Source organism: Elaeis guineensis, chromosome 4, assembly GCF_000442705.2.
Source record: "Elaeis guineensis isolate ETL-2024a chromosome 4, EG11, whole genome shotgun sequence".
Taxonomy (NCBI): domain Eukaryota; kingdom Viridiplantae; phylum Streptophyta; class Magnoliopsida; order Arecales; family Arecaceae; genus Elaeis; species Elaeis guineensis.
In genome coordinates, this window is record NC_025996.2 from 57083347 (window position 1) to 57155435 (window position 72089).

The 72089-nt window shown below is 35.8% G+C and overlaps 1 protein-coding gene and 1 non-coding gene across 2 annotated transcripts; both read left to right on the forward strand.

Moving 5' to 3' along the window:
• Nucleotides 1–14940: 14940 nt before the first annotated feature.
• LOC105042497 (protein TIC110, chloroplastic) lies at nt 14941–37751 on the forward strand. The gene is made up of 15 exons (XM_073256574.1): nt 14941–15568; nt 15991–16050; nt 17950–18073; nt 18178–18246; nt 18354–18452; nt 19159–19225; nt 21252–21316; nt 22670–22764; nt 26726–26853; nt 26942–27042; nt 30331–30547; nt 33855–34009; nt 34698–34823; nt 34953–35921; nt 37281–37751. Exons 1-15 carry the CDS (start codon nt 15042–15044, stop codon nt 37524–37526), a joined length of 3048 nt encoding a protein of 1015 aa, XP_073112675.1. The 5' UTR covers nt 14941–15041; the 3' UTR covers nt 37527–37751.
• A 23088-nt stretch (nt 37752–60839) lies between these two features.
• Nucleotides 60840–60946, forward strand: LOC140857629 (small nucleolar RNA R71). The gene has a single exon (XR_012141121.1). It is a non-coding gene; the product is annotated as a small nucleolar RNA R71 (small nucleolar RNA).
• The last annotated feature ends 11143 nt before the right edge of the window (nt 60947–72089 follow it).

Genomic DNA, 72089 nt, shown 5'->3' on the forward strand with positions numbered 1-72089 from the left:
TCAAAATTAAAAGCTGATGGCTATGAGATTTTTGATTCAACAGAGATTAAGAAGTGTTTCACTAGCTTCTTTAGATTGATCTTGGATAAACCAAGAAAACTCTATTAGCTTTAGCTTGGAATAAAATACATAATTTATTCATCATCATACACAGATTGAGCTTTGTCAATGCCTATTTCTTTGGAGAGGAGATTAGAGAGACAGCATTCAACTTCAGAGGTAGACAAAGATATGGACTATATGGATTCACATTGTACTTCTTTTAATACTTCTGGGAGTTAGTCAAGAATAATCTTTTTGTTTTCTTCAATAGCTGGAGTCCTCTAACTTGGACATGTCAAGACTCAATTGTACAGCATTTGCTCTTATACCAAAAAAGAAGTCTATAACTTTCCCTTCATATTTTTAGCTAATTGGTTTAATTTACAACTATCTAAATATAGTTTCAATGGCACTTGCAAACTGACTCAAGTCTTTATTATGCACATCCAAAACCCAGCTCAAGCAATATTTTCTAAAGACCTTCACAAAATTGACATTGGTATCTATTCAAATTACTTTCTCATGAAGGTTTTTTAAGAATTGGAACTCTTGATTCAAACATATGAAATTTAGTTGGGGTCATCTATAAGTATGATATTTCTAAGGCCTTCAATAAAATTAATATTTATTATATATTGAGAGAAGGAAACCCCTTGTCCCCATTACTTTTAGTTCTTACAATTAATGCTCTTAATAAAATATTCAATAAAGTTGCTTTATCTAAAGGCCCATTTGATTCGGAGCAATCTGGCATGAAAAAATAAATCTCATGTCAAATTATCATATTTGGTGTGAAAAGTAAAAGAGAGATATGGTAAAATAAATAGTAAATTTTGTATCTATTTTCTTGACAGATAGAAGATAAAACAACTGCTATCAGAGGATAATATTTTTTTCTCTTATTCGATTATTGAGTGAAAGTTATCTAAAAATATTATTTTTTTAAGAAAAATACCTCATTTATATGATATTATATTATACTAATATTATATTAATATATTATAGATATATCAATATATTAATTAATAATAACTATATAATAATAATAATCAAAATATTAATATATTTATTAATAAATATTAATTTTTAATTAATAATTAATAAATATTTATTAATTAACAGTAAATCTAACATAAAAATTATTAATAATTAATATATTTATTTATATACCAAATCATATTAAAATTTATTTATAATTAGAAATATATTTTTTAATATATATAATTAATTTAAAAAATATTATTAACCTATGTAAATATATTTTAATATTTAAAATAATCAATATTTATAGCGTTTACATTAATGGGCCATAAATTGCCAACAAATGGATTGAGGAAAAAAAAGGTATTATAATTGTTTAATGATATTATTAAAAATTAGGTAATATTCTTTTATAAGATTATCTCCAACCAAACACAATAATTTTCTTTATACTATTTTTTGGAGTAATTTTTTTACCAAACAAATATGATAAAATTTATTTTCTCTTGAATCATTTTTTCAGATAAATGGTTATCAAAAATTATCAAATTATCCTATATTCTGACATACTCTAATCAAATGAATCCTAAGATATATGTAGACTTGCTCATCGAGCATGTCGTTTTGGGGGGGGGGGGGTGGAGGGTTCTAGCCGTTCTTAATCTCAGATATGAACTAAAGTTAGCGAGGCTCGAGATCAATAACTTCGAGCTTTAAGCTAAGCATGACTTTAGATTTTTCACTAATAAACTACAAATAGATATCTTCACATCGAGCCCACAACGATGACAATGATGAAGGGTATAAAAATACCTATTAAAAGTGAAGGTTGAGGGCCACACATGATAGTAAAGAGGGTGAGAAATGGTGATGGAATAGCAAGTAAATCTTAATGTTGGTAAGATTGAAAGGACAAGGGGTGGTGGTGGAGAAACCTGAGGACCTACCTAGAGTAAATATCTGATCGATCGGTGTTGGATCGTTGCACGATGATGTGGTGTTGGCCATCCTCTTTATTCTCCACTACAGTCTTAAGTATATCGCAGTGCCCAAACGACACTACATCATAATTGATGAAAAAGATGCAATGAACTCAACAAGATGAGAGGATGAAAAACAACCATGATCTTTTAGAGGATTAGTTCCCTTGAGGAGGAAGAGACGAAATGAGAGGAGAGGAGAGCCCTTTTTTCACGTATCAACGGTTGGGTCAATCAAAGAAGGAGGTAAAGAGGCAATGCCCTAGTGGCCACCTCCTCCTTTCCTTTTGGGCAGGCTATGCACTAATAGGCTAGGGCTACAGCGCTACAATGCACACACACACACATATATATATTGGTATCTGATGGGGCTTAAGCCAAGTAGATGTAAACTTGAGTCTAGCTCGTTTAAAGGATAGGCTCAACAATCAAGCCTGGCTCATCCCTTTGGGCTTAAAAATCAAGATTTGTCCCATTTGAAATGGTCCAAGTTTAGGTGGACCACCCGATATTGAAGCGCATATAGATATATGTTGGTTTGGGCAACTTCTAGACTATTGATGGTACTAAAACTCTACAATAAACTGATGATATTCTTATCCTTGTCTATGCTAGGAAGAATTACATATGTGTTTTGAAGTTAGTACTATATTATTTTGAATTTGTGACAGTATTGACTGTTAACTTTCACAAGAGCTTGATTTTCTTAGTTGGCATTGAGAGTGTAGACAAACCTCAATTTATTGCTTAGATCAATCGCAAGATTTCTCTCGGTCCTTCATTAGCCAAAGTTAATGGGATACTGTTGATTTAAAAAGTATGCTTTTATCTCCAGAGGTAGATTTATTCTTGTTAATGCGATTCTATCTACACCTCCATTATACATAATGTCGCTCTATAAAATACTTGAGTGGATGATCAAAAGAATTGATAAAATCAAATGTGTATCCTTATGGAAGGGTTCCATATCTGTTGGATGTATGCCCTAGAAGTCAATCTTGGCTGATACATTTCATATCTCTAGGACATGATTTTGCACTTATTGGACAGTTATAGTACCATTCATGTTTATGTATCCATGAATCATCCAAAAGATTAATAAGATAATGATATATATTCTAAAAGAGTTGAGAATTTGAGGCATGTGTCATTAATGGTTGATTCCTAAATTACTCTTAATCATAGGATCATCATGGGGATGGTGTTTGATCCGGATAGATCAGTGCACGGATCGCTTTCTTCAGGTAGATGGATCTCGAGTCTGCAGTGTAGAAATACTGAAACAAAAATATAGGTGGTTGTTAGAGAACAACTAGCACTGAGCGTGACCAACACGAGAAGTCACATGGCTGTCTGCTCACTCGTTAGTGACTTTCTCGATGCAGCAGTTGTATGACTAGTTTTTTTATCTGAGATGATACTACTACTCACAGTGAGGCTGCTGGAGTTTGACTGACACATCAACATGGGTCTCAAGGAGCCCTTATAGTGGATGTTGACGACAGTTGATCCACTGTAGGAGTGGAATGTGATCAAGATGGAATCTATCGATCCTAGCAGAAGGGAGTAGTCCTATGAGATTCAAGAGGCTGAATCCTTAAGTCTATGGTCATAGCATTGTGATTGATGAAAAGAATTTTTATAGAATCACATATGGACTCAAGCTGATTGAATCTATCATATGACCGATGTTGAGGTTTGACGATTCATCCATACCCGCCATCTGGTTGGGACTCACGATAGAGAAACTATATCATGCACTAACTATACTTAGAAGTTCATATTTTATTCTACTAGATTGCCACTACATACTGCTAGATGTCACTGGTGGATTGTGAGACTCATAAGGATCATCTTAATGATCAATGATCCTTGATGGACAGAGTTGGAATTGTTTCAATTCATTGAAAAATATTTTAATAATATTATAATAGAAATCATAATATATTTCACTACCAAACAGAATAGAACCTATGGGATCACACACAAAAGAGATTTTTGATCGAACAGATGGTTGAATTATGATTATGAATCGTAACAGAATTTGATTATCAATTTGATTGATAATTAATCTAATGCAAATATTGCATTATATAACTCGCTATAGAGTTGGTGAGTTATAGGAGGATTAATTAGCAATAAGATTGCTAATTTGCTCCATTTAATTGAGCATTAGAGCTTGTATCAAGTTTAATTTGATTAGATTTAATTTGATTCATTTTGGATTTGATTTGATCAACCCTATAGGATTATAGGATAATCCCACAAGGATTGGATGATTAGCTCCAGTTGAATTAGGATATGGATTTGATCCAATTTCTAATTAGACTAGGATATATGTATTCCTAATTGGACTAGAAATCTTCATTTTCATGCTGCACCAAATCCTAATGGGATTAAAATTAAAATTCAGTACCAAAAAAGAATCCAATAGGACTAGGATTCCTCCTCCAATTAGGAGACATCTAATCTAAATTAATTGGACTCCAAATCAGATTTAGATTCCTATTTATTTGAGTCCAATCTGGTCCTAATGTGATTAGGATTCATTGAGATTTTATTTGGTTTAAAACAGTCATTCAATCAAGAGTTCCATGATCATGATCTTCCTTGATTCCATGCATCCACACCAACCAGTTTTGTGCACCCAAAAGTCCCATGCCCAAACCAGATTTAATGCCATCTTTTCCCTTCTTTTTAATGTGTAATGAGGAGTTTTAAACCACCTTATTTACTATGTAAATCCTAGTGTGAAACCTGATTGTATGGGCGGCATAAAACAAGGGAGAGTCCAATGCAAATAGGACTCCTATTTCCTATCTAACTTATAATTCCCTTTAGCCTATAAATACCCCACTATATGGGACATGTAAAATGGTTGAGAGGATCAAGTTGACACCCAAATAGGAGCTCCTTGTGTGCGTGAAAACTATGGGAGAAAGGTGGGATGGCGTGAAGGGATTTGGCGTGAGGTAAGTTGGTGATTTGATCCTTTCTTTCTTACACAACCAATTGTTGGTTGTTTAGACAATATTTTCTCTCCTTCTTGTCCATGTTTAGATATGGTTGTCTCCACTTCTCTTTATCTAAAAATTAGATAAAATTTTTATATCTCTATTGTAGAGATTTGATGCATGAATTTTAAGAAGAAAAGAGAAGAAAATATTCTTCTCATGATCTCTAGTGTAGAGATTAAGATCCTCCTATATCTTCTTATTCTCTAAGAGTATCTTAGGAGAAAAGAAGATTTTCAACCATCAAGATGTGATCTCTACAAGGGAGCTAGCACTCCGGTGAGATCAAAAGGCTTCTGATCACATCAGAGTCTCGTATGGATATCCATAGAGGCAAGACGCTTGTACGGCTAAAAGGGACCTTCGAAGGATATCCATGATCATCTGTCTGCATCAAAGATTGATCCATATCCAGGTATATTTTATATTTATTTTTTTCTATTTGATTTCTGCATCTGAATCTTATCTCACATATGATGATTCTGGTTATGGTTTGAAGATATGATCTTATGCATGCTTAGATTAAATTAGATTTAATCTAAAAAAAAATTTTAAATTCCACTGTGTATTCTTTTTGTAAAATCATACATGCATAAAATCATAAAATTCTAATAGTGATATCCGAGCCACATCATATGCATAAGATTTAGATTTAAATTTCAAATTTGTTGAGAAAAATTTCAGATCTGAAAAATTTTAATGTCGTTCTGATATAAGGTTGTCCTGGCATAATTTGTTATGATGTATAGTTGGTCTAGAATGATGTAAAATTTTTTTATTAGATTAAATTTTTAGATCTGATTTTAAAGTATATATATGATATATATATTTTATTATTTGGATCTGAAAAGAGTTTCATAATTTGTTTTGATTCATGTATATAATATATGAAAGTAATGTTTAAGGCTGAAATTGTTTCAATGACCTGAACTAGTTTATGTATGTGATACATAATCATATGCATGATCTGAAATTATTTTGAGATCAAAATTTATTCTTCATGTAAAGAATTTAGATCTGAAAATTTTGATTTAAGATCTGAAATTAGTGTTTGTGCATGAGGGATTGATCATGGGTAGATCAAGTTAGGTCCTATAATTGGATTACATAAAAAGATTTTTGATTTGATCATATTGGGTCTAAATCGATTTAGCATTTGATCAAACCGAGTCAAGTATTAATTAGAGTGAGGTCAATAGAGCTTAAGATTGTATAATTATTGTTGATCGAATCGATTGACATCCATATATAGAATCAATTAATCTAAAGACCTAATTCGGCTTTGTGGCTCGAATTTGATTCACCTAAGCTAACCTATTCGGGTCAATTGTCCAATTGGTATCAAAGGCAAGTAATTGAAATATGGTTAATTAATTGGTTTCGTTCACTTATCTGATCAATTTATTGATGCCTAAAAAAAGTAACGGGGGGACCCTCACCAATCTCCACTTATCTGACCAATTTGGAAGATTGAATCTCAAATATGGTTGCTTAGTGGTTTGATTTAGTCCATGCCAATTACATCGGTCATGTGATGACTGATTAGATGAGATCTAAGCCTAAATCTCTTTATAAAATATTAAGTCCAAGATCTTCTACCATTGTAGATGTGCGGGCGTGCTACCGGTGTTGATTATTCTTGGCTGGTTATAGTGGTTCAGTTGCATCGAGAACACACAACCATTCTATTAACAAAGAGTTGCCGCAGGATAAAGATGGGGTTGTGCCTAATAACTGTTAGGGTGAGGAACCCAATGATGACTTTGCACCTGCTTGTGAATGGTGGGTCTGACTTAACTAAGGAGTGCGGGCAATAACTGTTAGGTGAGCCCACATGACTTAGAGACCAAGTGGCTGCAACACGCTTAGAGAAGTATCTGGATAAAGAGTTATCTACGCATCGATATCTTATTCGTGTTATCAATAACTATTAGGTGAGGTGCACGGCATCGGTGGAACCGCAGCACCCACTAGAAATCCAATTATCGCGTTAAAAATTTTGTTTCCCCACTCAAAGAGTGTGGAAGATCTGATAAAATAGTGAGAGTCTCTTTTTGCATCTAAAAATCTCTAGAGTAAATTATAAAAATAAGTACAAATATCCAATTAGAATCTTTACTCTCTGCTGTTCATTATGTCAGCTTCCAACCCTCTAGCTCAAATTTTAGATATCAACCGATTAACCGAAATTGATTATATAGACTGGCTCATAAACTTAAGAATTATTCTTAATTTTAAAAAATTAAGCTATGTTCTCTACCAGATCATTCTAATGTTAACAACTCGTCCAACCCATAGTCAACGAGCTATTCTTGATGAGTGAATGGACAATGACAATCAAGTTAGATGCTATGCATCAGCACATGTTTACTGCCAATAATGTGTTGATTCATTTGCAAGTATTATGAGGTGATCAAAGTCGCACAACCTATGTGATGCATGATGGGCAGTCAGTCTATGATCGTTATTTGATAATGATCAAGGACATTAAGGAGCTCAGAAGGCTCGACATGATCATGCATAAGAAATTGCTTATGAATTTGATTCTATAATTTTTGATTAGTTTATATGAGTAGTTTATGGTCAACTATCATATGAAAGATTATCATGGCATCTTATTTGAATTGGTCAAAATGTTGATAACAAAAAAATCTTGAAAGAGTTCAGAGATAAATACCTGGAGAGCTTAAAGAAATAAAGATACACCTAGAGTAGGTATGTCGAAATTGCTCAATACTGTACTTACGATTTTCTCCTCTCCCAGTTGAGTTATAGACTCTAGTGTAGAGTAGATAGGAATGTAGAGGGCTGAGGAAGTAACCCTTAAATTGGCTATAGGATAAAAGTTGCTGTTGTAGCTATGGGTATCTGTCCTTTGCGATCGTCATTTGGATTTAGTTCTTAAAGATGGTCTCTATTATTTGTATGGTGATGCATATGTGAACTTAATTGAGCAAATAGTGAATGCCATTAGGTCTGAGAGATCCAAAATTGAGATAAAATTTAAAGTATATGTGGAACCTATGGCTAAGTCGTATTGGAGAAGAAATGATTAACAAACTGGAGAATTATGGGCCTTTGGGCTTATTGACTGCTGAGTCAAATCTAATTTGTGTATCATCTCTTTGAGAAAATATGACTAAGCTACTCTTGTGGGATAAGAGAAAAAAGACCACTAAGATACTTATCCTTGTACACATTTGATGTGTGTAGCCCATATGATGTGCTAACCAAGGAGTTATCTCTACTTTGTATATGAGATACAAAATCTAAAATTTTTGAAAGATTCAAAGAATTCAGATGTAAGTAGAGAAGTAAATCGAAAAAATTTCTAAAGATACTTCGATCAGATCGAGGATGCAATTTCAATAAAAGAAATTTTTGGGTTATTTCATAAAATGACATAGTTTCATATTGGACTGCTCTTAGTACATCTCAACTCAACGAGATAAGAAGAGTTAAGGGACTATATGAGATATGGTCTGATCCATAATGAACTTCACTGACTTATTTATGTTTCTTTAAGGACATGCTTTATTTCTATGAAATTAGATTCTCTCTAAACCTATTCTTACCATATCGTATGAGATATGGTATATTGTGAGAATTGAATCTTGATTATTTTGAGATTCAAGGATGTCTAACCTGTGTCTAGGATAGCAGGTGGATATGTTAGAAAATAGGTCTATAAAACTCATTTTAAAAGAGTTTGGGATATTACTTTCTGATGGAATTACAATATGATTGTTATCCAACATGCTATCTTCTTGAAAAATTATTTGACTAAAATAAAGCAGTGGGAGGAAAGTTAAGCTCAAAGAGAGTGTCTCTGAAGAGCAGCAAGTTTTGGGACCTTAAGAATCTATTGATCATGATGAGCTAGTAGACGTATATTCTTTCTCCACCTCATACACATAGTAGGATCTCCAATCCTCTCGAAAGGTACTCTGGTATGTTTAACAGAGGATGTAGAGAAAGTCATTTTTCATAGGAGACAGGGAACATAGAGATGATCACAAAACCTACAATGAGGCGATGTAAGACATTGACTCCAAGAAAGGGATGTGAAATAGCTTTTCTGAGAAGAAATCTTTTGAAGATTTCTGTATGGAATAGCTTATGAATTTCACTTCTTGTGATAGGTGATCATAAAGTCTATAATAATCTTGTAGTTGGAACTTTCATATGATAAAATTGTTTGATCAGAAAAGAGGAATTATGAGTTTCAAAAGGGTCAATGAGAGTGTCCAAAACTGACATCGGTTAAAATATAATTGAATATAGATTTTTTTATAAAAGACGTAAAGCGAGCGTCCTAAAGATCTATGAGATAGATACAAGTGGATGCTTGTGTTTTCATAGATAAAGTACCGAGACTGGATGCTGAAAGAGTTCAGCATAGAAATCTCAGAGAGGGGTCTGCTACCTTCTCAGGCATAGATATATACCATGTAATGTACTTGAACTAAAATAAATAATACCGTGAATGTCACGAGTTGATATTAGTTGAATCTAGACTGTGAGCGCTGGATTACTGTGAAAATGACCTTAAGCTCTTGAGAAGAACTAAGGACATGATTTTAATTTGGAGAAAGATCAAAGCTAGGAGTGGGAAGATACACCAATTCAGATTTTACATTTGATATTGATGGAAGAATATCTACATCATGGGATGTGTTCCTATGTCGATATTTTGAAAGGATTCCAAATAATCGATCAATGAAAACTGAGTACACTGTAGACGTGTAGGATATATTCTGATTTTAATGTTGGTTGTAGAATTAGTTGTCATGTCATTAGATGCCGTAACACTATACTGCAAGGACAATGGCACCATAATCCTTACTAAGAAATCTATGTTTCATTAGATATCCAAGCACATAGAACAGCAGAACACGCACTACCTCGAGTAGAAATACATAGAGGTGCGGAGAGCAAAATCCACATATAATGTAGATGACCCACTGATAAGTCACTTAGCTAGCTTAAGACTAAAGCCTGTCTTGTGAAGATGGGGCTTGGTATATGCAGATTGGCTTTAGTGTAAGTGGGAGATTGTTGGATGTATGTCCTAGAAGTCAATCTTGACTGATACATTTCATATCTCTAAGACATGATTTTGCAGTTATAGTACCATTCATGTTTATATGTCCATGAATCATCTAAGGGATTAATAAAATAATAATAAATATTTTCAAAGAGTTAAGAATTTGAGGTATGTGTTATTAATGGTTGATTCTTAAATTACTCCTGATCATAGGATCATCATGGGGATGGTGTTTGATCTGGATAGACTAGTGCACGGATCGCTTTCTTCAGACAGATGGATCTCGAGTCTGCAGTATAAAGATATTGAAGTAAGAGTGCAGGTGGTTGTTAGAGACAACTAACACTGAGCGTGACCAATACGATAAGTCACATAGATGTCTGCTCACTCATTAGTGACTTTCTCGATACTGCAATTGTATGACTGATCTTTTGATCTGAGATGACACTACTGCTCGCAATGAGGCTACTGGAGTTTGACTGATACATCAACATGGATCTCAAAGAGCCCTTGTAGTGGATGTTGACGATAGTTGGTCTACTGTAGGAGTGGGGTGTGATCAAGATGAAATTTATCGATCCCAGCAGAAGGGAGTAGTCCTATGAGATTCAAGAGGCTGAGTCTTTAAGTCTATGGCCATAGCATTGTGATTGATGAAAAGAGTTTTTATAGAATCACATATGGACTCAAACTGATTGAATCTATCATATGACCGATATTGAGATTTGACGATTCATCCATGACCTGCCATCTGGTTGGGACTCACGATAGAGGGATTGTATCATACGCTAACTGCACCTAGAGATTCATATTTTATTCTATTGAGTTGCCACTATATACTGCTAGGTATCACTGGTGGATTGTGAGACTCACAAAAATCATCTTGATGATCAATGATCCTTGGTGGGCAGAGTTGAAATTATTCCAATCCATTGAAAAGTATTTCAATGATATTGTGATAGAGATCACAATATATCTCACTACCAGACAGAATAGAACCTATAGAATCATATACAAAAGAGACTTTTGACTGATCAGATGGTTGAATTATGATTATGAATCATAATAGGATTTGATTATCCATTTGATTGATAATTAATCTAATGCAAATATTGTATTATGTAACTCGCTAAAGAGTTAGTAAGTTATAGGAGGATTAATTAGCAATAGAATTGCTAATTGGCTCAATTTGATTGAGCATTGGGGCTTGTATCAAGTCTAATTTGATTGGATTTAATTTGACTCATTTTGGATTTGATTTGATCAAGCCTATAGGGTTATAGGATAACTCCAAAAAAATTGGATGATTAGCTCCAGTTGAATTAGGATTTGGGTTTAACCCAATTTTTAATTAGACTAGGATGTATGTATTACTAATTGGATTAGGAATCTTCATTTTCATACTGCACCAAATCCTAATGGGATTATGATTAAAATTCAGCATCAAGAAAGAATCCAATAGGACTAGGATTCTTCCTCCAATTAGGAGACATCTAACCTAAATTACTTGGGCTCCAAATTAGATTTGGATTCCTATTTATTTGAGTCCAATCTAGTCCTAATGTGATTAGGATTCATTAAGATTTTATTTGGTTTAAAACAGCTATTCAATCAAGAGTCCCATGATCATTATCTTTCTTGATTCCATGCACCCACACCAACATGTTTTGTGCGCCCAAAAGTCCCATGCCCAAACCAGATTTAACGCCATCTTTTCCCTTCTTTTTAATGTGTAATGAGGAGTTTTAAACCACCTTATTTACCATGTAAATCCTAGTGTGAAACCTGATTGTATGGGTGGCATAAAACAAGGGAGAGTCCAATGCAAATAGGACTCCTATTTCTCATCTAACTTATGATTCCCTTTAGCCTATAAATACCCCACTATATGGGATGTGTAAGGTGGTTGAGAGGATCAGGTTGATGCCCAAATAGGAGCCCCTTGTGTGCGTAAAAACTATGGGAGAAAGGTGGGACGGTGTGAAGGGATTTGGCGTGAGGTAAGTTGGTGATTTGATCCTTTCTTTCTTACACAACCAATTGTTGGTTGTTTGGACAGCACTTCCTCTCCCTCTTGTCCATGTTTAGACATAGTTGTCTCTTCTTTTCTTTATCCAAAAGTTAGACAAAATTCTTACATCTCTACTGTAGAGATTTGGTGCATGAATTTTAGGAAGAAAGAGAAGAAAGGGTTTTTCTCATGATCTCTAGTGTAGAGATCAAGATCCTCCTACATTTTTTTGTTCTCTAAGAGTGTCTTAAGAGAAAAGAAGATTTTCAACCATTAAAATACGATCTTTGCAAGGGAGCTAGCACTCCGATGAGATCAAAAGGTTTCTGATCAAATCAGAGTCTCGTGTAGATATCCGTAGAGGTCGGACGCTTGTGCGGCTAGAAGAAATTTTCGAAGGACATCTATGATCATCTGTCTGTGTTGAAGATTGATTCATGTCCAGGTATGTTTTATATTTATTTTTCTCTATTTGATTTCTACATCTAAATCTTATCTCACATATGATGATTCTAGTTATGGTTTAAAAGTATGATCTTATGCATGCTTAGATTAAATTAGATTTAATTTGAAAAAAAAATTTAAATTTTTCTGTATACTCTTTTTGTAAAATTATACATGCATGAAATCATAAAACTCCAATAATATCAGCTAATGGGATCTCATGCATTATCAACTAAAAGATTGTATGCTTAGAAAGGAGAGCTCAAAGTTTAAGATTTGAGGCTAATTAATGAATTAATACTAGCACAATGGGGCTAGCATTATTTTAAAAGAAATAAAATCCTTGGAGAGGATAAATCCACCAAGTCTGCCTGCTAGTTTGAATCTAAAAAGGAGAACCTTACCCTAGAGGATTATGGTTGCCTCCTTACCTCCATTATAGAATAGACTGGAAATGACTGGAATGCACTCTTATGAGAAGATATATAGATTAGAGAACAACCCTTATGTAATTGTTTTCATAATCTTTATAATTGTTATACAAGGAAAGGTGTTACAATGAGTCTCAATGGAATCATAGATAATCAGAATGGGTTATTAAACTTAGAATACCGCTTGACAATTTTGCAACTTAGGAGCTCAATTCTATCTCATTTGTCGAAAGATGTCAGACTCGAAAATTGAGGATAAAATTATTTGGTAGATTAAGGCCGCACTCAAGTGTTTTCTTTTAAATGCTTATAAAAACAAGCTTAACAATAGAATCGAAAGCTAAGTGGATGTATCTTCTACGATGAGCCCTCTGAAACTTTAGATCATCCACTATTTAATTGTGCTTTCATTAAGAGTATTTGGTACACCATACTAAACCTAATTGGGATACTTACTCATTCAAAATCTCAAATTTTTGAACAAATTGAAGGAAAAAAAAATACTAAAAGACATGATACCAGGGTTTGAAATGTTGGTTGCTAGTATGTCTTGGGCATGCTAGATGAAAAAGAATAAATAAATGTTCCAAAATAAAATATTTTCTAAATCGACTGGTTAACCAATCTTTTCTTAACAAATGATCAGTAGCTATTCCCATGGCCATTGGTCAAGAATACTCCTAGGCTTCTCTAGTTTCTGTTATTCTAATTGACCTTGTATTCTATGACTGTAACTCTTCTCATACTAATATGTCTTCTCTTGATTCTTTTCTTGCGGTATTCAATTTTACATAACCTCATTTATTCTTTTCTTGGATGCACTCTTAAGAAAAGATACATAGATTAGAGAACAACCCCTATGTAATTGTTTTCATAATCTTTATAATTGTTATAGAAGGAAAGGTGTTATAATGAGTCTCAATGGAATCATAAATGATCAAAATGGGCTATTAAATTTAGAACACCGCTTGACAACTTTACAACTTTGGAGCTCAATTCTATCTCATTTATCGAAAGATGTCGGACTCAAAAATTGAGGATAAAATTATTTGAAAGATTAAGACTGCACTCGAGTGTTTTATTTTAAATGCTTCTAACAACAAGCTTAACAATAGAGCCAATCTAAACCGCAAGCTAAGTGGATGTATCTTCTACAATGAGTCTTCTAAAACTTTAGATCATCTACTATTTAACTGTGCTTTCACTAAGAGTATTTGGTATACCATGCTAAACCTAATTGGGATACTTACTCATTCGAAATCTCAAATTTTTTAACAGATCGAAGGAAAAAGAAATACTAAAAGACATGATACCGAGGTTTGATATATTGATTGCTAGTATATTTTGGGCATACTGGATGAAAAAAATAAATAATTATTTCAAAATAAAATATTTTTGAAATCAACTGCTTCACCAATCCTTCCTTAACAAATAATCAATAGCTATTCCCATGGCCACTGATCGAAAACACTCGTAGGCTCCTTTAGTTTCTATTATCCTGATTGATCTTGTATTCTCTGATTATAACTCTTCTCATATAAGTATGTTGATTTTTTTTTTATGATATTTTATTTTATATATCTTTATTTAATAAAATGATACATAGGTCTCCTCCCCACCCCACAACATGCAAAAAAAAAAACCCAAAAATAATAAATAAATAAAATATCAATTATTAAACTAGGGAGTTATGGCATATCTCATGTATAGCTAGTAGTATTCATGAAAATCTTATTTGACTTAGTGAGTTATAAAAATATTATGGATAAAACAACATGAACTGTCAAAATAAGTTTTTTATTTTATTTTTGGAAGTTGTATGGATTTAAAAAAAAAATAATTTAAAAATACCGTACTCCTATGAAAGTATGAAACAATTTTTGCCCGTCGCCCATCCGTCGCCTGTATCTTGTCCCCACCTTACCCCGGTTCTTTTCTACTTATTAGCAGCGGCGCACCCAATATAACCCTTTCTTTTTTCTGGTACAAATAAAAACCCTTTCTTCGGCCCCCCGCTATCCCCTCTCTTTTTTTCTGTCCTCCCGCGAGAAAAGACAAGTCGGAGGACGAAGAGAAAGAAGCCGGCGGCGAATGGATCTCGGCCTCCTAACCCCCGCCCCTTCCACCCCTTCTCGCCACCTCCTCTTCTCTCCCTCCAACCCCGCTACCCTCTTCCTCCGCCTCCCTCCCCGCCGCCACCGCGCCTGCCGCCGCTGCCGGCTTTCCATTCCCCGGAACTCCACTTCCGATGCCGACGCCACCGCCCCCGCTCCCGCTCCCGCCCCCGCCGTATACCCTTCGGTCTTCGGAGGCCGCCGGGAGCTCTCTGGCCCCCAGGTGCTTGTCGACGCCCTGCCCCCTCCGGCTATGGTGGCGAGCTCCGTCGTCATCGCCGCCGCCGCTCTGGCGGCAGGGTACGGTCTAGGACTTCGCTTTGGAGGTAGCCGGGTTGCGGGACTCGGTGGGGCAGCCGCTCTTGGGGCGGCCAGTGGTGCTGTGGTCTATGCTCTCAATTCGAGCGTCCCGGAGGTTGCTGCAGTGAATTTGCACAATCTTGTGGCTAGTTATGATGATCCGACGGCAGTGTCGAAGGAGGACGTGGAAGCAGTCGCTAAAAAGTTAGTTTAGATTTGTTCCCGGAAAGTTTGATTTTTTTTTTTTCATTAGATTGTTTAGTTGTTTCCGTTTGAGAGATGATAAACCGATAAAATAGATTGCTCTAGGGTGAACTTGATTGTTTTCTGGCTCCAGTGTTGACAGGGAATAGGGTTTAACGATCTAGGAATTTTGGCTTGTTAGTGGTTTCTGGATACCAAGGAAACGGGACCAAGAAGAATGCAGTTGGTTTCAGTTAGTGATCTGTTTAAGCTATTCGTTATTTGGGCGATGATTGATGAATGTATCACTCATTTCAAATTTAAATCGTATTTAAAACGAGGGTTTTTGATTGATTTTTAAGTGTTTACGTGGCTGTTAACTTTTTTGTATTATTTAAGGTGTAACCTTGTTCTATTTCTTCCTTCTGGATTTAACTTTGCAGATACGGTGTTAGCAGACAAGATAACGCCTTCAAAGCTGAGCTCTGTGATTTGTATAGTCGGTGAGTGAATACAAAACCATATGAATATATATGCATCTACGTTCTGTTCCTTTCATTATTGCTTTGGTGCTGGCAACAGTGCAAGTTTTTGACAGTGCTACAGGTATCCAAAAATATGGGATAACACAGTAAATATACGTGGATGTATATGTTGTCTCTAAGCATGTGTACCTTGTTATGTTTTGTCTGGCACTGATTTACTTTGATACCATTTGTGCATCATAGTCAAATATGAAGTTTATACTGATATTCAGGTTGAAGTGTTGGCATGCTTCTTATGAAATACTAAAGACACATATAAAGTTATGGAACATCTTTCATTGATTATGCCAAATTGTGGTGATAAAGTTAATGCACAAAAAGCATGATTGTTACATAAATATGAATACATGTGAACTCTTAAATGAGCGCCATCTATGCTGCAGAAGTATGTTCACATTGTTTCTTAATCATATTTTACTCTATTTGATTATGTTTTTCTAATCTAGTTGGTCAGAGTCAGTAAATATGAATAGGTAGTAAAAATGCTTGGATAACAGTTGCAATCATTTACAGAAGAGTTATAATGGCAGCATATAGCCTCTACTCTACATGATTATAATAATCATCTTATTCATCTAGTAAATTTGTTTTAAGGGACTACCCATACTTAATTGGTAGTATCTCTAAAAATTTTGGAATACTTCAATTGAAAAGCACCTGTTATAATCTTTTGTCTCCAACAATTTATTATCTGTCCCTTTTAGTGCTTTCTAGTTTTATGAAGAACTGATTGAATCAAGATTTTGAATACTGGTACCGGTGGCTGTTCCGGCCGGCTGGTGGCACGGTTCCATACTGGACCGGATTGGCGTGAACCGACGAAGGAAGGGATGGACTGGGGAGGAAAAGAGAGAAAGAGAGGAAAAGACAGGAAGAAAAAAAGAGAGGAGGGGAGGGAAGGAGTTTGAGGTGGTGGAGGTGCCGTCGGTGGCCACCTGAGGGCGCGCGGGCCCTTGGAGGGCCGCCGTAGCCACCGCAGCTCCACGTTGTCCGTGGGAGAAAAGAGAGAAGAGAGAAAGGGGGGAAGAATCGGACCGAGAGAGGTCCGGTAGAGAGGCCGTCGGAGGGCCTCTGACTGGCCGCCGTCGTTGCCGGGCGGCGTAAACACTACCTTCGGCTCCACGTCCGTGAAACAGTTAAAAATGCCTGACAACAGTGAAGCCGGTAATGGGTTTGTCAGCTTCACTGTTTCTGAGCTTTTTTAAAAAAGCATTGAAATAATGAAGTTGGCAAACCGATTGTTGATTTCACTGTTTTAATTTTTTTTTTAAAAAAAAGTTCTTAAAAAGTGAAGCCGATAAACCAAGTGCCGGCTTCACTGTTCATCTCTCTTTTTAAAAAAGAGCCGACGCGTGAACAGGAGCGGTCGTCTCTGTTCTGCAGTTGCGACTCCGTCCGCGCCACTTCCGCCGTTTGATGGCCATGACGGCCACCTGGAGACCTCTGGCGGCACCTTCGCCGTCTCCTCCTCCCGTCTCCGACGGCCTCTCCCTCTCTCTCTATTTCTCGCTCATTGCACTAGCCCTATTGAGCAAACTGGGCCGCGAAGGCTTCCGTGGCTCTCCAGTGGCCATAGAGGGCCACCGCCAGCTTTCGGCGGCCTCTCCCTCTCCTTTTCTCTTGCTCTCTCTCTTCCTCTGTTTCTCTCTTTTTCTTTTTCGGCACCGGTGTGTGCCGTTTTTTCTGTTGGAACCATCCTAGTTCTCCGCCAGTCCGGTTCGGCATGCCTTGAATCACCCGGTTCGAGATGGTTCTGAAAACCATGGATTGAATAGTTGAAGAAGTTTAACCATGAAGATCAAGTATCTCTTATTCATTAACTCAGTTGATAAATTGTTTTCTTCATACTTCATTCAGGTTTGTCTCTTCAGTTCTTCCACCTGGTGGTGAAAATCTTAAGGGACATGAGGTTGAGACAATCATCAAATTTAAAGAAGCTCTTGGAATTGATGATCCAGATGCAGCATCTGTTCATATAGAGGTAAAATATTTCTGTTTAGTTATTTGCTCGATGAGTTGTTTCTACTTATCATACTTGTTTTTGTTTCTTCATCCTTTTACTCTCTTTGCTTTCAAATTTTGTAGATCGGTAGGCATATTTTCAGGCAAAGGCTGGAAACAGGAGATCGCGAGGCTGATATAGAGCAACGCCGGGTAAGTTATGTATTCTCTGAAGCCACTGGACAAAACCATCCATATCTCTTTAGGTCTTTGAAGGAACAAACATTGGCTGACAACTATAAAGTGAGTTTGCTGCACAGGCATTTCAAAAGCTCATCTATGTTTCAACACTTGTATTTGGAGAAGCGTCAAAATTCCTTTTGCCTTGGAAGCGTCTTTTCCAAGTCACTGATGCTCAGGTATTTAAATCTTGTTGGTACTTAATATTTTATCTTGTAATCAATCCAATTTTTTCCTGTAGTAAAAGGATGGGCAGGGATGGGTTGAGCTTTAAGTTCTAGGTTCACTTGAAGCTTGAAAACATGGAGCACTACCTGCGGGTCACGATGCATATGCACTCTTAGTGAAAGCAGAAAATTCTGACCACTTGATGCTGCAGCTTTTATGTAACATATCCACGCCCCACCCATTGGGCATATGACATTAGGTGCCAGAGTGTGTCTAGAGAGGGTAGCCATGCTGGACGACCACATGCGTTATTGTTTTTTCCTCCCTTAGCATTTGAGTTAAAGGAAGAAAATATACCCTTTTGTATCTTATTTGGCAAAATATTGATGACTGTGTATCACTGCTCTCTTGAATGATTTATGAAGCAAATGATTTGAGTAGACATGTTTTGTTCCAAGTTCTTGCATCATAAAGATCTTGCATTTGATAGAATTTCCCTATCACTTCTCCATTTTGTGAGTTTCCAATTTACATAATTTTGAATTGCATGGGTTGTTAAAATTTCATTGTTTTGATAGTTTATTTGTGGATATGTTTTCTCTCCATCCAATACAACTTCATTTTGTTTACTGGATTTCTGAAGATTTCAGTAAGCTGATTCTTGATGAAACATGCAATATAGTTATCAATGTAACAGAATTAGTTATTCAATGCCAGGTTGATATTGCTGTACGAGACAATGCTCAGAGATTGTATGCTTTAAAGCTAAAGCTGATTGGAAGAGGTTATGCACAAATTTTCTCTCTATCTTTACTTAAAACTGGTGATGCAGTTAGATTGTTATTGCAATTTTTTAAGTCTTCCTTACTTGGATTGATCACTATGTTATTTATAACCCTAGTTCTATATGCCTAAAAAGATATAGGTTACAAGCATGCTATTACTAGAAATGCTAGACCAACAGTTAATGCTGGCCTAGCATCAATTATTGGAGCCACCTACTATATCTCCCTGTGGTAATTTTTCTCTTTAAACTTCTGTGCCAAAGGAAATAGTTGTGAACCCAAGGATTGAAGGTTTGGGCAAACAGAACAATTTTGCCTTGCACGTTCTGAAACTAACTGAAATCCTTGGTGGTTGTCAAGTTTGGTAGGTTTTAGTCCAGTATCAGCCTGAACTAATTATACATGCTATTTTATTGATGGTATGGATATCGAATATTATTTTATGGCCATATTTATGTATATTTTAAAGATAGGCTCATCTTGAGGTCATTTCTTTTACTTCTTTAATTCAACTATATAGTGCCAATTTTGGATCATTTTTTCATTTTTGAATTAAAATTTAAAAGATGCTTATGGATGATAGGTCTAACCTATGAGAAACAAGTAACATTAACCATATACTTTGGAAGTTGGAACTGCTTGCTTTTTTTTTTTTTTCCAAAAAAAAAAAGGGAAACATTTGGCAGTTTGACTTTAAGAAATTTAATAGAAAGGTAGCTTTTCCTGGATATAAGAGAATCTTTTGGGTCTTTAAGATAATTTTTTTGAAGATAAATAGGAGAAATGTCCCAATGAAAAGATTTTTGTTTGTATCTGCTAGATCTTAGCTTAAATCCTCAAGACACGTGTATGACATATATCTAATCGTTACCTTTTCATATTTAGTAGATTTAAATCTGTCTTTCATACTGAAAATGATTGTAAGCATTATATCATGTTTCATATTCATATGTAATTATATGTTACTGTCATTTTTTGGTGTTCAGGAATTAGATTATTATTAAAGACTAGTTCTTTAATGTTCCATTGGTGTTCAAAAGTTCTTATGACTCTTCATATTTTAGGCATTCAGTCCCAAACAAGAAACCGTAGATCTGATGATTAAAATTATAGAATATGTTTTAAAACTATGCAGCATTTATTTCCTTGGCTTGGCTTATTTTGCTTCTCATATTTTTTCTTGTTTTCTATTTTTTTCATTTTTTGAACAGAACTTGAGCTGAAATCAGAACCTGGCAATCCTAACTAAACCAAAATAAAAAAGGAAAAAAAAAGAAAAAAAAAAGAAAAGAGAACTGAGCTTTCAAACCTTGTGTAGAACCTTCTACCTACCTAAGCAGGAATCTGCCTTTCAAACATATGATTTGGTGGTTGTGAGACGAGTGTCTTGCTAGGCTACCTCTTCTCAAGCTCTTATTACTAGTTTAATCTTTAGTGTTTTTGTCAAATCTGCTCGCCCATGACATGACTGGAGATACTGTACTGACAAAAAAACACTAGTTTTTTGGTAAAAGAATTCATGACTGTAATTACTAATGAGTAAAATTTTCAGTTGAGTTAAAATAAGAGCTTATTGTGGATTATATTTATATCTGTTCCATATGTTTTGAGAAGCTAGGTTTTTCAAAATTGAATTTCTCCATAGAGATAATATGGCAAATTTGAGCTAAAGGTAGACTATAAGTGGAATTTTTTGTTTATTAGTCTAAATTAACCAATGTTCACTATTAATTGCACCAAGCTAAGTTTTTCAAAATTTAATTTCTCCATAAAGATAATATGGCAAAAATGAGCTAAAGGTAGACTATAAGTGGAATTCTTTGTTTATTAGTCTAAATTAACCAATGTTCACTGTTAATTACTTAATTGAACCTCTTTTTGGTTTAAATTAATTTTAGACCTTTGGTTTCTTTGGGTGGACACCCAAAATCCAAATAGATTTCTCTTTGTTCCATTGAGATTATTGGCAATGAGTTCAATTCATTTTGCATGCTCTGGTTGATTGATTATGCTATCTTTTTTCAGACATTGAAGCAAACCAGCTCATTGATATGAGGAAATCACAACTTCTTTATAGACTCTCTGATGACGTATGTGCACCTTTGACTTTTTTTTTTTTTGCTGTTTTTATTGTATTGTTATGAACATCTGACAGTCCATGAAGCATTTTATATTCTAGAGTATTTTCATTTTTCAAAAATTTGTGTTATGGTGATATAGTTGAGAAGTAATCAAGTGTTTAGGGAGATACAAAATTTTAGGTGAGAAATGCGCAAAAGTGGGGAATTTAACAGATATATGGAGAACTCCTAATGGTCTATGGATAGTTTGCAAACCACCTTTTCAAAGTTTGCTAGGTTTTTTCTCAAAAGCTTGTCAGTTGTTTCTCCATGAATCTAGGAAATATTCAGGCAGTTAATTTTATGCTAAAGAAAGGATTATCTGTACCATATTATAGAAAGGGAATTTTGAGTTTTGAATATTCTTTTCAGGATTTTGTTTGTCAACTTTTTTGGACCAAAATAATGTTTAATTAATTTAAAAATACCTCACTTTGCAAAATATATTCTCTTTGGAAACATATTTCCATCATTATTTCCAAAAGAATCAATTCCTCAATACTGACTTTTCTCATACCTGAGTTCTTTCCAAACAAACTAGCTTTCTACTTTTAATCCCTAACAGACTACAATAAATAGTGGATGTGATGTATCTTCTAATTTGTTATAATAAATGGACTTTTATAAGAGTGTCTCATTGTTGAGGTCTTGTAATAGATAGTGGATAATTAGAGTCTGTGGAAGCTGGCATAAATTGGGCTGTGAATGTAATTATATTGATGGCTGTGGAGCATTAAATTTTTTAATAATTTATTATGTTCTATATGCTTATATTACTAGTTGCACATTCCAAAAGGACCTGCATAAAATGGAAGCCATGTGCAGATTTTGAGATTTTTTATTTCTTAAGCATAGAAGGGGAGACTTCGGAATGGAACTAAAGGCTTCGGCAGTCCAGCCTTCTGGACTCCAACTATTTCCTTTTAAGAATGGCACAATGGGAGGCTTTGAGAATGGCACCATGAGAGGCTTCAAGACTTCAGCATATGCTGGACTCCCACCATTTATATTTTTAGTGTGGCAATCATGGGAGACCCCAAAGTCTGGCATGGTGGAATCGGGGCTTTCCCAATATATATTAGTAGATTTTGGATTTTCATTTACTTTTTCATGCTTTCTATTATGGTTTTTTATTTTTAATTTATTTTTTGTTTTTTATTTTATAATTTTGTCTTCTTTATTTTGTTCTACTATTTTTTATTTTATGAAATATATGCATTTCTTCTTGTTTGGGGTTAAATCATATCTATTTCTTTAATACACATTGCATGTGCCCTTTTATAGTTATAAGTTGAGGACATATTTGACATTGGTTACTTGCAGATTGCTTCTGAGATGTTTAGGGAACACACAAGAAAATTGATTGAAGAAAATATTTCAGTGGCGCTTGGCATGTTGAAATCTCGGACAAAAGCAAGGTACAACTTCTGTTCTTAATCCGTAGTGACACAGGGATTTGAATTCTTGTCAACTTTTCTTGTGTTTATTAGTTTGCTGACCAAGAATGTTCCTTATTTTTATATGTTAAATGTCTTATCATTTTGTTTCAAACAATGCATGGTCATATGTGTAAAGTCTTATTAGGACGTCAAATGGTATATTTGCTAGTGATCATGCTGATTTTGTCAACATAGCTAAACCAGTAAACACTTCATGTACATGTTTATCAATTAGAGCAATACATTAGAAGGAGTAACCTAAACTTCGTTTATTGACATAGAGTCTCTTACTTAAGCATGTGAATAAGTTCAACAAAATACAAAACTGCACCTGCCAAGTTCTAGGTCAATTAGACTTAATATTAATGCAGGGATTTAATTGAAGCATGCTTTTAAATTAAAATTTGTAACCATGTCACTTTTTACCAGGATTGTTAACCAGAGATGAAAGTCATCTTCTGGGCAATTCTAATGGGGTGTGGATGCATTGCACCTGAAGATTAAAATGAACTAGCAATATATATTGTTTCACTATTAGACAAATGATGAAGTTTAATATATTTAACAGTGACTTGTTATGCTTTCAATGAATGAGTAATTACTTTATTCTTATCAAAATTTGTGAGTAAATGTCTTGAATATGGGAATGAGATATCTCTTAGAACATCTGGGGACATCAGACACCGAAATATTTTTTCCACTACAAATATATCTCCAAAAATTTTCCTTTCTCAACAATCTCTCACTATCACAAAATTGTAGATATTATTTTTTCTTAAGACAATCTTACAAATAAACTCTATCAATGGAAACAGTGGTCATCAATATCTTTTGGAGCACATAGGTAATTTAAACCTTCTTTTAGAACTGACAACGAAGAGAAGTTTTGGCTGTTAGAACCTTCTCCGGACAGTAATTTATTGATACTCTTTTTTTATGGAAACAGCCAATAAAGATACTTTCTCTAGATTAGGCTTAGCATTTAGGTTTATTTAGTTTTAACTTTATGGTTTAGTGTTAAGTTATAATTTGCTGTTTGTTAGAGTTTAATCTTTTTAATTATTTCTCTGTATTTTCAGGTTTTATGGGGTTTGAACTTGAGTTTGGTTGTTTGTGAGTAGGTTATTTTGCTGGTAATAGGTGTCTACATGATGGAGTGAGATTTGGGAGTTTGGTGGACGTTTTCTGTAGTGTCGGTCCACTTTCTTAAGTCATGAGGGCCACAAGTTATGTCATATATCCATATGCTCTCCATTCTTGTCTCATTTAGAGAGCGGGACTATGAAGCTCTCTTAGGTGCCTCGAAGAAGGAAACTAATGAGAAAATAGCAGAGATAAAGCATATGAGAAAGAAAAGCAAATCAGAGTGTTCACCCTTAGCCCTTGATCACTGTACCACCTCTTTCTGTCCTGCTTGATCTTCTTTTGTCCATGTTAACCTTTGATTAGCCATCCAGTGATGTGGCAGCGTGGTGTCCTTTGTGCCCCAAGAGCTGGTGTAAGCAGTTTATTCTTAATGCTATCCTCCTTTATTTTTAACACTTCTTCTTTGCTCCTCTTTCGAGTAGGCTTGAGGGTTGGGATTATGATTAAGGTGACCTTGAGAGTGTAGATTTAGTCTCTTTGCAGATTTTTGCCAATCTAAAAATAAATCAGATTTAGATTAAAAATTGTGAGTTCTTAAATAATTTTAGACCGTAAATGTAAAGTGTAGAAATGATCATTTTTTTTTTTAAAACACTCTTAAAGGGTTCCAAACTTTTGGGGATTGGTAGCAATAACCACTTGGTGCGAAGAGGGTCCATCTGGAAAGATGCACAGGATCATTAGGGAATATGGAGAATTGGAGATTCTTTTTGTTGCATGGAGCTTAAATGATCCTTTGATTGGTGGAATTTCAGATTGTTGGGTCCTATGTTTTGGCTGCCAAAAGAGAAGGGGCATTCTCCATTACAGGGATGATAAACTAGTTGGATATCCTTTGACACTATGACATGCAACTTTTGTTTCATTTTGAAACAAGTGGTGTTACTAAATATGGGGCCCATTTCACAACTGGCCACCTTAATGATGTAATTTTATTTTCACTCAGCAACTTTACATCCGAGAGTTTTTGCTACATTTTGTAAATTCTGCTTTCATAGTGCTTGGATGACTTTGAGTCTTATGATATTTGCGGAGTTCATTTTGCAGAGGATATTAGAAGGGCTGCCACCTTTCATTATGCATCTTCAAATATTCCTTTTGCAGAAGTCTTGTCTCTTAGAGTTTGGGGTGGAAATGACTTTATATTCATCCTTACTTCTATTGAAAACATTTTTAGTCCAAACTCCATAATGGACTTATTAATATGCCTCTTGCAATAGTATAGGTATCTTGATTGTTGGTCATTCTGAATCTTACATAGTCCAGAGGTGAAATAATGAGATCATTCTTCAGAAAAGATAAAAAGCTCCACTTGTGATATTCATATGCTTGCACTTTTGAGCCTAATCTCTCTCTCTCTCTCTCTCTCTCTCTCTCTTCCTGGTAAGGGGAAGGAGACACCTCAATGTTGATTTTATTGCCAACTTACTTGTCCAATACAGCAGGGCTATTACTTGAAATCCTGCAGGATGCCATCCTGCTTGGCTGCGAAGCTATCCCTTGGAGCTGTGTTTTGTCTTAAAGTATTGACCAAAACAAGAATGTATTTATTACCATTACCATGAAATTGTGCTACAACCACTGTGGATCTGGCCATTGGGTTTTTTCATTATGTCGCAGATATGAATGATCAACATAGGGAAGTCAAAGCCTGAAATGAAAATGAAAAGACATCAAATAGGTTAGCCAAGCTATTTTGTGGTATCTTCCAACTGTAGGCTGTGTGTATTTATAGCTGGAGTTATTGTGATCGAGGGCTTAAGGACTGTTTTTTTTTTTTTTTAGAGGATGGAAGTGTGATCAGATATTGGAATTACATTTGTTTTTGTGAAACTAAACCATGTGGATTGTAAGCATTCATGATTTTATTCTGAAGTGCTGTAGCTCAGATATGCTTAATGGCGATGAGTAGTCCACTTTCTGTCTTCTAGACCTTGGAAGACTCTTGACCTGGTTCAATAAATCAATCTACGTTCCTGGTGAGCTGCTGTCCTGATTGTTATAGATTTATTCCTTGTGTGGTTAGCAGAAGTTTACAATAGCCTTTCATCTGTCTCTCTTTTGTGGAAAATTATTAACATCTATTTTTTAGACTGTGATTTAGGCACAACTAGAAAGTTCCTCAAGATTTAAATGGTGACCATATTCTCCGATCATTCATAATGATCTGCAATTGAGGAATGCCCCTGCTTTAGCATTTTAAAGGGACAGATCACCATGGCAGATGGATTACTGATTCTCCGTGTAAATTGGGCCAAAACTCCTGACTTATTGCCTGCAGAATCTAAGAAGGCTGATTACAAGATTGTACACCAAGTTATGGTTTACTTCCATTTTAGTTTCTCCACTGTTTATATGTGATATATTCTAGGATTCAGGTCCCAGCGGGACATTCCGTGGGACACCGGAACGGGATACCATCCCATGTGTCGGGACAGGACCATCCTACTAGCATCCCAACATCCCGATCGGGACGTCTTGGGACATCCTCTGTCCCAAGTATCGGGACGGTGGTGCATCCCGTTCCATAGAAAAACTAGGATAGGCCCGTCCCATGGGATTTAAAACCTTGGATATATTATTAGTAAAATTTTGAATTAAAGAACAAGAGAATTAATTAAAAAAGAAGCAAATAAAAATATTATATTTTTCGAATAGTTCTATTATATAAGTTGTGGCATGAGAATTTTATAAATCTGCATGTGCAGATTTGTCATGCATAGTCTGCAAGTAGTTCATTTCTCTGTTTCAGATTTAGCTTTAACATTTTGACTAACAAATCAGAGGGATGCAGCACAGGAACAACGGTTGTTATTGAGGAGCTTGATAAGGTTCTGGCATTCAATGATTTGCTGACATCATTAAGCAAACATCCTGAAGCTGACCAATTTGCCCCTGGGGTCGGACCTGTTTCTTTATTAGGTACATATAATTCTTTCATGCTCAATTTCATTGCCCCTTACTAGTCCAATGTAACAATAAAATGGCATTTATGTGTATTCTTGCTTAGGTGGAGAATATGATGGTGATAGAAAGATGGATGATTTAAAATTGCTATATAAAGTATATGCAGCAGAATCTTTTCCAAATGGACGTCTTGAAGAAAAAAAGGTGAACACATATTCGGATAAATTGTCCAATATTTGACATGTTTGGTGTATTAGATTCTGGCAATACAAATACGTTGACATGTATGTGTTTGTTGATAAGCATGCAGCATAAATTATGAAACATCATGAGTATAAACTGACTTGTGAAATTGTACAAAGGAAAATATTGAATCATGACAAAGAAAAAGTGTTAGTGCTTCATTTGGAGCAAGGTACGATGAACCATTACCAGAGGGCATACTGGCTGGCTATCGGTTCAGTACCGGTATGTACTATATCGACTTGATGCATATTGAAACCAGGGTGAGGGAAAGGGGGAGAACGAGGGAGGGAGGGAGAGAGGGAGGGGGAAGAGAGAGAGACTCCAGAGTGTGGAGGACTATAACACGGAGCAGAAGCCAAAAGAAGAGGAGATGGGAGAGGAGGATTGGGAAAAGGATAGAGGGAAGAGGGAGGGAGGGAGAGGACTCACTGGGCCATGAAAATTCTGACTCTGACCTGCGGAGGATGAGTTCAAACAAGTTTAGGAGATAGATGTGGCTTTCTTTGTGGATAATGTTGTCCTCGAAGGGGGCACTAGGGTTTTCCTCTAGAGAGAGGAGGACCAAATCCCGGAGCAGAGGCTGGAGGAGGCGAGAGAGGATGATTGGGGGAGGAGAGAGGGGAGAGGATAGAGGGAGAGGAGGATTGGGAGAGAGAGTGGAGGGGAGAGGCAAGAGAAATTCGTGAAAGATTGTGAGATGGGGAGAGGCTTTATACCGTTTAAACCAACCAAACCATCCCAATGACTGACTGGTCTGGTTCATGATGCCTTGAACTGCCTGATTTGGGATGGTTTGGTGATCCTTACCCTGGAGTGATTGCTTCATAGAGCAAAGTGCCCTCAAATAGGGTCTTAGGAAGATCAATGTTATCATTAAAATCACCTTGGCCTTGTATAATTGGCTGAAGCCTTGAACTATCAAGAGTTCTTTTTTCAATTTTCATTAGGAACCCATACACATTTATCAACAAGTAATCTAATATTGATCTTCAGCAAAAATACCCAACTCTTGTATATCTATGGAGCGGATTTGGGACTTGTCACTAGATTTTACGTAGAAACTGGTCACAACATTTTTGACCAAAAGCTTTGAAGTAGAACTTTTCTATCATAAAGAGATTTTTCCAATGAGCTAAGTCATAAGGACGTTAGATTCCATGGCAAAAATCTTTAAGCCTCGAAGACTTTGCCTGTTGTCTTTTTTTTCTTTTTTGAAGTGCTTAGATAGATCTTTGTTGAGCAAGTCTGACCCTAGAAAATTCCCTGTCTGGATGAGAGAGTTATTTTTAACTTCTGTCATAAATAGTACAGTTGAGTATTGACCGATAGGACTTCAGGGAAACCATCTAATTTTGTGATAAGCTGTTCCAGAACTGCATTTGAAATTTGCAGCATTCTTTTTCTGCTGAAATTTTGGAATGTGGTCAAGTTCTCGCGCATTTCTTGATCTTGAAATAGATATTTTGATGATGTTTTTTTAAAAAATTCTTGAACCACACATGTCATCATCGACACATACTTGAATCTGTTCTCTTATATGTTGCTCCTATGTTCTCTTATATGTTGCTCCTATGTTCGATGGTTTATAGGGTGAAGAAGAGAACAAAATTAGAAAGATCATGGTATCTTTGACAAGTGTGACAGAACCAAAGAACCCCAAACACTCTTTTATATATATATATATAGAATATGTAAAGATATATGTTTATATTTCTATTTGAAAACCACAAAATCAAGGCAACACCACTTGGACACTTAACTTTAATAAGGAAGTCTTGATATTCCAGGATATAGTACAAGAGGGACATGACACTCGATTTATAATATCATTGTGAGGTAGAATATGACCAGTGATTTGAAGATGCGTAACCTATATATAGATTTATTGCATAAAAACACATGGACTTGTTATACTCTGAAATGTCTCATCATTCTATATAATGGATATTGAAATTTAGATAGATAATGTGGAGTTAATCTTTTGCATGAGTATGCATGGTGTTTTTGGGAGATTGACAATTATGGCGCTTGAGAGATCGAGGTATTTGATACCTTATCAATAGATGCAGGTGACATGGAGTAGTGATACTTAATCCTCTGTTCTTTTATGTGACTTGCATAGATAAAATTTAAATTCACCCAATTGACATTTGATAGATATATAATCAAGGTTCGTTGTACTAGTTGGAGCCCGGATCGGTCAGCAGGCGGTATGGTTTGGCATATCCCTGTGCTATTCCGTGCTAGGCCCAAATTGACGTAGAGAGAGGGCAGAGGGAGAACATGAGAGGAAGAGAGAGGAGGGGAGGGAAGAGGGAGAGAGAGAAAGAGGGCCTTCGGAGGCCATCGGAGGGCAGCTGAGCTCATTGCACACAGTGGAAGCCAAAGGTAGGCAGAGGGAGGAAAGGACAGGGAGAGGGAGAGAAGGATGTCAAAGGCCTGGCAAGGCCGCCTCGCCGTCGTCGAGGCTGATGAAGGCCAGAGGAGGGGCTCTGTCCTCTCGATCAAAATAGGAGCTCCATCCGATTAAGCCAACAGCATGGTTCGGCACTCCCTGGGCTGCATGGTTCGGTGAACCATGTATATGATAGTGTGTTACAAACATCTTGTTGAACATGCAGCATAGATTTGAAGCATTCTCGTTGGTGGCATGCAGTCTTGGCACTGTCATCTTATGTCCCATGCCATGCCATGGCATTCGATGTCAGTACACGCCAAGCACAGGAATAGGCACAGCTACATGCCCAGCATTTTTCATAATTTCTCTCTTATAAGATTTCAAATAAATTCTTACCGTAAATCTTATGCCATTTTCAAGATAAAATGTTGCAATTTTTCATGAAAAATGCAGATGTCAATTTTTATCATTGCAAATTGTCATTAAACAATTGAATGATATATTACACACTTAAATGATGTGAAGCATGTATTTTAATTTTGTATTTCTTAGAGTTACAGACAAAATAATGGAAATTACACATCCAAATATCTGAGGTAATAAAAATATACTCAAAAAATGAACACATTTTCTTCGTATATTTATCATCGTTTACTATATTTCTTAACCTTTCTTATATTTTTTATTTTTTATTTTATTGTTCGTTACATCACTTTATGAAGTTGCAATTAGCAACCTAGTTAAACTTTTCTTGATTGCTTGGAATAGCATTTGGATCTCGCAGTTTCTTGGTTCTACATCAACCATATTAATTTCTCATTCTAGTTTTTCTTTCTTGAAATATGCAGCTTGTGGCTTTGAACCATTTGAAGAATATATTTGGTTTAGGGAATCGTGAAGCGGAAGCGATTATGCTGGACATTACCTCCAAGGTCTACCGTAGGCGGCTCTCACAAGCCTTTAGTGGTGGTGATCTGGAAGCAGCTCCAAGCAAAGCAGCCTTCCTTCAAAACCTTTGTGAAGAACTACATTTTGATCCACAAAAGGCTAGTGGGATTCATGAAGGTACTTGGTGATTTTTAAGTTTCCTTTTCCTATATAGCCATTGATGTGTAAACAATAAAAAAATATCTTCTTTTTAATGAAAGTAATTTCTTTCCCTACATTATCTAAAAATAAATTCACCACAATAACATGTATGCCTGCAAGCTTTTATCTTGATAAATTAGCTTTATAATGATGCACTAGATTTTTACATATTTAATAGTATCATGCAACAATATCCATCTTCTTTACTCCTTTAAGCCAGCTCAAATTCGAGTCAGATAAGGGTCAATTCATCTCTTTCTTTGAGGTAGTTTGAAGTTTCCCTCATCATTTTCTCTAATAATGACTGGCTTAGGGTGTTTGACCTCCGCTATTAATTTCACAGATAGGAATGACCTGTTTGTTTTTTTTGAATTTGTTAGTAGAAGTTGTTGAAAAAAGCTATATATATTTGTTGATATACATTTCTATGTTTTCTTTTAAGTGGTTAAAAATTTATTAAGGTACAACTAGGAGGTAAGTATAAAGATAAAAGGGGGGAGGTAAAATTGACATAGATGATCCTTTGGCACTATTGCCTTATCATGCTTTATGAAATGCCTGATTAACAACGATATCTCAAGGTTTGAAATGTTGAGAATCAAACCAATATCAACTACATGTTGGTTGTGCACCATGTCAACAAAGGGCACTCACTGGTACTCTAACACGGTCAACATGCCCTTGGTTCGGCCTATTTTGACCTCCAAATTTGTCCCCCCCCCCCCCCCCCCCCCCCCCCACCTCCTTTTTCTCAGCTTTACTGTCTTGATGCTATGTTTCTGCGATATGGTAAGAGTATCAATTTGAATGCCCTAATCATGGCTTTTGTATGGTATCTTCTATGGCATAACAACACAACTTGGAATTATAGATACTTTAAAACATGTGTTATAATTAATAATTGAAATGCAATTAGGTTACAAGAAATCATTGAATCAATAAATGCTACTGGAGCTTTTGAAGATTCAAGATGAAATAGTCTACAACCAGCACTCATTCAAAAAGTAAAAAAGAAGGTATACATATATGATATTATTGAACAATTTTGAAATGTTTCTGGCATACAGATGTAGCCTCTCACCTCGATCCCATGTCGAGTGCCTGGAGGGCTTGGTAGAAGTTGTCACCTCATAGCAGGTTGATGTTGTGCACTTGGTAGAGGGAGTCGCACTACTGTTCGAGTATAACGTACAAGCAATGAGACTGATGGTGTTAGCTCATATCCTTCTTGTATTGCACCTGGTCATAAATATGCATGCCTTTGTTTCCTTGATTTTGATCTGGAAGTCATCCTTTTAAATCCCACAACGTAAACCTAGCAAGTTTTACTTTTTTGAGAATTAATGATGCTTGCTTTGAATCTCATGGGACATGTATCTGGATAGCTTCTGGATTATCCCTAAGCTTGTTCCTACCTTGAAACGGTGGAAAACAGACTAAATAACCGATTCAAAAGTTACCTTGAGTAGTATTGAGAAGTGCAGTTCAGTCTGATTCTAGGGTGATAGGGCCCCAATCAGCCCCTTACCGCGGTGATTTGGGCCTAGATGGGTAGTTTTGGTCCATTTTGGCTGATTCTAGGAAAAATGACTCCTCCTATAGTGGCCAATACGGGAAGCATACACCCGACTTTTCATAGCCTGAGTAAATCCACCTATTTAGTTGGTTGAATTTACAAGAAAAACATTCTAAATCCATTAATTGAAGTGACAGTTCACTTGGTGCTCTCAACATATAAACATATAAAAGGTTCTGGGATTTAGTATCATATCATGAGTGTTCAAATGGGCAAGGGCCTTTTTTTTTTTTTTTTTTTGTAACTGACTGGAATAATTTAGAAATTCTCAAATCTACGGATATTGTAATCCTACCCAAGTGATCTTTATTGAATTTACATGTAAATCTTAGTAAGTGTCAATCATGAAACTATATTTACTTGAGAATGAAGGTTGCAATTGGATGCTGCTGTGTGCTACTATAGGATCTTGCCATAAATTTCTACTGGTTATCTGAAATCTTTGAGTAGCAGTAAACCACTTGCCTCTTTTATGGGCAAGAAATTTATAAATAAAAAGTGAGTGCAGTGTCCCTTTCGTTGTCAAGGACACAGAGAAATGTAAGGTCAAACTTCTGGTATTTTTCTTTATTACTAGTTCTTTTAAGTAGCTTTTTGTGGCCAGTCTTTTTTCTTTTTCTTTTTTTCTTTTTTATAGATAATGTGATATCTTGTAAGGTTAGACTAACCATATTGCAGAGAGTATCATCTTTTAAGATTGCACCAAGGTTTGCTGTACTGGTGCATACGGCCCTATACTGGGTGTACCATACCGTGTCGGTATTGAACCAATACTTGGTACAAAGGATGCACCAAGTCTTGATATGTGGAATTGACCCTCATACCTGGCATACTGACATTGTATCAGCATTGTCCCATTGCAGGATTTGGTATCGAGATGGTGAACCTTGGATTGCATACTAAGGAAATTATCCCAGGACCATTTTGATGCCAAGAACTTAATTTCAACCTCTCTAGATTAGAATTTGTCACCTTTTGGTATTGTTGGCTTAGTCCATGCATGACCTCTGTGATGAAAATCTGCTTGTTATTGATGTTCCTGGGCATCTTTTCTACATAACTAGAAGTCTTGCATTTTTGGAATGTCTTTACATTGAAATAGCAAGTCTGGTAGGAGTTTTACATGTCAGTGTATGATGTGCTTTGCATGTGTGAAAGGTGCCTTTTGTATCATCAATGAATTCAAAGCACTTGATAGCATTTTCCCCTGAAAAATATTATTTATTTATTTTTATTTTTTATGGGCATGTTCTTTGCAGTGCCTTCTGGTTAGATCCTGAGCATGTGCTCCACTATGCTATGTCTTGGGTCAACTGCTGCTGATTTGCCTGGCAGTGGCAGTAACATAGAATTTTATTTATTTATTTATTTAGTGCATGTAAAGAAAGCTGCATCTTAGGATGTCATTCTAGATGAATGGCCAGCTGTTAAACTGCTACTTTAGTTGGCAACTTCAGTTGCTTTTCCATAAATTGAAGCACACCAAAGTTTCCTGGCAGTGCATCAGATATATGCAGAAGAATGAGATTCAGATAACAGAAGACAACCTTCTTTGTTGGATGTTTATCATCAAGGATCTGTGATGTATGATATGTTTCATGTTTAAAATGTCTTTCCTTGTCAGCTTAGAGGTTGAGTTGGTGTCTTGCAATAAGATTGTTTTTCTTTCAATCATGTGCTTACAAATTTTACATTTTGAACCTGTAGAAATATATAGGCAGAAGCTTCAGCTGTCTGTAACTGATGGAGAATTGAGTGAGGAGGATGTCACTGCTTTACTGCGTTTACGAGTTCTTCTTTGTATTCCCCAGGAAGTTGTTGATGCAGCACATGCTGACATCTGTGGTCGCCTGTTTGAAAAGGTAACTAAGCTTGCCATGCTGGTCTCTGAGCTTGGACTCAGTTTCTAGTTTCTCTCTGTGTGCATCTCCTGCATTATAGCCAGTATGTTATATATTATAATAGCCAGTATGTTATATAGTATAAGTATTGTTGAGCACTTCCAGTGTACTTCATTTAAGTAAAGAAGGAAAACAAATAAGGCATTCCAGTGTTTTTTACTTTGAATAAATTCAATAGTTTAAAAACCAGTAGAAATTTAAAATTGTGATAATAGAATATTATATCCCCAAACTGCATCTATGGTAGGCAAATGGGCAACGAGCAGAGTACGAATGCAATTTAATCTTGCCTTTTGTCCCGTTCATATATTTTAAATATTCAGCACCTTTTTGCTTTTGCTGTTTGTTTTGTAATTCTTCCAGCTGAGTGTTAGTTACACTGTTTGCACTTTTTTGTTTTGTTGTTTGCTTTGTAACTCTACACTGTATTCTTTTTCTTCTTCAAGGGATGGGTACTTATGTACTTATGTAAAAGTGCAGATAAACTGAAGACTTACAAGTTCTGGATGCCCACTTATATATTGTGTTATTTTGCATATCAAAGATGATTATCTTGTTAATGAATAATTATTTTATCATGAATTCATTGATTGATAATCGACATCTCTGTGTTTCTATGTTTTGACTAATGCATGATTGAATTTTGCAGGTTGTGAAGGATGCAATTGCATCAGGTGTTGAGGGGTATGATGCTGAAGTTAGAGCTTCTGTGAGAAAAGCTTCTCAAGGCTTGCGCCTTACGAAGGATGCTGCCATGGTCATTGCTAGCAAAGCAGTATGTTTTTTCCCCTAATAGCACGACCAACTTTTACACGTGTGAAGGCACTTTCTTTTGTGAAACTTGATGATGGTTGAGCCCTAATTAAAGCAGCTAGACATGTTACTTAAAATATCTTTCATTCAGGTGCGCAAAGTGTTCATGAATTATATACAACGATCAAGAGGCGCAGGCAACAGAATTGAGGCTGCAAAAGAGCTGAAGAAAATGATAGCTTTTAACACCTTGGTTGTCACTGAATTGATATCTGACATAAAAGGAGAACCCACAACAATTTCAGCCGAACCTGTCAAGGATGATTCTAAACAAACAGATGAAGAAGATGAATGGGAGTCCCTACAGACACTAAGGAAGACAAGACCCCGCAAAGAGCTTGAAGCAAAGCTGGGCAAACCAGGTCAGACAGAGATAAACCTCAAGGATGACCTTCCAGAGAGGGACAGGGCTGACCTTTACAGGACCTATTTGCTCTTCTGTCTTTCTGGGGAAGTTACTGTAGTTCCATTTGGGGCACAAATCACTACAAAGAAAGACAATACAGAATATTTGCTGCTAAATCAGCTTGGAGGAATACTTGGGTTGACTGGTAAAGAGATAGTGGAAATACACAGGAACTTAGCTGAACAGGCATTCATGAAGCAGGCTGAGGTGATTCTAGCTGATGGGCAATTGACAAAAGCCAGGATTGAGCAGCTCAATGAGGTGCAGAAGCAGGTGGGCCTGCCTGCAGAATATGCCCAAAAGGTCATCAAGAATATAACCACCACAAAGATGGCAGCTGCAATTGAAACAGCTGTGAGTCAAGGGAGGATTGGTATACAACAGGTCCGAGAGTTAAAAGAAGCAAATGTTGATTTGGACAGCATGATCTCAGAACGCCTTCGTGAAAACCTCTTTAGGAAAACAGTGGAGGAGATTTTTTCATCAGGTACAGGTGTCTTTGATGACGAAGAGGTTTATCAAAAAATCCCATCAGATCTTAGCATAGATGCTGAGAAGGCAAAAGGGGTTGTTCAGGACCTTGCTAAGGCTAGGCTAGCCAACTCGTTGGTTCAAGCTGTTGCACTTCTCCGGCAGAGGAATCGAGAAGGAGTGGTATGGACTTTATATTATATATGGTGTTGAATATTTATTCTGCTTATTCATCAGTAGTCTTAACATCTATTTGCCAATTGGAAAAAGGCCTAAAGAAACATCTGCATTAGAAAAATGATTTGCTAGATACTGTTTCTTTTCTTACCTAAGCTGGCAAAATACACAATTTTTGATTTTCCAGTTCTTATTCCTTTCAAACACACCCACGTTCCACATTATCTGTGTGAAAGTATTTGTGTGTGTGTGTGTGTGAGAAGTGGAAAACCCTGTTAAGTTGTTGATTAATTAGAAAGATAATTTGAGTTCATGCTTTTAGCAGCAGTATACTTTTTTGCAATTATTCTGCTGATAAAGGGTGTCATTTAAACTTTGAAAAAATGTACCATCTTTTGGGAATTGAAGTTAATGTTCTTCCTACATTGTCCTTACAACAAATTACCCAATGGAAAAAGCAAATGGTTACCCTTCCCCTTCAATTGGACTGAACTTGGAAGTTGGAACTACATTCACTAAATTACAAGCTCTGCATCATCTCTGGAGCAATAGTTTTGTCACTTTTTATCAACTACATGTTCTTGAAAGAAACTGTCACTGGCAAGCATCATCTTTATGCGAACACACTTGCCTCCTACACATCGACTATTCAGACTGTGTCCTAGGGCCAGTTTGATCGGAATGAAAAGTGAACCTGTTGCATTTTGTGCACACATATGCTGTTTCTTTGTGCTATCTAGGTTGCTATTGTTTTCATTTGGTATCATATATAATGTGAGTTTAGATTTTGTTAAAAAAGTTATAGTTATTTGGCTCATCATTTGTATGTTTTTTTTTTTTCCCTTCTTTTTCTTTCTTAATGCACAAACATATTGAACTGCGGGAGAGCATTCTCCCCCTCATGATGGGTTATGTTTTGTAGCCTACTTGAAACAAACCAAAATGGCACTATTTTAATCCAATCACAATCAAGTGATCTATTATTATTTAAACACAACACACCACTATGTTAATTTAAAAAAAATGACAGGATTCAGATGGATTAGATTACAGTTAATCATGATACAACTTACCAAGCAAGCAATTTCTTATGTTTGCGGTTTTCTAGAAAAAGGCTGTCAACATAAATGTTTTGTTGTTGATGTATTTTGTGCTTCCTGGCATGAAGTAGCTCGTGCAGGTCTTATGCTAACAATATGTGCACTGGAGTAGGTAATTTCACTTTTCTTCTATTAATCCTGGAAAATTCTATTTTGAACTATAAGCAGGATCCTGAACATTCATTCTCTGCAACTAATGCAGATTAGATCTGTTGTTTTGACAACTCAAATGACATGGAAAAATGGTGAAAAATCTTGGCTGCAGGTTTCCTCCCTCAACGACATGCTTGCCTGTGACATGGCTGTTCCTTCCGAGCCCTTGTCATGGTCCTCACCAGAAGAGCTTGCTGACCTATACTGTGTTTATCTGAAGAGTATTCCAAAGCCAGAGCAGCTCTCCCGGTTGCAGTACTTGCTTGGGATCAGTGATTCAACTGCTGCCATGCTCCGTGACACAGCAGAGCGAGGAGCATTGCCAATTGGGAATGAGGAAGAGGAATTTGTATTTTAAATACTCACTAAGTTTTGTTTCTCTTCTGCACTGGGATTCGTGTTTTACCTGTGAAAACTTCTGGCAACATCTGAGGCCTTCAGTGAGTGGCTTGCCGTTTTCTTGGACGATTGTACAGCTAAATTATTATTTACGTCCATCTATTTATGTTGCTCACTTCTACGCTTGGCGACTGAATCATGCCTTAAAGGTAACAGAGCTATCAGCAAGATCATTTACTTTGAACTGGAATCTTTAGATTTGATTTTAAGTTAAAAATTACATATTCCTGTCTATGGCATTTTGTTTTCTACATCCTCTGGTGCCTCAGCGATTGATACCATGTCGCTCATTTGATTAGTCTTTATTTGCCGAGTGCTAGTATTCGCTGGCTTTGATTTGAAGTGTGATCTGGTTCTGTGAAACAGAGGTTAGGGTCAGGGTATGCGGAACATGGATTTGTTGGGTTGACGAATCGCCATGCCCTCACTCATCTAACACGTGCAGGAAATTTGAGATTGGTCAAATGGGAGTACCATCGGTGGGGTTTCTGAGTTTAGGGAACTGAGAAGGGACAGGATTCGGCACTGAAGTTGGGGAGATATCGTTGAAAGAATTGGTGGAAGATTGGCGGTTTGTCAAACAGATAAATCACCATAAGCTTCCACTGATTTTATTTTTTGTTGGCTAAATTAGTTTTCCCGATAATGATCTTTCTGTAGCGTTTCCAATTATCAAATTTTACCACACATTTAACTGCAACTAATATTATATCTGAAACCATGGCCAATTTTTTCTGCAGTTTCAATTACAAGATTTAGAACATTTTCTGTAATTCAATTGTAACCTGCAATTGCAACTGCAGGCACTGAAAAACCTGTTTGAATGCATGCAATTCAATTGTAATATTTGCAACTGGAACATGCCGAGTTACCAGCAAGCAAACAACCCTAAGCAAAGCCCAAGGAAACCGATAACACGCCAGTGAACTCCATGGTCGACAATGTAGCTCATTTGGCACGGCAATGTTCGTTCGTAGGTCTCACATCCCCGGCATTTCGTTTACCTTTAAACCCATGCATACTTATTATATTAACGCACCTCCTAAGCACATAAACAAGGACTCCATGCATTCCCAAACAATGATGATTGATGGAATTACAGCCATCCATCAAGTGCTCTTTGAATAACCACATCCATGGCACATGGTGCACCAGCATGATTAATCACTAGAATAAATTCGGCAAAGAGACCTCGCAGCATTTGCTACGTCACTGGTCGCGTTAAGGGCTGGGGCATGATCCAATGTGACCACAACAATTGTTATTCCTCAAGATGAGGGTCCGGGACGACAAAACTATCACTCCCCAGATTATAATTTGCAAGAAATTCACGGGGTTGGATATCACTTCACATCTATCATCAGCCATTCCAAATTGTTTACAATAGCAATATATTACAGTCTAAACTATTATTCACCGATTGCTCCTAGGAGGACTGAAATCTTCATCGTCCAACGTTTAGCCAAATATTGTCCAATTCTATCCACAATTTTTAACCATTCCCTGTTTTAATGCAATACAGATTGACATCCAATTTCTATCCCACATGATTAACGTAGCCATCCATCTCTAGAAATAAACATAAAGTAAAACAGCATATATTGAGTGCTCAAAAGGTTTCAGCAAACACAACCATACAAAAAATTACTTATTCCCTCAAAAAAATATATGTACGAGGTTGTCTATGGAGAATGGAACCCGCATGCCCACATGCAATGCACCCATGGAGATAAATAGATATTTCTTTCAACTCAAAGCAGGTATGAACTTTGTCACTGTTACAGTATATTCAATTGATCTAATATATAGCTTGCACAATAGACACCATTAGGTCGCACAAGGTAATATACCAATATCTGATAATTTAAAAGCTCTATGAAATCAGCCGAAGTCCAATATGCAACACCTCAATTTAACAAAATCAGTTGAGCAAAATATTGTAGGAATGCAAAACAAAAAGAATGCCCACGGCACGGAAATCCTGGAAGGTGAACACAATTTTGAGTGGAAGAATCGAACAAAATATTAATATATGTTACGCAATTCAGCATATTTGCGACACAAAGGGACAGGACATGAAATTATGGTTACTCAGGAATTTGCTTTCCAAGATCTCTGTTGTCTTCTGTATGATATCCCATGTCTTCATATGCCAAATGAACGCTCATGAATCAGGCACTTTCCATTTGAAATGATCAGATTGTCCATGATAGGATTTAAAGGCTCTGATGGAGGAAATAAGTATATTTTAGTCAGTCGGATAGTTTAAGAAGTGAGAAAAGCGAATGACCTTCATTCCAGCTAGGTAAGCGGTTGCTCAGAAATATTTTATGAGCACAATATGCTGTACTTTGGATCTTACAAATCAAATAGAAATATTTATATTACTCAGTTTTGATCCTCCACAGATGCTTGGGATAGGTTAGTTAATCAAAGAAACGAAGATTGGTCTGTCTTTTTCTTCTTTTCTTTTTGCATAATAAGGTAAAAATTAAATATTGATAAACCATAAGACTGGTAAAAATTGGCCCGCTCAAGAATTATGATCCAATCCGTGGTATATGCATGAGACATACTTGGATCTGTACCACATTTTATCATTCCTTGTAAGAGCTGCAATTCATTTTAGCAAGCATTTTTAATGATTAGGGTGAAGAACTGTTGATGTTCTTAGAATGTAATTTAGCATACTTTCACAACTATACAGACATACTCATACATTTAAGATCATTAATTATTCTGGCACAATTAGGTATAGATTAATGCTATGGAGCCCCACGATGGTACCAAAGACGTTTTTTATGCCATCCAATACGAGAGAATTGGTTCCATTCACAGGGTCAGTGCGATGCAGTGTGTGGAAATACGAAGGACCAATCCCCTTGTGACACATGGTAACGGTACCAGGGTTGGGTCCCAAAGCCTTTTTTTTTTTTTTTTGGATATAAATCTCACAAATAACAAAACCAGCTATAGGTGAAGGCTTTGTTCCACAACTAATCAGAAAGAATTCTAAAGCTATTGGTAAAACATAAACACATGGGATACCTTCGGGAAGTCTTGGCTGATCAAATGGCGTGCACGATGCCTTAGCAGCTCCATGTTCTCCCTTGCAATAAGCATCATTTGATTATTTTTTGCCTCCTTGCGGTCGGTTTTACTTGGCATCCAGATTCTCTGAGATCCTAAAACCTTTTGAAACACCTGGAATTTTATTATGCATCTCCACATCAAAAAGAAAAACCTTTTGGAACGAGTCCTATTTGGAGTTCTGTTTTTTGTTTTTTGAGGAAAATTAGGCTCAAGGATCCTAAAAGAAAATTTCACCGAGATAATGAAAGTAATAAAAAACAACACAGCCCGAGGCAACCGCAGGTCCTGAACAACAGCTCCTGGCAATGCATCCTAACAGAAACCATAAGAAATACAGGACCAATCCGACATAAAAAAACTAAATCGATTGTAAAATCGAACTCAGCCGCTTAAAGGTCCTACATACCGTGCTGCTTATGAGCTGAAGCAGCTCCAAACCACTCTTTACCACTTCATTACCCTTCTAATTAGCTGCAGGCCTCTTTGCTTCTTACTACTAAACCTTCTTGCATTTCTTTCCCACCACAATGCCCGACAGCTACAAGCTGCTACCATATCCTGACCAGGTTTCCATTTATGCATTGACTTGGGTTTGTGTTCGAGTGGGGTTGCATGTGTAACTAGATATCTAAGAATTTCTTCTTATAGAGCCATATCCAAATGTCATACCAATGACTGTGTTCAAGTATCAGTGCAGGTATTTTAGGCTAAATTGAAGTGCCTGTATAACATAGCAAACAATCAAGTTCTTACCACAAAACCTGCAGACTAATGACCCTATTCAACCATGTTTTCTCAGATCAGAATCCATGAAAATCTTGTTCCAACAGAACAGAACACCTTGATTTTCTCAGGTGTAAGGGGCCACCAATACCCCCTTTGCTGAAGTTAAGGGTAGGAGCTATTAAATATGTTTCTATAGACTAAAAAAAGGGCCATCAACACTTTTGCCTTCTTAGCAGGAAAACCATATTGCGTTGTAACCTAGACTTTTTTTTTTTTTTTTTTTTTTTCTGAGGGAAAAAATTAGACAAAGTCCACTGCGGTTCATTAAGGTAATGAACACTGATCTTGAACATATTTAATTTAAAAGCCATAGAAGTACGTATCTATGTAGATAATTAATGGTTTTAACAAATCAGGAACACCTAAAATAAAAATATTTGTTATTCCATTTCATGTTCATTTGTCATTCCACACCCTCAACACTGAATACAATGATATTACCTAAGCTAGAATAATCATTTTGCCCAATTCAGAGAATAAATGACCTAACAGCCCCGCAAATGAGCAGGTAATACTACATAGATTATAACCAAACAACTTTCATGATAAGAATATACCACACCTCTTCATCACACCAGGGAGCTCCAGAATCAACTTTTTGTTATTAAGAGCTGCAATGAATTCATCCCATGTATTGATGACCTTGACGCAAGCATCTCTCTTTTGTTTTGCTGCATTAAAAAGGCTCTCTTGAATATTGGATGGTATCTCTTTTACTTGTTCTACCAAACTGTGCATTGGTATGTCCATCTTTGCACCATTGTCACGGCGAACAACCAGCACCTGAAAATTAAACCAAAAATTATGTTCTAGGAAAAAAGAAATACAACACGAACATGTTAATGCTAGATGATATAACAAAATCCGCTGTCGGCCATAGTGCTTGGTCCATAACTCCATATCATATGAATATAATCAGGATTCCAGAATAAATCAAATTACTCTTCTCAAAATCTAAATTATCCATCCCATCCATTAGCATGTACCTCTCTGCTGATATAGTTCATAATTCCATGTTATCGAAATCTTGTGAATATCGTACCCAAACAACCAAATAATTCTTGCATCTGAGATCAGTTGTAAATTCACACTTAGAATGTCTTGTTCTTATAATAATCCAAGAAATGATCATGGTAAAGTATGCAGTGGCACCTATTGTGATCTCCACCGTGCATTCAAGTTTCTTTTTAGAGATATACCAGATAAAATAAAGGAAGCAACGATTCAAAAAGCCAAGAAAACCTACTCAGCTATATAGAAATCTAGCAAAACCTTTGAGATGTTGTCATCAATTATGTTGTAAATTGATGCATGTTGCTGAGGCTCATATAAGTCAACAATGAGATGGCATTCAATTCACATTTGATGAAGCAATCACATAGGTGACTCATGGGAATGCAGGGAATGCCGTACCAGGCCGAACCGCTCAGTATTGAGCATATCGAACCAGACTGGCGGTCAGCCAATCCAGTTCGGCCATTTTTTTTTGGAAAAAACGTTCGAACCGCACCGAATAGGATGGTTCGGCACAGTTCGGAGCTATACCACCTGAAACCAGACGGTATGGCTCGATTCGATTCGATTCGGCATTGAACCGAACCGTACCGACAATACCCACATGGGGGATGTGGGAGGTTATAGTGGGGTCTGAACTATTATTTAGTGGTAGCTCAGATGCTTTCTCTAAGAGAAACCCGAGAGCTCTCTCAGAGAACTCCTGAGCTCTTAGGTATTCGATGACATGCGGAAAAAATTAAATTTTTTTTTATCAAATTACAGTACTGGTTCGAAAAGACGTTGATTTTTAATCGAAAGTAAGGTAATATATTATTTTTTTAGAAAATATTTTATTTTTAATATTTTTGTAGTTAAAAAAAGGATAGGAACGAAGAAGTAAGAAAATAAGAGAAAATCATGCCAAAATTTTATGATTTTGGTATGATTTGATCATATGTAATAGCTCTTTGGAAGATCTACATGATGACATTAAACTCATTGATTTTCATTAATTATATATATTTATTCATAAAAAAATATTAAAAAAATAAATTTAAAAAAAATAAAAAAATTAAAGTTTCAGAATCATGTTTAAAATGATTCAAGCTACTTGAATCTAACCTCAATTTTTTTTTAAAAGTTTTAAAATTTAAAAATATTTTTATAATTATTTAAATAATAAATAATATTATCAAATAAAAAATATATAAAATTAGCATTATATTATAATTAATTAAAAAATATTATTTAAAGTATATAATATATTTTTTAAATTTATAAATTTTTATTTAATTTTTTAATTTATATATAATATTTTTTTAATAATTATTAAACTGTCTTGTTTTGTTATACTTGCAAAAATGAGTAAGAACAAAAATTCAGAGCATGATATTCATTGATTTTTATTAATTATATATTTTTAAATATATATATATATATTTATTTATAAAAAAATATTAAAAAAATAAATTAAAAAAAATTAGAGTTTCAGAATCATGTTTAGAATGATTCAAGCTGCTTGAATCTAACTTCAATTTTTTTTAAAAAATTTTGAAATTAAAAAATATTTTTATAATTATTTAAATAATAAAAATTATTATCAAATAAAAAATATATAAAATTAATATTATATTATAGTTAATTCAAAAATATTATTTGAAGCATATAACATATATTTTTTTAAATTTATGAGTTTTAAAATTATTATTATTATTTTTTAAATTTATATATACTATGTTTTAATAATTATTAAACTGTCGTGTTTTGTTATACTTGCAGAAATGAGTAAGAAGAAAGATTTAGAACGTGATATTGGTTGGGATCATAGCGAGATGCTTTTGGTTCGGCATTATTGAAAATTTAAATGGTGTAACATAGAGTTTAAAGGAAGAGGGGTGACTAGTTTGAAGCAGCACTTAACTGGTGGTTATCCTGATGTGTCTATGTATCAAAAATATCCACAGAAGGTTCGACAATTGATGAAGAAGTACTTCGCTGATTCGAAAGCAGCGAAGAAAAGGACAAAGTAGAAGAGGACAGAAGTAGACCGTCGAGCTGCAGAGCCACCTTCTTATCACTCTAGAGAGTCAGAAGAGGTTTTCGCTTCAGATGATGAAGAGGCACAGATTGAGGCTGTCATTCAGATGAGCTTGGATGATCAATACCAGCAGGAGGAGATGGTCAAGTATAGAGAGCGATTTGGACCATCATACTACGAATCAGGATCTGGATCAGCGACTAATGGGAGAGAATCTGAGTTTAGGAGGACTACCTCAGTCAGAAAATCTGATGGTAGAGGGAGCAGATACCGTATGTCATCTTTGTTGGGAGCTTTTGGCAGTAGGAGGAGGTCCTCTAGAGATATTCCAGTAGGAGCCACCATCCATGATTTGCATTCACATACTTTTTCCAGCAAGGATTCAAAGTAGCAGAGGATTGACATTATGGTAAAATAGGATAAGAAGAAGGATATGTGGTGAGCTATTGGATCATGATTTCATTTCAGCCATATTCTAGCAAATGCAGCAGGCAATCCTTATTATCGATCTGCCATTTCCACCATAGAGGTTGCCGGTCAGGATGTAGATTCGTCAGGACCTAAGGATATCTATGGTCAGCTTCTTGACAGTAACAAGGAGGATCTGCAGAGATGGATTACTTCTTACAAGAATAAATGACCCACATATGGAACTGAGAGTGATGTGTGTTGCCCAGCTATGCAACCCAAGAGGGGGGGTGAATTGGGTTTCTAAAAATTTTAACCTTAACTTATATCTTATGAAAATAGTTTAACAATAGCTAAATTAATAAGGAGAGTATAGTTGATTCAAGGCTAATAGTTAAATGTAAGAATGCGAGAGAATAAAGAAGTTCTAAAGAAGAGCAATTAGGCACAACACAAACAAAAAAGATTTATAGTGGTTCGGTGCCAACCTTACACCTACATCCACTCCCCAAGCTCCTACTTGAGAATTCCAATCCACTAACTTATATTCAACTTGAATACACTCGTCGGAACCTCCGACTCTAGCTATCCCAAGCTAGTCCACTTGTTTTTCGGGTACAAGCCAACCCAATACACTCCGATTCAAGGTTCGGATCAACCTTCCCTTGTTTTGGAACCCTTCCAAAACAAAAACAATAACTCAAACAGAGTATTACAATCAATAGCACAGAAAATATAAAAGAAGCTCCTTTAATGAGCGAATGAGGCTTTAAATACACTTTACTCAAAGAGAAGAAGGCTCTTTTCGATTTTCTCAAGGTGGTTGGAGACTTGAATGAGCACTTGAGGAGTTGGTGAGCTTGAATTAAAAGCTTCTTGAATGCTTTGAGTGAGCTCTTGCTTAGGGCTGAAAAGTATGCTTGAAATCCTCTTTTCAAAAATCTCTCTTCTTGATGATTCCCACCTTTTTGTCCCTTTTATAGCTTTAAGGAATGGTAGAGAGCAATCTGGGCTGAAATAGAGCCATTAGTCCACATTAAATGAGCATTAAATGCACTTAAAATGGGTTAAAAACTAGCAATTACGAAACTTTTCCGTCACAAGGGTCGACTCATGGGTCGACTCATGCTCATGGGTCGACTCATGGGGTCGACCTCTGTGGAAAATAACAGAAAATAATGGTTCTGTAATTTTGACCTAAAAACAGTAGGGGTCGACTCATAGGGTCAACTCATGTCTGGGGGTCGACCCATGAGGTCGACTCACAGACTGTGCTAGCCAAAAAATCTGCGTGCCAATCAGCCCTTTGTGCCATGAGTCGACTCATGGGGTCGACTCAAATTTTTAAATATGGATATCTTTCAAAATACATGTCCAAAAACTATAAAATTTTCACCAATGGATCACAAATCTTTTGTTCTAGTACTTGATGCTTTCAAATTAGGATTTGGTAAAATTATGATTTTGCTCCTGACATGCAATAAGTCTTTTTCAAGCGAAAATTATTAGTACCCCTTCAAATGCTTTGTAATCATCAAAATCAATCCAAGGAGCAACAATCTCCTCCTTTTTGATGATGACAAAATACTTGAGCAAAAGCATATATATAAAACATTGAGCATGAATTTCAAAGTTATGAAGATGCATTATTTGAATATTATAGCCATGTATTGGAATAAAATGCATCATAGGTAGTTTGAAGATAAATGAAAAATTTGCTATCAATTTAAAAATTACTTATAAATGCATTTGCTTGAAAAGAAGATTGATTCTTTGGCACATGACACATTTGTGCCCATTTGCTTGTATTGCTCATTTGCTTAACAATTTGCTTATTGCTTAACAATTTGAAAATTTGCTCATGTGAAAATATCTTATTTGCTCATTTGAAAATTTTCTCATTTTGAAAATTTTCTCATTTGCTCATTTGATTATTTCTCATTTGCTCATTTGATTATTTGCTCAATTGCTTAACATAATTTGCTCATCTTTTGAAAATTTGCTCATTTGCTCATTTGAAAATAACTCATTTGCTCATTTAATTATTTCTCCCTCTTTTTGACAGCATCAATAGAGATTCGTTAGTTCCCCCTTTGTGTTTGAATATATTTACTCTATTTCTTCCTTTTGCTTATTGCTTGTTTCTTAATTGCTTATTGTTTTACTCCCCCATAATATGGCAAACATAAAAGATATACCAATTGGATACCATATTGCAATTCATAGTATTTTAAGCATGCACATAATTAAAAGTAATTCAATTTGAAGGTCATTCATTGAAAGTCAAGGAGTATATATTTATAATCAAAAAGTGACTGATACCACCTAGTTGTTCCAATACATATACCAAAATGCAAAAGTCAATCAGTCAACATCATTACATGGCTCAAAAGATAGTTCTTAGACTAAAACTAAAGAAAAGACTAGCTAAACAGGATCTAGTAGAGATCATGACTGGATGGATCAGAGTCAGATGAATCAGAGATGGGGTGAGGAGATGAAGGATCACGACCAAGGGCTCGTCCTCGACCCCGTCTGCCTCTGCCATGAGTGGAGGTGCCGGCACGAGTGGAGGGATGTGAGGATCTTGAAGGCTGAGAAGCAACAGACTGAGCTACAAGAGATAGTCTGATAGTGTCCAGAAGGTTTAAGGCTCTTGAAACAGACTGAAGTAGTGCAGTGAACTGGGTGGATGCATTCTCACTAGAGCCTCTGATCTCTCTCCTCAGAAAATCAAATCTGCTCTCCAAGACTCCTCTAAGTCCGACTGCCTCCGTAGATAGGTCTGAGACCTCAGTGATGCACTTCTATGGCTGTGGATGTGCCAGAGCTAACACTTGCCCCTGCAAGTCAAGTACTCTTCCAGTCAGTCTCAATATATAACCCTCAAGTTGCTGAATGCGAACTAACTGATCTGAAATCATCTGGAAGACAGTGGAGATGTGAGGGATCAATGTCTGATCAGATACATCAAGTGATGTGGATCCCTGTGTAAAAGCTAAAGTGCCCAACTGTCGAGAAAGTAAAGAAGCCACACGCTGAGAGATCATCTCTATCTGGTCATCAGCTAATTTGATCTCTGATGGATGTGCTCTGCTGTCGGGCTGCTGGACTGGAGTGTGCCTCCTCGTAGACTCTAATGGGCCAGCCTAGGGATCTGAAATGAACTGAATGTTTGGAGATACTGCCCTGAGATCATGGAGGGGTGAAGATGGTCCTTCTTCCTTAGCTCTATCCTCAGCTCTCTCTTCAGCTCTCTCTTCTACACCTTTAGTCCAACCACCATCAGTCTTAGTAAATCTCATGCGGTGCAGAGTATGTTGGTTGATGGTGTCAGAGTGAGAAAGCCTAGCTACTGCCTCTCCCTTAAAACTAACTCCAAACCTCCTGAATACTAAAGTGAGGGCCATACCGAAAGGCAGATGTGCCTTGGATCTATTCAGTGTTTCTCTCATGGCCTCAATCATTAATGCTGAGAGATTCAAGGGGGTTTGGGTAATCACATGAAACATAATGCAGATGTCTCGACCTGAGAGAAGGTCATGTCTACCACTTCTAGGGAAGAAAAGCTTGGTTATCATTTGATGTAGTATCCTCATCTCAATAGAAAGGATCTTGGCTTCTAGTTTGTTTAGGCTTCCTGAGAAGGTTCTTCTTAGAATCACATTAATTCCTTCTTTCTTGACTGGGAGTTCCATGTTTGAGTATCCCTCACAGGGCAAATGAAGAATTTCTCCCAAAAGTACAGGATCTAGACAGATTTCTATACCCTTAACAGTGGATGTTACTGTTCCATTGCCATAGCTCAAGTTCAGATAAAATTCTCTAACCAAATCTACATAGGTAATTTCTTTAAGTGAGCAGTAAAATCTCCAACCTTGATCTTTGATTTTTGAACCAATGGAGAACCTCTCTTTTTTAAAAAATCTAAAATCTATATTTTTCTCGGGTTCTACCTTTCTATCAGATAAGAGAATCTTATTGGGGCTTAATGGAGACCGAGAAGAAGCTGGAGCAGATGCCGGAGTAGGGATTGAAGCTGATGAGGTCTGGGTTGCCTGTCTCTTCCTGCGCTCGCCTTCTTCCAACTCGCGGACCGTCTTCCTTCTTTGTGGGAGCTTTATTTTAGGAGCCATTTCCACTGATGAGACTATCACGGAGCTTGGGAGAGCAAATATGAGGGTGAGATGAAGAGTTTCTAGTGAAAGAATAGAGATTTTTGGAGGAGTGATACTCCAATTTGGAAGAGACGGGTGGAAGCTAGGGCACGCTCCAACCGCTCCAAATAAGGGATGAGATGGGGAAGAGCTCGATTCCTAAGGGTCGATTTGAGGTGTAAGGGGTGATGGAAGAAGAGTCTTGGGAAAGGACTTGGGTTTGGAGAAGAAGAGAAGGGGACCTATGGTTTTGGAGGAAGGAAGAAGACGGTAGAATGGGTCGGCTCAAAGAATGGGTTTTCAACAAAAAGAAGGAGCCCGTGGGATTTTGGCCAAAAACTACAAGTTTGCCCTTGGATCGACCCTAGGGGTCGACTCATGGCACATTGAAACTCAGAAAAATGATGAGATAATTTTCAAAAAATTTGAAACTTTAGGAGAATGATATTTACTCAATGATCAATTATGAGAATGATAATTTTGAGCTTTTAAGCCCAAGAGAAATGATGAGAATTAAGTTCAAAGAGTTTTTGACATTGATCCCTTGGGATTAGAGAGATATTTAAGCAGATGGATCAAGGATTCCTAGTTCTCTCCTAATTTCACAGAATCTATCTTCACTTAGGGCCTTTGTAAAGATGTCGGCTAATTATTTTTCAGTACAAACATAGTCAAGAATTATATCTTTATTTTGAACATGTTCTCTTATGAAATGATGTCTGATTTCAATATGTTTGGATCTAGAATGCTGAATTGGATTTTTAGTAAGATTTATAGCACTAGTGTTATCATATCTTATGGGAGTTTCATTAAGTTTGATACCAAAATCTTCGAGTTGTTGCTTAATCCACAAGATTTGAGCACAACAACTTTCGGCTGCAATGTATTCGGCCTCGACCGTAGATAGTGCTACCAAATTTTGTTTCTTGCTAAACCAGGAGTTAGATTAACTCCAAAAAATTGGCAAGTTCCACTAGTACTCTTTCTATCTAATCTACATCCAGCAAAATCAGCATCTGAATATCCTATTAAATCAATTAATGAGTCTTTAGAGTACCATAATCTTAGAGTTTGAGTACCATTCAAATATCTAAGGATTCTTTTAACAGCATTCAAGTGAGATTCTTTAGGTTTAGATTGAAATCAAGTACAAAGACAAACACTAAACATAATATCAGGTCTGCTAGCAGTTAAATATAGTAGAGAGTCAATCATACTTCTATAATATTTTAAGTCTACATTTTTACCTTCTTCATCCTTGTCAAGCTTACATGAAGGGCTCATGGGTGTGCCAATTGCTTTGGAGTTCTCCATTCCAAATCTTTTGAGTAATTTCCTTGTGTACTTGCTTTGGGTGATGGAGATTCCTTTCTTTGTTTGTTTGATTTGGAGTCCGAGGAAGAATGTAAGTTCTCCCATCATGCTCATCTCGAACTCTCCCTGCACGAGCTTTGCAAAATCTTGACAAAGAGATTCATTAGTAGACCCAAAGATAATGTCATCAACATATATTTGTATAACTAATATATCATCTTGATTTCTTTTAATGAAAAGGGTTGTGTCTACATTGCCTCTTGAAAAATCATTATTAGGTAAAAATTTGCTTAGCCTATCATACCAAGCCCTGGGTGCTTATTTCAAACCATATAGAGCTTTATTTAATTTAAAAATATGATTAGGAAAAGCATGATTTTTAAAACATGGGGGTTGTTCTACATAGACTTCTTCAGCAATAAATCCATTCAAAAAGGTACTTTTGACATCCATTTGAAATAATTTAAATTTCATAAAGCAAGCATATGCAAGTAGAAGTCTAATGGCCTCTAATCTAGCAACAGGTGCAAAGGTCTCATCAAAATCAATTTCTTCTTCTTGATTATAACCTTTAGCAACCAATCTTGCTTTATTTCTTATTACATTTTCATGTTCATCTAATTTATTTCTAAAAATCTATTTTGTGCCAATTATTAAATAATTTTTAGGTCTTGATACTAAAGTCCATACATTATTTCTTTCAAATTGATTAAGTTCCTCTTGCATTGCATTAATCCAATTATAATTTTTTTCAGCTTCTTCAATAGTTTTAGGTTCAAGATGAGAGACAAAAGCAAAATGATTGAATGCATCTTTAAGTGAAGAACGAGTTCTTACCCCATGCATAGGATCACCAATAATTAGCTCCTTAGGGTGATTGTGAACATACCTCCATTTTTTGGGTAGGTCATTTGTACCTTGAGGTTGTTCTTGTTGTTCTTCACCTCCCTCATCCTGTTTGTCTTCATGTTCCTCATCATCTTGAATTGTTGAATCTTTCAGAGTGATCCCCTTCATTCCTTCTATAAGAGAATCTGCATCATCAACACCTTCATTCTTCCTTGAAGGAAGATCGTTAGTTTCATCAAAGACAATCTGTATTGACTCCTCTACTACTAAGGTTCTTTTGTTAAAAACCCTAAAAGCTTTACTAGTGGAGGAGTAACCAAGAAAAATTATTTCATCAGATTTTGCATCAAATTTTTCAAGTCTTTCTTTACCATTGTTTAACACAAAATATCGGCAACCAAAAATATAAAAATATGCAATATTAGGTTTTCTTTTTTTCCAAAGCTCATAGAGGGTTTTCTTTAAAATTTGTCTAATCAAAGCATGATTTAATATGTAACATGCTGTGTTAATAGCTTTCACCCAAAAGTATCTTGAAAGGTTGCTTTCACATAGCATGGTACGGTCCATTTCTTCTGGGGTTCTATTTTTTCTTTCTACTACTCCATTTTGTTGAGGTGTCCTAGGTGCAGAAAAATTATGGCCTATTCTTTTTTCATCATAAATTTTTTCAAAGTCTTGATTTTCAAATTCGATTCCATGATCACTTCGAATATTTAGAATTGAAAATTCTTTCTCATTTGTGACTTTTCGATAAAATTTAGAGAAAACTTGAAAAGTTTCATCTTTGTGTGCCAAGAAGAAAACCCATGTAAAATGAGAGAAATCATCAATAATTACAAAATCATATCATTTTCCTCCTAGACTAGTAGTTCTAGTAGGTCCAAAAAAAATCCATGTGTAATAGCTCTAAAGGTCTAGAGGTTGAAATAATATTTTTAGATTTAAATGAAACTCTTGTTTGTTTACCTAGTTGGCATGCATCACAGATTCTATCCTTTTCAAAATTCAATTTTGGCAAACCAAGAACTAATTCCTTTTTAATTAGTTTTGAAAGTATGCTAATATGTGCAAGCCTACGATGCCAAAGCCAACTAGTGTCATTAATCTTGGCATTCAAGGATACTAGGCATTGCATGTTTATCTTGGATAGATCATTCAAATCTACCATATAAACATTATTATGTCTATGTCCAACAAATTTAATGCCTTCATTAATAGGACTAGTTACAATGCAAACAGAAGATTCAAAAATAACTTTATAACCTTTATCACAAAATTGACTCATGCTTAGTAAATTATGCTTTAAACAATTTACTAACAAAATATTTTCAATGTACTTGGAGGGAGTGATACCAATGTTACCTATACCGATGATCTTTCCTTTACCATTGTCTCCAAAGGTGACCATCCCTCCATTCTTAGCATCAAGTGTGATGAATTGGGATTCATCACCAGTCATATATCTCGAGCATCCGCTATCAAGATACTATTTTCTGTTTTCTCCTTGGGATGCTAGACACACCTGCAAGCAAAAGTCAAATTTTTATTTTAGGTACCCATGCTTTCTTGGATCCTTTTTGGTTAGTCATAATGGTTCCTTTTGGAACCCATATTTTCTTTACATTTGAGTTTACAGATTTGTTAGAGAAGCAAGTGTATGACTTGTATCCTACTCTACCATATTTGAAGCAAGTAATATTAGAAAACTTGTTACTTGAAGAGTTTACATAGATATTTTTCAGATACTTTTGTTTCTTCAAGGGGTTATAGCCAAGTCCAGCCTTATCATACATGGCCTTTTGATTTTCAAGAATCATATTAAGTTTATTAGAACTCAAGGTGAATTTTTCAACTATTGATTTTAGCTTGGCAATTTCATTCTTTAAATTTTGATTTTTTTGAAACAGGATAGATTTTTTAATTGAAATGCTTTCATTTTGTTTCAGTAAAGATTGATTTTTTGATTTTAGATCTTTATTCTTTATTCCTAGTTTCTTTAGTTCATCAATTAAATCATAAAAAGCTTCATGAAGTTCTTCAAATGTAAAGTCACTAGGAGTTTCAAAATTTACCTCATTTTCATGTGCTATAAGGCATAAGTTGGCTTGTTCAGTTGAGTCTTCCTCTTCGAAACTTGAGTCATCACTCTTACTCCAAGTGGCCATCATAGCCTTCTTCTTGTACTTCTTGGAACTCTTCTTCAGTTGTGGGCATTCGGACTTGAAGTATCTCGATTTTTTGCATTCATAGCAGATAAAGGGTTGGTCTTTATCCTTTTCTTTGCTCTGTTCCCCTTTTGTGAGTGGCCTCTTCCTCATTCCTTGTTTCTTTTTTTTAATAAACTTCTTGAACCTTCTGGTAATGAGTGCTATTTCTTCATCCTGCTCTTCATTTTTGGTGTCATCAATTTCTTCATCTGGTTGAGCTGTAGATTTGAGGGCGATTGTTCTCTTCTTTTTGACTTTTTCCTCTTGATGTTGTTTCATGCTCAGCTCATGTGTCATCAATGATCCAAGAAGCTCTTCCAAAGGTAGGATGTTGATGTTCAAATCTTAAAATTTGTAAATAAAACCGCAAGCGCACGGTGTGCAGAGTAGCACGACCAGCGAGTACGGGTCGATCCCACAGAGATTTGGTTTTAAAAATGATTTTCAAATCTATGCTCAAGTGAGCTTTAACAAAAATCGAAAGTCGAAAGTTGTTTGCTAAAGACAATAAGACTAAGGATCTAGGGTTTTTGAATCCACTAGATCTAGATTAGAGAATTCTACCTAAAATTTTTCTTATTGATCCTAACGACTACTCCTCTTGTCTTTCCCAAGCATAGATTATGAAGGGACTAAGGCCCAACGATAACCTATCAAGATTCTTTACAGGGGAGTAGTAACTAGGATCCCTTAGGGTTTTCTCCTCCTATGCACTGAATCAAGCATGAACTATGAAGGGACTCTGACCCAACTGTAGTTCATCAAAAATTCTTGGCAAAAGAGGAAGAAAAAGAAACCCTAAGAAAAAGAAAGAACCCTATGTAAAATCCCTACTCATGATCTAGCTTCATCGCAAACCCTAGAAGGGATGCTTAGCTAGACATGATCTAAATCTACTTACAAAATTTAAATACAGAAAAATAAACTACCCTAATTTCATAAATTAAACTATCCTAATTGCATAAATTTAAACTGCATAATTTAAACTAACCTAATTGCATAAAATTAAATTGCATAAATTAAACTATCCTAATTGCAAGAAAAATAAATTGCATAATGTAAAGAGATGAAATTGCATAAAAAGAAGATTTTATATATAAAAAAAAATTTATTACAAAAACCTCAAAGCTCGAGGCTTGAAAAGAGAGCTAAAAACCCCACTATCTAGGGTTACAAGCTTGATCGGAAGGAAGAATACATAAAACAAGGGCCTTTGGGGGCTTTTTATAGGCATTTGGGGGTTATAAGGTTTTCAAAACTTTCGATGTGGGATTAAGAGGTTTTAGAGAGTTGTTAGGGGGGTTTATGGTGCGCCGATGGGTCCATGGTCTATGCGCCTGTTGCTGTGGACCAGGCGGCTAATCAGATCACCAAATCAGTTGATTTTTGATCAATTTTGATCTGATTTGACTCGGGTTTGACCCAATTGAGTCTTCTTTCTTCATTCTTCAATTTCTGGGTCAATTTAACTCCGTTTTGCATAAAATTTGCGCCGTTGAAATCCTCTTTCCTTGTTCTTTCTATTGATGATCTCTTTTTCTACAAAATATAATAACAAGTATCAATTTCTTAATAAAGTTAGATAATTTAGATATTAATTGATACTTTTTATGTCAATTTGTGACATAAATCACACCCCCCAACTTAATCATTGCTAGTCCCTTAGCAATGTACCAAAATAAGATCATAATTCAAAAAGATCCTTCTTTTGCAAATTAATTTAAGATCGAAATTCAAGAAGTTTTCTAGTATTACTAAGTAATGAGCTTCGAATTAGAATCGGTAGTCGGTCTACTTAGAAGCTTTCTTAGAGTACACTTAAAGTTTTATAGCACTTGTGTGAGTGATAACTAACTTAGTATTTCAGTATTAACTTGTACAGGCCAATTGTATCATTTTTCATAACTTAGTTCGATTAATTTTCTATACACCCCAGATTAAACAAAGAACTAAGGTAGCTTTCACACTATTTTTTTTTTTTTTTTTTTTTTTTTTTTTTTTTTTTTGCTGAGCATCCTGGCCTTCCCACCACCGTTTGACGCGAATCTCAACACTTGACTTAGGTGAAGAGACCCGGTTACTAGGCTTAGGGCAATCCATATTTACTCTGTGTTTTGCATTTTATTTCAGGCAGGTAGCTCTTTCCTTAAATTCAAATTTCTTCAATTGGGGTGTAGAGAAAATTATCTAATTTAAATAATACTCAAATCCTTAATTGGCCTTACAATTAACACCTACTTTACCTTGTTAGTGTGCATGTGCAATTGGAAGTGCTAATAGTCTTTAAATGACCTAAGCCACCAAGAGTCTAACCAGCTAATCTTCTCCGTGACTCACTACATTAGCAAATACTTTCTAACTTACTCTTATTTCTTTTATAGATTAATTTATTTCATATATATATATATATATATTTTTTTTTTTTTACATAATATATTAAATGCAAGAAATAACTCATAGTGGAAGGAAAAGGAAATGATAACACCTGATTTTGTTCAAGCTCTCCCCTCAACTTGACCGACATTGTCTCCAATGGAGTTTATCTAATTTATTTGTCCTAAGCAAACTGAAAATAAAGAAAGCATTAGAAATTAAATAAGCTGGGTTGCCTTCCAGAAGCGCTAAGTTTTATGTCTTCAGCCAGACCAAACCTCGAAGCAACTTAATCAGAATAAGTTGGTTCATAAAGAACCATGGCATCTTCAATAGTCTTGACAGGTAATTCCAAGAATGGTTTTAATCGTTGACCATTAACTTTAAAGATAACACCATTACTTGGGTTTTCAATCTCAACAGCTCCGTGTGAGAAGACTTTCTTTACTAAAAATGGTCCTGTCTATCTAGACCTAAGCTTTCCTGGAAACAGATGTAATCTAGAGTTATATAAGAGCACCTTTTGTCCGATATTGAAAGTTTTTCTTATAATTGATTGATCATGAAATGCTTTGGTTCGTTCCTTGTATATCCTTGCATTTTCATAGGCTTCATTTCTAAGTTCTTCTAATTCATTCAATTGAAGCTTCCTATGGTTTCCAGCATCGTTCAAATTTGTATTTAGTTGTTTGATGGCCCACATGGCTTTGTGTTCTATCTCAATAGGCAAGTGACATGGTTTACCAAACACAATCCTATAAGGAGACATTCCTAGATTGGTCTTGAAAGCGGTTCGGTATGCCCAAAGTGCATCAATTAATTTTAAAGACCAATCCTTTCTATTGGCATTAACAGTTTTTTCCAGGATCTGTTTGATTTGTCGGTTTGACACTTCAACTTGCCCACTAGTTTGAGGATGATATGGTGTGGCCAATTTGTGGGTGACATTATACTTTTTCATCAATGTTGCAAAAGGTCGGTTACAAAAATGGGTTCCCCGATCACTAATGATTGCCCTAGGAATACCGAAACGGGAGAGAATATTTTTTTTAAGAAACTTAATGACCATTTTGCTATCGGGTGTTCTACATGCAATTGCTTCTACCCATTTTGAAACATAATCAACTGCTACTAGAATATATTTATTTCCAAAGGAATTTGGAAATGGTCCCATGAAATCGATCCCCCAAACATCAAAAACTTCAACCACCAAGATTGGGTTGAGTGGCATCATGTGTCGCTTGGTGATTCGGCCCATTTTCTGACATTGAGCACAATTTTTACAATATTCGTGAGCATCCTTAAACAAATTGGGCCAATAAAAACCACATTGGAGAACCTTAGCAGCAGTTTTCTTAGACGCGAAGTGACCCCCACATGCTTGATCATGACAAAAAGATAAAATATTCATGACTTCGTTATCTGGGATACACCTTCTAATAATTTGATCAGGACATTGTTTAAAAAGATAAGGATCATCCCAAATGAAATACTTCACTTGGGCAAAGAATTTATATTTATCCTGCTTAGTCCAATGAGAAGGTATCTTGCCTATGGCTAAATAATTTACAATATCAGCAAACCAAGGTTCAGTAGACAAAGACATGAGTTGCTCATCTGGGAAAGATTCATTGATGGGTGGTTCACTAGATGGTGCAACTAGAATTCGGGACAAATGATCTGCTACAACGTTCTCAGTGCCTTTCTTGTCCCTAATTTCTAGGTCAAATTCTTGAAGGAGCAAAATCCATCTGATTAAACGTGCCTTGGCATCCTTCTTTGCTAGGAGATGTCTAATGGCTGAGTGATCGGTGTAAACAATGGTGTGGGTCCCAACCAAATAAGATCTAAATTTCTCTAAAGCAAAGACAACGGCAAGGAACTCCTTCTCAGTTGTGGTGTAGTTAAGCTGCGCATCATTTAAGATTTTACTTGCATAATATATCACTCTAGGCAGCTTATTTATTCGTTGACCTAAGATTGCGCCCACAACATGATCGGACGCATCACACATTAATTCAAATGGTTCAGACCAGACAGGAGGATGAATGATTGGAGCTGATACAAGTGCATTTTTTAGAAATTCAAAGGATTCCAAGCACTCATGAGTAAATTCAAATTTAGTATCCTTTGCCAAAAGATTAGTCAGTGGACGTGCTACTTTGCTAAAGTTGGCAATAAACCTTCTATAGAATCCAGCATGACCTAAAAATGAACGTATTTCTTTCACAGATTTAGGTGGTGGAAGACTTGCAATTAGATCTATTTTGGCCTTGTCCACTTCAATCCCCTTTTTAGAAATGACATGGCCAAGAACTATTCCCTGTTTGACCATAAACTGACATTTTTTCCAGTTGAGAACTAGGTGCTTCTCCTTACATCGTTCTAGAACTAATTGCAGGTGATTCAGACATTCGGAGAAGGTTAGACCAAAAATAGAAAAGTCATCCATAAAAATTTCTAGAAATCGTTCTATCATATATGAAAATATGCTGATCATGCATCTCTGAAAGGTTGCCGGTGCATTACATAGTCCAAAGGGCATTCGTCTATAGGCAAAAGTACCAAATGGACAGGTGAATGTAGTCTTTTCTTGATCTTCAGCGGCTATGGGGATCTGGTTGTAACCGGAGTATCCATCAAGAAAACAGTAAAACTCTTGTCCGGCTAGTCTTTCCAATATTTGATCAATAAATGGCAAAGGAAAGTGATCTTTCCTTGTCGCAGCATTCAACTTTCTATAGTCTATACAGACCCTCCATCCCGTTTGGGTCCTAGTTGGGATAAGTTCGTTTGCATCATTTTGGACCACTGTTACCCCAGATTTCTTGGGTACTACTTGAACTGGGCTTACCCAAGAGCTATCAGAAATAGGATAAATTATTCCACTATCTAGGAGTTTCAGAATCTCCTTTTTAACTACATCCTTCATAACTGGATTAAGCCTTCTTTGGGCTTCTCTTGTTGGTTTAGCCTCTTCCTCTAAGTATATTCTATGTTGAACTATAGAAGGGCTTATTCCTTTGATATCTGCTATGGTCCAACCTATTGCCTCTTGATTTGCTTTTAGAACTGACAATAACTCCTCCTCTTGCTTGGGATCTAGGTCTGATGCAATAATTACAGGCAAAGTTTCTTTGGGTCCTAGATATGCATACTTGAGATGTTCTGGGAGGGGCTTCAGTTCTAAAATGGGTGCTTCCTCTATCGATGGTTTAGGTGATGAGTTCACCATCTCAATGATTGGTTCAGTAGGAAGTGTCAATTCCTGATTAATCTGATTTTCTTTAAGTATTTCATTGACATCCTCAGACTCATGGATTAACCAGGGGTTAGACTCTAGGTCGACTTCATTATCACTAATGTCAATGGATTCATAAATACCATCTTGGACTACATTGACATCAGCATGAGAAGAGGATTCCTGTTCTAAGTTAAAAACATTAAGCTCAATGGTCATATTCCCAAAGGATAACTTCATTAGACCATTTCGACAATTGATTTCAGCATTGGCCGTAGCTAAGAATGGTCTTCCTAAAATGACAGGTATATGTCCTTTAGGATTCGCAACTGGCTCAGTCTCTAAAACAATAAAATCTACAGGAAAAATGAAATTTTCAACCTTTATCAGAACATCCTCGACCATTCCCTTAGGGATCCTGAGAGATCTATCGGCTAACTGTAATGTGATCCCAGTAGGTTGAAGTTTTTCTAATCCTAGTTGTTCATACACCGAATATGGAAGGATATTCACACTAGCTCCTAGATCTAGCAAGGCCTTTTTTATATTGGTTTCTCCAATAACACAAGAAATTGTTGGAGCTCCAGGGTCCTTATATTTAATTGGCACATGGCTAGATAGGTATGAACTGACACTTGCAGCCAAAAATGCTTTCTTTGGTACATTAGTGGTCCTTTTCCTAGTGCAGAGATCTTTTAAAAATTTGGCATAAGTTGGAACCTGATGGATTATATCTAAAAGAGGAATATTAACTTGGACTTGTTTAAATACCTCTAAAATTTTATCTAAATGTTCAGATTTATTGGATTTCAGTCTGTTTGGAAAAGGAGCTCTAGGACTTTTAAGTACTGGACTAGGTGAATTTTCAGTTTCTGGTGCTTGAGGTTGAAAGGTAGTAGTTTTAGAAGGTGACTCGGCAGATGAGTCATCTATATCATCAAGTGCAACTACCTTATTGTCTATTTGTTTTCCTGATCTTAAGGTATGAATGGCATTTACACCATTAACTTGGTTTCCTTGTTGGGGTCGTGGACCATTTTGGTTCCTAGGATTTGGCTCATGTTGGCTAGGTAACCTACCATGTTCTCGTTCACTAATGGTCGAAGCCAGCTGACTTACTTGCATTTCCAGACGGGCTATAGCTTGGGTGTTATTATTTATGAGTTGACCCGTAGTTTGCATAAAGCTGGTATGTGTTTTCATCATGGCTTCTAGGCTTTTCTCTAAAGAGGTAATTTTTTTGTCATTATCATGGAAGCCTGGCGGGTTGTTCATCACTGGGTTGGACCTTAGATTTTGCTGATTGAAATTTGGATTGCCTACATTAGGATTCTGGGACCATGAGAAATTCGGGTGATTCCTCCAACCTGGGTTATATGTGGGTGCATAAGGATTGTTCAATGGTCCTTGATAGGTGGCATTCACCTGTGCACACTCATTCGAGTAGGAACATTCTTCTAAGACATTGTTTGGTGCGTTGCACCCTTTACACATGGGTGCAGATATTTGATTTACATTGGCTGGTCTCTGTAATTCTAAGGCTTCCAATCTACGTGTTAAGGTTGCAATCTTGGCCTCTGATGCTAAGGTTGGTTGAATTTGATGCATTCCTCCTCTTGAAGGTGTAGCTTTATCAGGTTCCCTAGTTGTTTCCCACTGTAAATTTTTCTCGGCTAGGTCTTCTAAGAATTGCCAAGCTTCAGTAGTTTCTTTGTCCATAAATTGACCTTGGCACATGGACTCTAGCATGGTTCTTGAGTTTGAATCTAACCCCTCATAGATGATCTGGCATAGTCTCCAAGTTTCTATTCCATGGTGTGGGCATTGGGTCAAAAGATTCTTGAAACGATCAAAGTACTTCCAAAATGATTCACCAGCTAGTTGGTAAAATTGATTTATTTCATTCCTAATCCTAGCTGTTTTATGATGGGGGAAATACTTTTTTAAAAATGTTCTCACAAAGCCCTCCCAGGTAGTGACAGAATAGTTTGGCAGACTATAAAGCCACTTCTTAGCATTGTCCTTAAGGGCAAAGTTGATTAATCTAAGTTTGACCTCATCCTCTGTTAATTGCAGTTTCATGGTTGCACATACCTTCTCAAATTCTCTAATAAATATATAAGCATCCTCTAATCCTGTGAATTTTGGAAGCATATTTATGATTTGAGGTTTGATTTCAAAATTATTAGCTGTGGGTTGTGGCAACCTGATACAAGATGGTTGGATGGAGCCAACTGGATAACACAAATCCTTAAGGGTCATGGGTTGGATTGGTTCAGCCATTGGAACAACAGGAATTGACTCAATTCTAACTAGACGACCCGACACTCTTCTCCACACACGAAGTGTACGGTTCTCGATGTTTATACAATTTTTTTTTTTTTAATAAAATTTTTATGTATAAGGAAAAGAAAGAAAAGAGAAAAAGTTCTAAAGAGAAGATCCTAAGGAGTCCTAAATCTAAAAAAAAGTAACCAAATTTTTTAATTTTTTTTTTTTTTCAAACAAGTGAATCAATAAATTAAACTCAATCTATCCTAGGGTTAACCTAAATCTAGACAGCTCCTAACTGTTCCAAGATGACCCTTCAAACCTTCCAAGTGGAGATTGATCAACTAGTTAGCCAGGTAAGTATAAGAGGTGGGAGGTTCACTCATCGTTGCCTTTCTAGACACCAAACGAGTTGGCCAGGCCAGCAACTGAACCAATTTAACAAACCACCCTCAGGGACTTGCCTAGACACCAACTAATCAAACAACTCAAACTTGATAGAACTCTTAGGGTTCCTTGTCCTATTGAGCTCGAATTCCTTAAGGTTGACGTCTAATTGATTTTAAGATTAAAAGTCTAGGTAATGCAATATGATGGAGATGGTTTTTGGGCTAAGGAAGGGTAATGAAATCCCCACCTTATCTTGTTAATGGGTTGATGCCCTTAGATTAATTATGAAAATGCAAATACAAATAAACAAGATGACCAAGAATGTAAAAGATTTTAATTTAGAATTTTTTTTTTATTTTGATATTTTACTTCACGATTATGAAATGTCTTTTGTTTTGTTTTATTTTTTTTTTTTTTGTGATTAAGTAAATTCAAATGATTAGGTCTAAAAGCAAAAGTAATTAACTAAAAATAATAAAAAAAAAATTAGAAGCGTACCTGAGTTTTCCAGCAATCACCAACTAAATATAGAAACCTAAAGAAAAAAGAAAGAGAGTTATAACGCACGAAGAACAAATATTTGAAAATAATTTAAAACGCCAAATCCCCAGCAACGGCGCCAAAAACTTGATGTTCAAATCTTAAAATTTGTAAATAAAACCGCAAGCGCACGGTGTGCAGAGTAGCACGACCAGCGAGTACGGGTCGATCCCACAGAGATTTGGTTTTAAAAATGATTTTCAAATCTATGCTCAAGTGAGCTTTAACAAAAATCGAAAGTCGAAAGTTGTTTGCTAAAGACAATAAGACTAAGGATCTAGGGTTTTTGAATCCACTAGATCTAGATTAGGGAATTCTACCTAAAATTTTTCTTATTGATCCTAACGACTACTCCTCTTGTCTTTCCCAAGCATAGATTATGAAGGGACTAAGGCCCAACGATAACCTATCAAGATTCTTTACAGGGGAGTAGTAACTAGGATCCCTTAGGGTTTTCTCCTCCTATGCACTGAATCAAGCATGAACTATGAAGGGACTCTGACCCAACTGTAGTTCATCAAAAATTCTTGGCAAAAGAGGAAGAAAAAGAAATCCTAAGAAAAAGAAAGAACCCTATGTAAAATCCCTACTCATGATCTAGCTTCATCGCAAACCCTAGAAGGGATGCTTAGCTAGACATGATCTAAATCTACTTACAAAATTTAAATACAGAAAAATAAACTACCCTAATTTCATAAATTAAACTATCCTAATTGCATAAATTTAAACTGCATAATTTAAACTAACCTAATTGCATAAAATTAAATTGCATAAATTAAACTATCCTAATTGCAAGAAAAATAAATTGCATAATGTAAAGAGATGAAATTGCATAAAAAGAAGATTTTATATATAAAAAAAAAATTATTACAAAAACCTCAAAGCTCGAGGCTTGAAAAGAGAGCTAAAAACCCCACTATCTAGGGTTACAAGCTTGATCGGAAGGAAGAATACATAAAACAAGGGCCTTTGGGGGCTTTTTATAGGCATTTGGGGGTTATAAGGTTTTCAAAACTTTCGATGTGGGACTAAGAGGTTTTAGAGAGTTGTTAGGGGGGTTTATGGTGCGCCGATGGGTCCATGGTCTATGCGCCTGTTGCTGTGGACCAGGCGGCTAATCAGATCACCAAATCAGTTGATTTTTGATCAATTTTGATCTGATTTGACTCGGGTTTGACCCAATTGAGTCTTCTTTCTTCATTCTTCAATTTCTGGGTCAATTTAACTCCGTTTTGCATAAAATTTGCGCCGTTGGAATCCTCTTTCCTTGTTCTTTCTATTGATGATCTCTTTTTCTGCAAAATATAATAACAAGTATCAATTTCTTAATAAAGTTAGATAATTTAGATATTAATTGATACTTTTTATGTCAATTTGTGACATAAATCAGATGTTTAGATCTTTGGCTTCTTGGATAGCGGTCACTTTGGCTTCTCAAGTTCTTGGTAAGGACCTGAGAATCTTTCTTACAAGCTCACTGTTAGAATAGGACTTACCAAGACACTTTAAATCATTTATAATATCAGTAAAACATGTAAATATTTCAGTTATAGACTCATCATGCTCCATTTTAAACAGTTCATATCTATGCACGAGCATGTTAATTTTAGACTCCTTTACTTGATTAGTTCCTTCATGGGTTACTTCTAATCTATCCCATATTTCTTTAGCAGACAAGCAAGTTGAAATGTGATTAAATTCATTAGCATCAAGAGCACAATATAGAACATTCATAGCTTTAGCATTTAGTTGGGCCATTTTCTTATCAACCTCATCCCACTCTTTTTCGGGTTTGGCTGATTCCACACCATCAATAATTTTAGTGGGTGTGTGAGGGCCGTTTACTATGATACTCCACATATCATAGTCGAGTGCTTGAATGAAGATTTTCATCCGAGCTTTTCAATAGGTATAGTTGGACCCATTGAAAAGTGGAGGTCGGTTAGTGGACTGCCCCTCGGCTAGAGAAGTGCCAACTTGAGTTGCCATAGATCTTTAGCTTTTTGATTGGTTAGATCAAAGTAGGGCTAGAGTACCGGGCTCTGATACCACTTGTTGCCCAGCTATGCAACCCAAGAGGGAAGGGTGAATTGGGTTTCTATAAATTTTAACCTTAACTTATATCTTATGAAAATAGTTTAACAATAGCTAAATTAATAAGGAGAGTATAGTTGATTCAAGGCTAATGGTTAAATGCAAGAATGCGAGAGAATAAAGAAGTTCTAAAGAAGAGCAATTAGGCACAACACAAACAAAAAGGATTTATAGTGGTTCGGTGCCAACCTTGCACCTACATCCACTCCCCGAGCTCCTACTTGAGAATTTCAATCCACTAACTTGTATTCAACTTGAATACACTCGTCGGAACCTCCGACTCTAGCTATCCCAAGCTAGTCCACTTATTTTTCGGGTACAAGCCAATCCAATACACTCCGATTCAAGGTTCGGATCAACCTTCTCTTGTTTTGGAACCCTTTCAAAATAAAAATAATAACTCAAACAGAGTATTACAATCAATAGCATAGAAAATACAAAAGAAGCTCCTTTAATGAGCGAATGAGGCTTTAAATATACTTTACTCAAAGAGAAGAAGGCTCTTTTCAATTTTCTCAAGGTGGTTGGAGCCTATGAATCAGTTTTCTCAAGGTGGTTTACTATTACTACATATGGATCCTTTCATTGATGCGGACATATACTGGGAGGAAGATCTTAAGACTGGATATCATAGGATTTACTACCAACTGCATAGCACTTGATACTCTTCTTCAAAAGAAAGTAGCCTTCCGTCAGATGTTTGTCAGTGCCGAGTGGTAGGAGAGTAGATATACGAATATCGGCACTGATGAAAGTTATGTGGAGAACTTGGTGATGAGTCAGTTATTTTGGTGGTGGACTGAGAAGATAGTAAAGGCTATTAAGCCATTATACGAGATGCTTCGCACCGTGGATAGTGAAAGATACCTCCATATGGGCTTCTTATATTACATGATGGAGAGAGCAAAGAAACATATCAGTAAGAATGATCTGAAGCATGCTTAAGAATTCATTAACATCATTGAGCGCTGTTGGGACTATCAGATAGGTAGAGATTTGCATCTAATCGGTAAGCACGGATTCAAAAATACTTTAAAATATTTTTTTTATACTTGTAAAAGTATACTTAATCAATTATGAAATTTATCTGTAGCTTACTATTTGAATATGAGATTTCAGTATACCATTCCTGGGATAGATATGGATAACAAGTTTCTTGTTGTTCTTCATAATGCGATATATAAGATAGTACCCGATCCAAAAATCACATCCTTGTGTCTGCAAGAGGTATGCTAGTTTAAAATAGATATGATTATTCTACTGAATTCGATCTGTACTCAATGATAAATTTATAAATTTAATAAATATATTTTTTACAGATGAAACAGTTTAGAAAGGGATCAGATAGCTTTGGAGTCCCATCAGCTATCATAAACAAAAAGCAGATGAATCCAGATAAATTACATATCAATAATGAGCAGCATAGATTGACATCAAATGCCTAATATTATCATAAAATTTGATATATAATTTAGCTTTTATAGTTGAATGATAGATTCATTTTAGAATGTTCGCAGAATATTTAAGAGGTATGGCTGTCCGTATTCTTTTGGAGATGATCTTTACTAGTGGCTGTGAGCACAATTGATCGATTTTCGTCCTTATCCACAGCAAACAGAGAAATCATCTGACATAAAAGCACCTCAATGATCTTGTATATGTTCACTCTAATCTGAAGTTGAGGCTAAAATACATTCAGGAGAAAGTACAATTAAAGTATACTGATCCGATACTAGATGATTTTGCTGATGAGGATGACGATTTGATCATCAGATGGCTTGCAGGTCAGCAGTAGGAGCCAGAGCTTGATGAGTCGGGGTCCCCTCCACGACCAACTAGTGTAGTAGCTAGGGAGATCAGGGTGAATTCTAAGCAATGGGCAAAAAGAAATATTTCACATAAGATTTCAGCTGATTAGCCACAGCCTGAGGGGACATAAAGGACTCATTCATCATATTACTCAATGTCCGATACATCCTTATAGAGGTTTGAGCAAAAAATATTTAGATGAGATCGGCAGTCAGCAACAAGACATCCATTCTCTCAATCACAGAAAACTCAGTCACAAAGGGGCACACAAGGGGAGGAAAACAAAAGACAATTGTATGTACATCACTCTCGAGAGTACTGGAGCTATCTGGCTCATATTTGAAGATCAGGGAGAGTGATGATGATACTAATAGTAGTAGTCATGGATCTGATGATCAGAAAGAAATTGAAGGATAGGGGACCACTGCTTATGAGACACAGCCGCAGGGTGATATTCAATTCATCAATGAGTCCTAACTTACACATGCTACACAAGATAGAGACTATGGTGGACAAGTCGATAGAGATCGTGGGGAGCCGATTTTATATAGATGACGGACTCCTAGAGGTCATCCAGCACATGATGCAGCTGCAGACGATCTTGCACATGGAGTAGGATCCATGAATGTATCTGGATCATCCTCGTATTATGGATCCTATTATCCACAGCCACCTTGTGATCCATATGGATATGGTGTATCCGAGGCATCATCTTCTAGTGGTTACTACCCTATACAGTCTGGAGTATCTTACGAATCAGATTTTATTATCAGCATATTTGGATTGATTTCTCCACAGCCATACCATCATCCTGAGGATACTTCTTCGAGCCAAAGTTTGAGTGAGAGATCAAAGATATCTTACAATCCAGAGAGGATGCCTTATAGGATGAATATTCAGGAGTACAGTGCTTTTTGATTAGAGAGATGGACTAATGTTCCTCCAGACTATGCCAATGATCCAGATATTTATGGGCATCACAGACACTCGATGAGATATTAAATGCGGAGCAGATCTTGAGGTTAATATATTATTTTTTATATTTTATATTTTAAAAATTTAGATACATTTTAATGCATATTTATATATATATATTTTTAATTTTAAGATGATAAAGTTGTAATATAATATAAATAAATATATATTTAGAATTTTGGATCAAGATTCTTTGTACCGCTATCGAATTCAAAAATTAAACCCAAATATGTTAATAATATGTAATATAATATAATTTTAGAGTTATAATTATGAATTAATAACTTGAAGATTCAAAAAAATAAATAAAAAAAATTTTACCGGTATTGAACTGATATGCCAGAGCTTACGATGTGTCGATATGGTATGGTACTGATATCGTACCATACCGACTCGATGCCGGTACGGGCACTGGTATCGGTATAGCAGACCTTATGGAAATCCATGTGAATTTCTATGTCATGCACCAATCATGTAGCTTGGCATTCCAATAAGCATGTCCATCATCAAAATAAATCCTTTCTTTTTACAACGCACAGGTATAACAGAATTTCTGTGTTATGCACCGATCCTGTAGCTTGGCATTCCAAGAAGCATGTCTCTAACATCAAATCAAATCCTTTCTTTTTACAACACATTGGTATATACATCACTCAAAAACATGATTTGCAGAGTGACAAAGAGAGGATCAAGCGTATAACCCAAAAAGAATGTATTTTATTAATCCAAAACAATTATTTGGAGAAAGAAGTAGTTTTTTTGCACAAATCTATCCCTCAAAATTTTACAAATGTATTGCATATGCTCAACGCATATACTGATGGCAACTTTTAGATATCTGCTGCATATACAACTGTAGTTTTGCTGTACTAGTTGGTATCGATGTGTACTGGTATGCACCATCATGAAGAAAGAGATGATCAGATGCCATACGCAGGTCCAATTACACGAGTAAGAGCCAAATTGATGGCTTTGCTCACTTGCATAGAAGCATGATATTGGTGCGAATCAGACTTGACGGGAATTGAAGGAAGCTATTACTTGGAAAAGGACTGAGTCTAGAAGGTTGTTTTATTTTTTTCTAATTTGTCATTTAGCAATCATTATCATTTTCTTTGTAGTAAGATGCAGCCACCATCATTTTTTTTGTAGCAAGATGCAGTCATCATGATTTTTTTAATAGCAAGATGCAGCTACCATCATTTTCTTTGTAGCAAGATGCAACCACCATCATTTTTATAGTAGTAAGATGCAGCTACCATCATTTTCATAATAGTAAAATTTTGTTATTTTCTTTCATTTATTGAATTTTTCTTATGTTCCCTTTCATATCTATATAAAGGGAGGCGATCTATATATTTTATTCAGACTTCAATGAATGAAAATGAGTGTTGCTGAATTCTCTCATCTAATCTTTGTGTGTTAGTGCTGAGTTACAAATCCTAGAACTTATCACTCACGTTCTCTTTTTCTCGAGTGTGGCTTTCTATTTCTCTGTGATCTGATTGTGGTGATTTTTTTATCAATCAGGTTTCAATTTTTTTTTTTTAAATTTCTTGCACTCCAACCTTTATCTTTATCTACACAATATAGTTATTTAGGCCTGGACATGTTAGTTTGGTATCAGACTTGAGGGAGTGTTTGGCATCCAAATCATGTTTGAAGGAGACGAGATCCCTGTTATTCCTAGAGGTATGAGTCTGGAACAAGCTTAGATCATGGGGCTCCAACAGTGTCAAGAAGAGATGATGGAGCAACTAAATCGCCTAATGCAGGTATTTGAGCGGTTAGCAATGCTTCCCCACCACCACAGCAGCGTGGCCATTCAACGCCATGATGAGCTGATTGCAATGATGAAGAAGAATATGACGAACCTGGAGATGATGATGGTGTGGAGAAACACCCATGATAAAGATGGTAGTAAAGGGGTTCGGGAGATAATATTAAGATGAAGATCCCACCCTTTAAAGGAACAAGCTAACCCGAAGAGTATCTAGAATGGGTGTAACATGTGGAGAAGATCTTTGAATGTCAAGACTATTCTGAGATTAAAAAATATAAACTTGCTCCCCTTGAATTCACTAATTATGCTAATCTTTGATGGAAGAATATGAAAGCTCAACGTAGGAGGGATGGAGTGTTGAAAAAAATGTTCTAAAGCTAATCGTTTGACGATTGTGCTAATTATAATTGTATATGAATTGATAAATAATAAAAGTTATCTGACTTTTTTTCATCACAAGGTTATATTTTCTAATAAACTCTTATATTGTAATGAAGTTTTTAGGACTATTTTGATCGATAAAAGAGAATTTATTGCGTAGTCCTTAAATTAGTTCATGATCAAATGATACACTATTACTAGGATGATAGCGATATCAAGTGTAGGTCATTGTGTACCATATGCGTTGGTTGTCCTTGTAACCAAATAGTATGAAGACCCTGGTATGGCATACAGATGAGATATAGGAATACATTGTCATTGAGCGTGACCAACTGTGGAGCACTTTGCTGTCAAGGATAACTCGTGAAGGGTATGGGTATAAGTGTCCCTCCGATCTGAGATCACCACGGTGACTTGTAAGCAACTTACTGTACTTTGATGCCGGACTAACTGAGTTTCTAATTCAGTGATGAAAGATTTCTGAATGCAATCAAGTACTTATCAAATCGATGTATGAGTCAAGATGGGATTGACCCCTCCGAATTAGTAGGAGTTAATGTATCAATATATTTCAATTTAGCAAAATCTGAGCCTAAGTAATCCATGTGATGGATTTGAAAAAGATTGAAGTACAATATGGATGACTTATCTAGGATTGACAGTTAAATTTTAGATCATCCTCGAGCATTAGGATCAAAGAGATAAATTATACGATAACCATACGCCAATAGGTTCTTGAATGTTGCTTCATCTTCATTTAACCTATCCAGATGTTGGGTCATCATTGCTAGATGGTTACATCGATTGAGTCAGAATGTTATTCCTATATTATCGGCTTAGATTTGAACCTATAGGATCGCACTCAAAAGAAGTTTTTGACGGATCACGTGGCTAATCAACGATTGAGAATCGTTCAAGGGCTTAATCATCAATTCGATTGATGGTTAACCTTATACAAAAGTTACAATAAATTAATTCATCAAGTGTTAGTAAATTAATAAAAAATTAATTAACAAATATATTATTGATTAGCTTAATTTGATTGAGCAAAGAAGATTAAATAAAATCTAATTGAATTGGATTCAATTAGGTTTGATCTGTTTAGGTTACGAGATGACTTAATCGCTAAGAGAGAATTATCCCTGAATTGATCAGGACTTTGATTCAATCAATTTTTAATTTGATTAAAAATTTATGAACCTAATTAGATTGAGTTTTATATATTTTATTTGGGCTAAATCAAATGTGATTTGGTTTGGATTCAAATAAGAAAATTAAGAGTCTTTATTGGAATACGACACTTCTCCCATGCGCCTCTCACTTTGATGCTATATATCCTCACGCACAAATATTTTTTGCATGAGATTTTTTCACACCAAAGATTCTTTTCCTTCTCTATCTCACATCCAAATTTGGATAGGATCAGGTTTTAAATGGTATGTTCAAATCTGATTTGAAATAAGATACCATATAGATAATGTTTGACATTATCTCTAAGATCTTACCGCCAACTTATTTTTTTTCTCCTTATATGAGAGATATTTTGAGGAAATTTTTTGTAAAAAATTAGTTGAAGAATTGATTTACTATAAAAAAATATGAAAAATGGTGTCTCATATTTTTTTGACATATTTTGGCATAAATTTTTGAGTAGGGATGACAACACATCAAGAGTCTATGATCTCTAGGACTCTTCACCCCAACTCCTTACATGTTGAAATAAAAAGAGTTTTATTTCATTCTTGTGTGTGTAAGAGACCTGAGAGAGAGGCCTTCACATTAGGAGGGGTCTTGGGCATGGTTTCTTGGCATAAAAGAAAAGGAGAGTCCTCTTTTCTTAGGGTGTGCGCAAAAATTAGGTTTTTAAGGTTTTGGTCCTCAGGGTTTGGAAGAGAGAAAAAATAAGAAAAAAATTATTTTTCTCTCCATCTTGTTTACACCTCTTTTTCTCCTCTAAAAATATATCTTCAACCTTGGAAAAGATTTCAAAAATTTAAAAAAAGAATCCAGATCAGCCAAGAAGAAGATCTTTGCGTGAGCTAGCACTCTCGAGAAAATCGATCAGATCAGGTCTTCGAGTGGATTTTTCATAGAGGTCGGATGGATGTGCGGCTACGAGCAACTAGTAAGGATCTCCTTAATCATGTCTCTCAGTAGTGATGATCATCGATCCACATAAAGATATCGAGTTCTGAATTCAGATTAGAAGAAGATGTGATTTACTGCTCACATGCATGCATGCTGATTTTATCTTCAGTATTTTTCATATTTTATATGCAATATATCATGTCATAGATCCTAGAATAGGTTGATTTAATGATTAGATTATATGTATATTTGATTAATTTGATTAATATAATTATCTTCCATGATAATTTATTTGAAAAAAATTTCAAAATACATGCATAAAATCATCTCCATTCGCCAACAGTGGTATCAGAGCCTAGGTTCATTATGACATGATTTATGTGCATATTAAATCTAAAATTTAATATTATTTAAATTTGATATGTGATATTTAGATCTAAATTTAATTAATGATGGATCGCACAAATTGAAATAAGATTGTCCTGCGGTAAGGTTTACTTCTTACAATGAAAAGGTTGTCCTAGTTTATGCTGATCCTTGATAAAATCTAATTTTATGTCATGCATATGATATTTATGATTTGATTTAGATATGATCTAAAATTATAATCAGATCTAGTATAATTTAGATTAGATCTAAATTCATGCATATATGATATGTGATTAGGTTAGATGATCCGATTAGCAAGTACTTAGATTGGATTGATCACCAGACCGTCTAGTCATA

Coding starts and splice junctions, on each gene's coding strand:
- LOC105042497 (XM_073256574.1), top strand. CDS start 15,042: ATGGATCTCGGCCTCCTAACCCCCGCCCCTTCCACCCCTTCTCGCCAC. Junction 16,051..17,949: donor CTCTGTGATTTGTATAGTCG/GTGAGTGAATAC, acceptor TACTTCATTCAG/GTTTGTCTCTTCAGTTCTTC. Junction 19,226..21,251: donor GCTAAAGCTGATTGGAAGAG/GTTATGCACAAA, acceptor ATCTTTTTTCAG/ACATTGAAGCAAACCAGCTC.